This window comes from Setaria italica, chromosome VIII (assembly GCF_000263155.2).
Source record: "Setaria italica strain Yugu1 chromosome VIII, Setaria_italica_v2.0, whole genome shotgun sequence".
NCBI classification, from domain to species: Eukaryota; Viridiplantae; Streptophyta; class Magnoliopsida; order Poales; family Poaceae; genus Setaria; species Setaria italica.
The window spans coordinates 6,308,658-6,360,429 of NC_028457.1; the positions used below are offsets into that span (position 1 = coordinate 6,308,658).

The 51,772-nt window shown below is 44.0% G+C and overlaps 3 protein-coding genes and 3 pseudogenes across 6 annotated transcripts in view; 5 read left to right on the forward strand and 1 right to left on the reverse strand.

Moving 5' to 3' along the window:
- The first annotated feature begins 347 nt into the window (after nt 1–347).
- LOC101773334 lies at nt 348–4,721 on the forward strand (annotated as a pseudogene).
- Nucleotides 4,722–6,244: 1,523 nt separating this feature from the next.
- On the forward strand, nt 6,245–9,600 carry LOC105914901 (annotated as a pseudogene).
- Nucleotides 9,601–12,235: 2,635 nt separating this feature from the next.
- On the reverse strand, nt 12,236–14,154 carry LOC105914902. Its single transcript, XM_012848115.1, has 3 exons — nt 12,997–14,154; nt 12,540–12,777; nt 12,236–12,243 (listed from the first exon to the last, which is right to left on the reverse strand). The coding sequence occupies exons 1-3, from the start codon at nt 14,152–14,154 to the stop codon at nt 12,236–12,238; spliced, it is 1,404 nt and encodes a 467-aa protein (XP_012703569.1).
- An 11,930-nt stretch (nt 14,155–26,084) lies between these two features.
- On the forward strand, nt 26,085–31,481 carry LOC101770511 (disease resistance protein RPM1). Of its 3 annotated transcripts, none has more exons than XM_022829027.1 (4): nt 26,085–26,187; nt 26,284–29,205; nt 29,473–29,876; nt 30,372–31,481. In XM_022829027.1, the coding sequence occupies exon 2, from the start codon at nt 26,405–26,407 to the stop codon at nt 29,168–29,170; it is 2,766 nt and encodes a 921-aa protein (XP_022684762.1). In that variant the 5' UTR covers nt 26,085–26,187; nt 26,284–26,404; the 3' UTR covers nt 29,171–29,205; nt 29,473–29,876; nt 30,372–31,481. The 3 variants fall into 3 exon arrangements, with proteins under 3 accessions (XP_022684762.1, XP_022684760.1, XP_022684761.1); XM_022829025.1 differs by having other exon boundaries at nt 29,424–29,876; nt 30,372–31,479; XM_022829026.1 differs by having other exon boundaries at nt 26,091–29,205; nt 29,424–29,876; nt 30,372–31,479.
- Nucleotides 31,482–31,944: 463 nt separating this feature from the next.
- LOC111258305 lies at nt 31,945–34,679 on the forward strand (annotated as a pseudogene).
- A 9,781-nt stretch (nt 34,680–44,460) lies between these two features.
- LOC101773751 (protein translocase subunit SECA2, chloroplastic) overlaps nt 44,461–51,772 on the forward strand; it is an 11,653-nt gene continuing 4,341 nt past the window's right edge. Inside the window, exons 1-20 of one of the 2 annotated variants that reach the window (XM_012848577.2) lie at nt 44,461–44,796; nt 44,888–44,957; nt 45,069–45,133; nt 45,223–45,343; nt 46,051–46,142; nt 46,309–46,374; nt 46,612–46,676; nt 46,762–46,849; nt 46,936–47,001; nt 47,083–47,198; nt 47,556–47,646; nt 48,646–48,729; nt 49,099–49,191; nt 49,281–49,376; nt 49,459–49,544; nt 50,423–50,501; nt 50,581–50,694; nt 50,833–50,928; nt 51,005–51,068; nt 51,157–51,446. In XM_012848577.2, the coding sequence (XP_012704031.1) occupies nt 44,476–44,796; nt 44,888–44,957; nt 45,069–45,133; nt 45,223–45,343; nt 46,051–46,142; nt 46,309–46,374; nt 46,612–46,676; nt 46,762–46,849; nt 46,936–47,001; nt 47,083–47,198; nt 47,556–47,646; nt 48,646–48,729; nt 49,099–49,191; nt 49,281–49,376; nt 49,459–49,544; nt 50,423–50,501; nt 50,581–50,694; nt 50,833–50,928; nt 51,005–51,068; nt 51,157–51,446 (2,163 nt within the window). In that variant the 5' untranslated portion in view covers nt 44,461–44,475. Of the gene's footprint in view, nt 44,797–44,887; nt 44,958–45,068; nt 45,134–45,222; nt 45,344–46,050; nt 46,143–46,308; nt 46,375–46,611; nt 46,677–46,761; nt 46,850–46,935; nt 47,002–47,082; nt 47,199–47,555; nt 47,647–48,645; nt 48,730–49,098; nt 49,192–49,280; nt 49,377–49,458; nt 49,545–50,422; nt 50,502–50,580; nt 50,695–50,832; nt 50,929–51,004; nt 51,069–51,156; nt 51,447–51,772 lie in introns of those variants that run through there. The other variant, XM_004978858.3, reaches the window with a different exon arrangement.

Below are 51,772 nucleotides of genomic sequence, written 5' to 3' on the forward strand. Positions count from 1 at the left end.
GCCACCCGGTACTAAAGGGTCACTTATAGTACCGGGTGGTGTTACGACCCGATACTAAAAGATCTTCGGGGACCCGCAATTTTGAACCCAGTACTAATACTAACATAAGTACCGGGCTAAAAAAGCAACCGGTACTAAGATCGAGGACGAATGCTCATATTTACGGTAGTATAAGCTACCACGTGAACATCGCTACCAATTGTAATATTGGATAGCACCAATTTCTGTTCCCCAATTAAGTCATAGCACCAACTTGATGCTGCACGAGGATGACCCACGTAACAATTATTTGTGCGTTCAACCAGACTGCATCTAATGCACTGACGATGACCCATGCACTGATTAGCGTCCAAGCAGCCTCTGGATCAACACGCCATGAGATTTTTCTCCGTCTCCTTCAACAGAAACTTTACCCTCTTATATCTGTCCACTATAATTGTTGGTCGGCATAGTTGGTCGCCGGATGCAACTCCTCCCACCCCGAGTTGCAGCACATGCTTGCTTTCTAGCTTCCTCAAATTCAGGTAATTACACTCCGTCAAATTTCAGTTCAAAGATTGTTCAGTATTAATTAGTTTTGAAGACACGCATACAGCTTAAAGTAATTTTTTCCGTGTGTCCTTTCTTCATCACAAAGAACTACTACTACTCTGACTCGTCGAAGCTTGCGTACTATATATCACATCAACGAGAACCGATCTCCAGCACGTACGTATTGCCTAATTACATCAGTTCAAGCTAAAGTTTCGAATGTTGCTTTTGAAGTTCAGATTGTCCAGATCTTCAACGAGAACTGATTTGTGAAATTTGGCCTTTCTCAGCCACGCGTGTCTGATTGTGCCTCTGAGCACTCAAGCAAGCGCGCAAAACCATCATGGCGGAGGCTGTTGTGGGACTGCTGATCGGCAAGCTCGGTGAGGCCTTGGCGAACGAGACAGCAGCCTACGGTACATCCCTGCTGTGCAAGGAAGCTTCTGCCCTTAAGGGCCTTTTCGGTGAGATCCGTAAAGCCGAGGGAGAGCTAGAGAGCATGAAGGCCTACCTGCGTGAGTCAGAGAAGCTCAGGGATGCCGATGAGACCACTGGCATATTCGTCAACAAGATCCGGGAACTATCTTTTTGGATCGAGGATGTCGTTGACGAGTTCATGTACAAACTTGAGGACAACAAACTTGGAGGATTTGCAGCAAAGACCAAGAAGAGGATCAAGCATGTCAAGGTTTGGCGTCGCCTAGCTCTCCAGCTCCGTGATATTAATGTCGAGCTTGAAGATGCTACAAAAAGGAGGGACCGTTATGTCATCCCGGGAATGGAGAGACATGCTGGAAACAGTGACCATCATGCTAGATCCACCAATCAAGCTTTGTGTTTTGCAAGGGAAGAGGATCTAGTGGGTATTGAAGGTAATGCAGCCAAGCTCAAGGGGTGGCTAGTGGATGATTTGGATGAAAGGAACATCAAAATCACCACAGTTTGGGGGATGGGCGGAGTAGGTAAAACTACTTTAGTTGATCATGTCTACAAGATGGTGAAACTGGATTTTGACGCTGCTGCATGGGTAACTGTGTCCAAGAGTTACCAAGTTGACTACTTGCTGAAGGAAATTGCTAGAGAGTTAGGCATCTCAATTGCTAGCAATATGGAAATGATAAGAGTAGTTGACGTTATCCGTAACCATCTCGAAGGTAAAAGGTACATTTTGGTTCTTGATGATGTTTGGGAACAAGATATGTGGATTAATAATATCATGCCTGTCTTTCCGACTAATTGTTCGGGTAGATTTGTTCTCACATCAAGATCATCTGAAGTTGCATCAGTAGCAACAAGTAACTGTGCAATTAATCTAGAGCCTCTAGGAGCAAATCACTCTTGGAAGTTATTCTGCAAGGAAGCTTTTTGGAACAGTGATGACAAAAGGTGCCCATCAGAGTTACTTGATTTGGCTGTAAAGTTCTTGCAAAAGTGCAAAGGCTTGCCCATTGCCATTGCATGCATAGGCCGTCTACTATCAATCAAACCCCACTCTGAATGGGAAACTGTTTACAAGGAGTTAGAATCGCACTCAACTAATAATGTGATCAAGAGTGTGGATATGATTTTGAGAGTCAGCTTGGAGGATCTTCCATCTGAATTGAAGAATTGCTTCTTGCATTGTGCAATGTTTCCGGAGGACTATGAAATCAAGAGGAGGAGGTTAATTAGGCACTGGATTACTTCTGGATTCATCAGGAAAAGGGGGAACAAAACACTAGAACAAGTGGCAGAGGGCTACTTGAATGATCTTGTCAACCGAAGTCTGCTACAAGTTGTGAGGAAGAATGAGGTTGGACGATTGAAAAGTTGCCGAATGCATGATGTCATCCGCCATCTTGCTATTGACAAAGCGGAGGAAGAATGCTTTGGTAAAGTTTATGAGGGCAATGGGACATTTTCAGTAGACGGAACGCGGAGACTGTCAATACAGAGTATCAATATTGTACCACAGAATCAATCTGATGCAGCACATCTCCGTGCAGTCTATGCTTTTGAGAGTTCTATTGATGTTGCTTTGTTGGGTACTATTCTTGCATCTTCAACATTGTTGTCAACATTGGATCTAGAAGGTACTCAAATCAAGATGCTGCCTAATGAGGTGTTCAACTTGTTCAATCTGCGTTTTTTGGGTCTTCGAAGAACTCGAATTGAGAGTCTACCAGAGGCTGTTGGAAGATTGCAAAGACGTAGCATCTACTCTTCTGCAATCTTTACCAAAGGATGTAGCGAAACTAAAGAAGCTTAGGTACTTGTATGCATCTTTATTTCTCAGAGAAGGAAATTGGACATGTTTTTGTGGAATTAGTGCGCCTCGGGGCATAAGGAATTTGACAGGACTTCATGCTCTGCAAAGTCTTAAAGCAAGCAAGGAGATTCTACGTGATGTTGCAGCATTGACAGAATTAAGAACATTTGCAGTTACCGATGTGACAAGTGAGCACTCCATAAACTTGTGTAGTGCTATATCGAATATGTCCCATCTTGCCCATCTAACTGTTTGGGCATTGAACGAAAATGAAGTATTACCGATGGAAGCACTCCGTTTACCAGAGACTCTTTATAAACTTGAACTGAGAGGGCAGCTGGAGAAGACACAGATTCCTCAGATTTTCTCATCCTGGTCAAACCTGAACAACCTCACTATATTGCAGCTGACGTCTTCCAAACTTAAGGAGGACTCCTTTTCTAGTCTCGTGACATTACGCAGTTTATGCAGTCTTAGTCTTTATCACGCTTATGATGGGAAGATAATTCGCTTCTATGCACAATCATTTCCTTGTCTCCAGACATTAGACATAATTGGTGCTCCGCAGCTCAAGCATATCGAAATAGAAGAAGGTGCATTGGAAAGCCTTGTTAAGCTAGTGCTTGGAGACTGCCGAGAGTTAAAGCACCTCCCTCATGGTATTGAATACATTACAACCCTTGAGGAATTATATTTACGAGACACTGCAGAGGAGCTCATAGAGAAGCTTTGGCAAGAAAGTGAATCATATGAACGCAATGAAGAGCATATGAAGATCAAACACATTAGAAAGGTTGTTGTTATGTTAACTGAGAAAAACATATGGGAAAGGATTCGCTGATTGAAGCATGAATTGCTGAATGCAGCTATTTGCCACGGTAAATGTTTATTTTATTCTGTTCACTGATACTGTTGTTCGATGTATACATGTAAATAACTTCATTCTCAATTATTAATACATGCTGAGGTGTTTTCTTCTCACGTTTTACTTCTGCGTTCATATGCATACATACTAGTAATTAACAGAGCATATAATAAACAAGAAGCACCTAATAGTGCAAGTTACTTTTATGTTTGTTCAACCTTTTATGTTATTTATTCTTCTTTTGAAACAAGGGCACATGAGCATGAACCACCATTACGTCTTCTTCCTTTTGTTTTGTTTTGTTTTATTTATGTTTGGTTGCGCATGAATTAGTTCAAGTGCAATAACTAAACTAGCGATAGCAGACACTTGCTGGGATTGGAGGGTTAAGGGTTGAAACAGTTGCATAAACTCCCTCCTCTCTAAATTATAGGTCGTTTTGGCTTTTTTAGATTCATAGACTTTGTTGTGCACTTAGATATACCCTATGTTTAGATGCATAATTATTTCTATGCATCTAGAAAATTCAAAATGACCTATAATTTCGAAAGGAGGAAGTACCTAAAGAGTGTCAGCACAGTATTTTATTTTAGTTCAGTACTTCAGTTGCACATGAATTATTCCTTTTTTTCACTAAATTACTGCAGGCAAAGGATTCAAGACACAAGGGCTGTGCTGGAGAACCAAGCTACTAGGAGAAGCAGCAGCGAAGTTTCTTTGCTGCAGGCAGCAGGTGGAGTCCGGTGACAAGGAGATTGTAATCAGGACGAATTCTAAAAAAAGTGTTCGTTGGCTCCTAGATATATCTACTTGTTTGATTTACGGGCAGTGCGCACGGAACCAGGAAACTCTGTGCCATCGTCTGGCTGCAGTTCTTTTGCCCATGTATGTTCAGGTTTCTGTTAATTTGTCAGTTGTAAGAATGGTTTTTGCTTGATTTCATCCATGGTAGAGGCATCCCCAGACGGCCATGCCTGTAATAAACTTGCAGTGTCTTTAGTTTTCGTTCCGCTGAACCTGATACGTATGCTTTTCGTTCCGATGAACCTGGCTGGCATGCTTTGCAGTTGGTGGTTACCTTTCATATAGGTCCTTCAGTTTGATAAGCTTGGCATGTTTATTTAATTGATCTCAGATACGTCAGGGACATTATTACATAAATCCCTGCTTTGATTGAGTGAAGTCTGGCTCAAGTCTCCTACACAGGATGTAGGGTCCACATATAAAAGGATAACAGCAAAGAAGACGAGCAAAAGCGCATCAAATTCAGAAGGCGAGGTTTGTTGCCCTACTCTGTTTTCTGGAAACAGAGCAAGCTCCAGTGCGTTACTCTATTTTCTTGGTTGCAGCAGAAGCAAAGTTTTGGCGCGTAAGGGGGTGTTTGGATACAAGGTGCTAAACTTTAACAGTGTCACATCGGATGTTCGGATGCTAATTAGGAGAACTAAATATGAGCTAATTATAAAATTAATTGCAGAACCCTGTGCTAATTCGCGAGACGAATCTATTAAGCCTAATTAATCCACCATTAGCAAATGGTTACTGTAGCACCACATTGTCAAATCATGGACTAATTAGGCTTAATAGATCCATCTTGCGAATTACACTCCAACTGTGCAATTAGTTTTATAATTAGTCTATATTTAATACTTCTAATTAGCATCAAACATCCGATGTGACGGGTGTTAAATTTTAACAGGTGAAGCCAAACAAGCCCTAAATGTCTGTTTGTCCGTGGAGCTGGCACACGGACAGCCCGGAGCAATTTGATGGGCAGGGCCGATTCCTACACGGGCCGCTAGCCCAAAGAGGAGTCAAGACACTACCAAATGGGCCTTACACATTTGGAGTTTTTGGGCCCAGGCTGTTGGGTACTCGGTGGTGATGATGATTAGACCTCTTCGTGTCTTTCTTGATCAAGACATCTCCTCCGTCGCCGCCGCATGGAGCTGAGCGGCCTCCTCGCTTCTGCGTCTGCCGTCGCCGCCACTTCAGGTGCTCTGCGATGGATAGTCGACGGAGAATACGGCGGACTTCCGCGCCGGCGCCTCTGGCCCGTGTTTCGTGATCTGGAGTTCTGGTTTCCATATATAGGTATCTTTGGTTTCTTTTCTATTGCGAGTTCTAGTTATCTACGATCATCACTGAAAGCTTAGAATTATCTTTTTTTTTAAAAAAAGCCTTAGAATTGCATCTGGCCAACCCAACTGCACATGCCGAGCACTTGTTTTCTTAAGGTGAACATGGGCAGGGCAAACTTGCATTGATCGATCACACTAATAATCTATGCAACAAAGGCCGGAGTCCAGCTGGTACCAATGTGATGGTCATGTTCTACTGACAAGGGCCTAGCAAAGTCGGCACTCTTTGACCTCTGACTTTGCTCTATTGAAGTCGAACAGCCGTTCTGCATGGGCATTTCTTTATGCGCTCGAGCTGTTTAGTGTAGATCCAGATCGGCATTACCTTCCGTGATCACGTTCACATACCAAACAAAACACTCAAAAGCACAAAAAACACACACCACTCGGTACCCACATACATCCACCTGTAACAACTCTGAGCAGTGAGCACTCAAGCAAGCCCACTCATTTTCCACCATGGCGGAGGCCATCGTCAGAGTGCTGATTGGCAAGCTAGGTGCGGCCTTGGCGAACGAGGCAGCAACCTATGGTGCATCCTTGTGTTCAAGGAAGCTGCTTCCCTCAAGGGTCTCTTCGGTGCGATCTGTATAGCCGAGGAGGAGCTGAAGAGCATGAAGGCCTACCTGCATGAGTCAGAGAAGTTCAGGGATGCCGATGAGACCACTGGCATCTTCGTCAACAAGATCTGGGAACTATCTTTCCGGATCGAGGATGTCGTCGATGAGTTCATGTACAAGCTTGAGGACAACAAGCATGGAGGATTTGCCGGCAAGATGAAGAAAAGGATCAAGCATGTCAAGGTTTGGCGTCGCCTAGCTCTCCGTGATATCAATGCTAAGCTTGAAGAGGCTGCAAAAAGGAGGGACCGTTATGTCATCCCGGGAGTGGAGAGACATGCTGGAAACAGTGACCATCATGCTAGATCCACCAATCAAGCTTTGTGTTTTGCTAGGTAAGAGGATCTAGTGGGTATTCAAGGTAATGCAGCCAAGCTCAAGGGGTGGATAGTGGATTATTTGGAGGAAAGGAACACCAAAATCACCACAGTTTGGGGGATGGGTGGAGTAGGTCAAACTACTTTAGTTGATCATGTCTACAAGATGGTGAAACTGGATTTCGATGCTGCTGCATGGGTAACCGTGTCCAAGAGCTACCAAGTTGAGGACTTGCTGATGAAAATTGCTAGAGTTTGGTATCTCAACCGATTCTAGCAATCTGGATATGAGAAGAGCAGTTGAGGTCATCCGTAACCATCATTAAGGTAAAAGGTTTCTCTTGGTCTTGGATGATGTTTGGGAACAAGATGTGTGGACAAATAATATCATAACTATCTTGCTGACTAATTGTACTGGACGATTTGTTCTCACATCAAGATTATCTGAAGTTGGATCACTGGCAGCTAGTAACTGTGCAATTAAGCTGGATCCGCTACAAGAAAATCACTCTTATTTTTTTTTTGAAAGGAAAAGGGCACGAGAGTGTGCCTATTTCATTGATAAAGGAGGGTTACAGCCGGCTAACCGGGCAAAAGGGGAAAAAAAGGAAAAAGGAGATAGAGAGGGTAGGCGCCCAGAGTGTTATGTTTACAAAAGAAGAGCCGCTAGGTCTCTCGCTCCTGCTGCTATCCACATGTTGGTTGAGGATTTGATTTTCGCCATTAGTGATGTCGTCAGAGAACCCTGGTGGCGGAAGATTCGGGAATTTCGCTCGTTCCATATTTCCCACATATAAGAAAATCACTCTTATATGTTATTTTGCAAGCTAGCTTTTTGGAATAGTGGTAAAAAAAGGTTCCCTACAGAGTTACATGACTTGGCTGCAAAATTCTTACAGAAGTGTGAAGGCCTACCTATTGCTATTGCATGCATAGGCCATCTACTATCTTGCAAATCCCCAACTTACTCAGAATGGAAAAATGTGTACGAGAAGCTAGAGTCGCAGTCAACTAAAAAGACAATTCCTGGTGTTGATAACATTCCGAAGGTCAGCTTGGAGGATCTTCCGTATCAACTAAAGAATTGCTTCTTACATTTTGCACTTTTTCCAGAGGATTACAAATTGACGAGGCGGAGGATAATTAGGCAGTGGATTACTTCTGGATTCATCAAGGAAAAGGACAACAAAATACTAGAGCAAGTGGCTGAGGGCTACTTGAGTGATCTTGTAAACCGAAGCCTACTACAAGTTGTGACGAAGGAGTCTGGACAAGTGAAACATTGCCGAATGCATGACGTTATCCGCCATCTTTCCATTGAGAAAGCAGAAAAAGAATGCTTTGGTAGAGTTTATGAGGGTCGCGGGAAGTTTTCAATACATGGAACACGTAGACTGTCAATACAGAGCACCAATAATGTATCGATGGATCAATCTAGTGCAACTAATCTCCGTGCAACCCAAGCTTTTACCAGTTCTGTTGATATTGAGTTGTTGAGGCCTCTCCTTGCATCCTCAGTATTGTTGTCCACACTGGATCTGCAAGGCACTAAAATAAATAAGATGCTACCTAATGAGGTCTTCTGCTTGTTTAATCTGCGTTTCTTGGGTCTTCGGAGTACTAGAATTGAGATTCTACCAGAGGCCATTGGAAGATTACAAAACTTGGAAGTACTGGACACATCACGTACTTGTCTACTATCTTTACCAAAGGACGTAGCAAAACTAAGCATGCTTAGGTATCTATATGCAACCGTAAGTATCATTGAAGGACGTTTCGGCCATCAGGGTGGAGTTAAGGTGCCTAGGGGCATAAGGAACTTGACAGGACTGCATGTTCTGCAAAATTTTAAAGCCAGCTCAGAGACACTACTTGATGTTGCAGCTTTGACGGAATTACGAAAATTTGGAGTTGACTGTCTAACAAGTGAGCACTCATCAAGCTTGTGTAGCGCTCTCCTTAACATGAACAATCTTGTCAGATTGGTCATTAATACGTCAAATGAAAATGAAGTATTTCCATTGGAAGAACTCTATTTACCAGAAACTCTCTCGAAACTTACACTGGTGGGGCAGCTGGAAAAGGAACGGATGCCTCGTATTCTCTCATCCTGGTTGCACCTTAACAACCTCAGTCATCTGCAACTGGTATTCTCCAAACTTGATGAGAACTCATTTCCTAACTTCATGGTGTTGCGTAATTTATGCTTTCTTACCTTTTTTAATGCTTATGATGGAAAGGCATTATGCTTCTCTGCACAGTCATTTCCTAGTCAAAGAGAACTAGAAATACGGGGTGCTTCGCAGCTCGACCAAGTTGAAATAGAAGAAGATGCACTGGGAAGCCTTAATAAGCTACGGTTTTCAGAGTGCCTAGAACTGATGAAGCGCCTCCCTCATGGCATTGAATACCTTACGGCCCTTGATGAATTAGATTTGATAGATGATGCAGATGAGTTTACAGAGATGCTTAGGCAGGAGAGTGAAGCAGATGAATGCAAGGAAGAACTTATGAAGATTAACCACGTTAGAGATGTTATCATTATATCAACCGGAAAAAAAAATTCAGGAGAAGAATTGTGTCCACAGAAAATAAAGAATTCACTTTCTGAAGGCTTTGATGCTAGCTGCCATTCCCTGGATTTACGTAAAAGGTATGCATTTTATGCGGCTTGTTGTTTGTTGGGCTAGCGGCAACACGCTATCATTTCTAAACGTCTCGTGGGTTTCATTTCTGCAGGTTGCCGCTGCCTTCTTTGTTAGTCTGCGTTGGTGGTTCAGTTCAGTGGCTCCTGAACATGATGGTTCAGTTCAGTGCAGCAGCGAGGGAAGGGCCTGAATTCTTCATGGGTGCTGTAGAGAAATACCGCACACCCTAACCAGGGGGGGTGGCCTTCATTATGTAGCCTAATAGGCTAGGGTTACAGTATACAAGGCCTATGGGCCGTACGCCCAATATGGGCTGTTACAATACATTCTAACACCCTCCCTCAGTCTAAGCGGGAGTGTCACGAACACAAAGACTGGACCTAAAATCAGTGAACAACTGTACAGTTAACCCTTTGGTCATAATGTCCGCGAACTGATGAGATGATGGAACATGGAGCACCCGAACTTGTCCCAAAGCAACCTTCTCACGGACGAAGTGAATATCTATCTCAATATGCTTCGTGCGACGATGATGAACTGGATTGGCGGTCATGTAGACAGCACTGACATTGTCACAGTAGACAATCGTCGCCGAAGAGATGGGTACGTGGAGCTCCTGGAGTAACTGACGAAGCCAACAAGTCTCAGCCACAGCGTGCGCAACAGCACGATACTCAGCCTCCGCACTCGAACGAGAAACCGTAGTTTGTCGTTTGGAGGACCAAGAGACTAAGTTGTCGCCGAGGAAGACACAGTAGCCTGAAGTGGAGCGCCGAGAGTCGGGACAACCAGCCCAATCAGCATCGGAATAGGCGGACAAGCTGGTGATGCTACCTGTGCCGATGTGAAGCCCGGTGGAGAGGGTGCCCTTGACGTACCGCAGTACACGCTTGAGCAGCGCAAGATGAGGCGCGCGCGGGTCGTGCATGAAGAGGCAAACCTGCTGTACGGCATAAGCGAGGTCCGGACGAGTCAGCGTGAGATACTGAAGTGCACCGGCGAGGCTGCGGTACTGAGTGGCATCCGCCACCGGTGCGCCGTCTGTAGCAGAGAGCTTGGCATGAGTGTCAACGGGAGTCGCCGTGGATTTGACACTCAGCCATGCCGGCGCGCTGGAGCAGATCCACAGCGTACTGGCGCTGCGACAGGAAGAGACCGTCAGCGGAACGCGTGACAGAGATCCCGAGGAAGTGATGAAGATCCCCGAGATCCGTCATGGCGAACTCGGAGTGAAGTAGCTCGGTGATGCGACGAAGAAGCGGGGTCGACGAGGCTGTCAGAATGATGTCGTCGACGTAGAGCAGTAGGTAGGCGATGTCGGCACCCGCTCGGTAAACAAAGAGGGACGTGTCAGAGGTCGAAGCAGTAAAGCCAGACCGCTGAATGAAGCCGGAGAACCGCTGGTGCCACGCCCTGGGCGCCTGCTTGAGTCCATACAAGGACTTTTGCAGGAGACAGACGTGGTCGGGAGCTGCCGGGTCGACGAAGCCGGGCGGCTGCTGGCAGTAGACGGTCTCGTTCAGATGGCCGTGAAGAAAGGCGTTCTTCACGTCCAGCTGATGTATCGGCCAGGAGCGAGAAGCGGCGATGCTGAGGACGACCCGGATGGTGGCCAGTTTGACAACCGGGCTGAACGTCTCGTCGTAGTCGATGCCGTACCGCTGCGAGAAGCCACGAACAACCCATCTGGCTTTATGACGAGCCAGAGAGCCGTCAGCATGATACTTGTGCTTGAAGACCCACTTGCCGGTGATGACGTTGGCACGAGGCGGTCGAGGAACCAGACGCCAGGTGCCATTGTCCACAAGCGCCTTGTATTCGTCGGTCATCGCCACGCGCCAATTAGCATCGGCAAGCGCGACACGGGTGTTGCCTGGCAGCGGAGAAGCCAGGGCGGAGGTCGAGGCGGTGAAGCCATACCGCTGCATGGGCGGCGGCAATGAACCCGTCCGGGACCGAGTCTCCCGCGCAAGGGGCTCTGGAGCCCGGGGCGCCGCTGCTTGCGGCACTGGAGCCGAGGGCACCTGCGGCTGCTGCTGGTCCGACGGCGGCGTCGGCTGAGGAGGCGGCGGCGGACGCGGATGACGAGTGTAGTGGATGCCGAACCGCTGCCGATCAGTGGCAACGGCGGGGGCACCGGCCGGCGTAGGAGAAGCCGAGGAGGTGGGCGAGGCCGGCCGGGGCGCCTGGGGCAGCCTGTAGGCAACACCATGCCACAGGATGGCCGGGTCCAGCCCGACGGGGTCGCCGGCATCGTCTGGTGCAGACGAGGCGGGCGCAACCGAGGCCCGCGAGTGCCGAACGTCTGAGGTAGACGGGGCAAGCGCGGGAAGTATATCCTGTATCAAAAAATCAAGAGAATCCGGTTGGGGCTTGGAAGCCGCAAACGGAAAGTGAGTCTCATCAAAAACAACGTGGCGAGAGATGATGATCTTGCGAGTAGAAAGATCAAGACACCGGTAGCCCTTCTGGGAAGGAGGGTAACCGAGGAAAACACACGCTGCTGAGCGAGGGGATAGTTTATGAGAAGTCGTGGAACTAAGGTTCGGATAGCACAGGCAACCGAAAACGCGAAGGATGGAGTAATCTGGCATTTTGCGGTGAAGAAGATGATAGGGAATACCATTATGTATGGATGATGACGGCCGCCGGTTGATTAGAAACACAGCGGTGGAAAGAGCTTCGACCCAGTAGGATGGAGGCATGGCGGCATGAAACAGAAGCGTGCGAACAGCATTGTTCAGTGTGCGAAGCATTCGCTCAGCTTTGCCGTTTTGGGCGGATGTGTAGGGGCACGAGGTGCGTAGCAGGATGCCGCGGCTAGCTAGGAAGGTAGCGGTGGCGTTGTTGATGAACTCGGTGCCATTATCTGCCTGAAAACAGCGCACAGGAAAACTGAACTGTGTATGAGCGTAAACAACAAACTGGACAAGATGGTCATGAACTTCTGATTTATGGCGAAGAGGAAAGATCCAACAATAATGTGTATAATCATCAACTATGACAAGATAAAATTTATAGCCAGAAATACTCAAAATTGGAGAGGTCCAGACATCGCAGTGAACAAGTTCAAAGGGAGCTGATGTACTAGAAACCGAACTAGCGAATGGCAGCCTAGCGTGCTTGCCAAGCTGGCAGGCATGACAAATGTGGCGAGCTGCTTTATTACACTGGATAGCTGAGAGCTTAGTAAGAGCGTTGACGACGGCAGGTGAAGGATGACCGAGGCGGGAGTGCCATAACTCCGGGGAGACGGTGGCGACATGGCAGCGAGGTGGCATGTCATGTGGAATGGTGTAGAGATCCCCATTGCTATTGCACCGAAGAAGGACCGTCTTGGTCTGCAGATCCTTAACAGAAAAACCATAGGCGTCAAACTCAATGGAACAATTATTGTCGCGAGTAAGCTGTCGAACAGATAACAGATTATGAGCGAGTTGGGGAGCGACAAGAACATTATCAAGACGAAAGGGACGATCAGCTATGTGAAGAACAGAAGTGCCACGACAATGAATAGGAATTGATTGACCGTTGCCGACCGTAATGGACGACGGTGGCGACGGGAGATGGGAAAGTAAAATACCGTCATTGGAGGACATGTGAGATGTCGCTCCGCTGTCCATGACCCAGGGTGCAGACCCGCCCTGGATCGCCATCTGGTTGAGGGCGGCAATCAAGCTTGCCGAGTCCCAGTGGCCCGGAGGCCCGTACGCCGGAGGACCGCCGGCAGCGGAGAACTGCGGAGGCGCGAAGGCGGTGTGTGCCTGTGGAGGAGGCGCAGGTGGCGCACCCCACTGCTGCTGCTGCTGGGGAGGCCACGGAGCAGCCCAAGGGTTGTAGCAAACCCAGGGGCCGGCCGGCTGACGCCCGCCGAAACTGCCGCCGTGCTGCTGGTTGCGGCCACCGCCGCCAGGGCCACCTTGCTGCTGGTGGCGCCCACCGCCGCTGCTGCCACCGCCGCCGTTGCCACCACGGCCGCCCTTGCCCTTGCCACTCCTGCCCTTGCCACCGCCCCCACGATTGGTGGACGCAGAAGGGGTGGACTGGCAGGATGGCGACGTGCAGGAGGAGGTGGTGGAGGCTGCCAGAGCGGAAGCCGAGGCCGTCTTGGCCTCGGTGCCAAGGCGGAGCTCCTTGACGCGGAGCATGTTGGTGGCAGACTTGAAGTCGGGAAGCGGCGACGTGTTGGAGATGATGTCGGCAGTGTTGGCGAAGCGGGAGTTGAGGCCACGCAGGAGATTGAGCACGAGCTGCGCGGGGGAGATGGTGTGACCGACCTCCCGGAGGGCATCAGCGGTGCGCTTCATCTGCTGGGCGTAAGCATCGACGGAGAGGTCGCCCTGGGACAGATTGTGGAACTCCTGCTCGAGGACGACGGCGCGGGACTCCTTGTTCGCCTGGAACAAGTTCTCGATGGAGACCCACAGAGCGCGTGCATCCTGTTCAGGCTCCATGGCGAGGTCAAGGACGGTGTCGTCGACGGAGCCGTACATCCAGCCGCGGATGCAGGCGTCGGGCTGAGACCACAGGGGGTCAGTCGGACGCGCGGCCACCGTGCCATCGATGTGGCCGAGCAGCCCGTACTTGCCGCAGAGGGCGGTGAAGAACGCCTGCCACTTGGAGTAGTTCGGGCGCTCGAGGCTGAGCGCGTTGGGGACGTGCTGCTTCACGTTGACAGAGGCGTAGGCGGCGAAGAGAGGAGCAGCGACGGAATCCCCATTGGCGCCGGACGACGGGTGGCTGATGGCGCCGGTCGTGGAGGAGGAACTCGACGACGACGTCATGGGCGCGACTAGAAGAGGCGCGACAGCCCCGGGCGGCAATCCGCGCGAAGGCAGAGGCCTTGACTGAGCGGCGCGTCGGAGCTGGAGCCCAGGCTGGCGGCGGCGCGAAGGCGCACGCGGCCGATGGTGCGGCGGTGCGGGCGGAAGGTGGAGATCGTAATTAGGGCAGATACCATGTAGAGAAATACCGCACACCCTAACCAGGGGGGGTGGCCTTCATTATATAGCCTAATAGGCTAGGGTTACAGTATACAAGGCCTATGGGCCGTACGCCCAATATGGGCTGTTACAATACATTCTAACAGGTGCACATTGCAGAACAGAGAGTGCCAATACACATATACTTCAGCAAATGTGTTTGCAAATTAAGCGCAAACACCATTGTGATTTAAGTGCCACTAGTGGAGAATAGATCTTCCATCCAGGGTAATATGTCTCGACGCTTTTTGGATGCGGGACTAAAGGAGCTTTAATCCCATATCAAACGGCCACCACTGACAACAGGAGCTTTAGTCCCAAGACTAAAGAACATCTTTTAGTCTCAGTTGTAATGGGCAGTAAAGACCATGGATTCTGGTGGGGCATTTAGTCCCGGTTGGTAATTCCATCTGAGACTAAATGGATGGCCATTAGTCCTAGTTGATGTTACCAACTGGGACTAAACACCTCGCATATAAAAGTCAGCTTCTTCCTTCCCGAGTTCGAGCCACTCAGACCGAGAGCTTCGGACTCCTTCTCCATGGCGACCAAGCAAGCTTAGGGAGGTGTTGCCCAATTTTTTTCTTCAATTTTTTGGGATTTCACTCATCCAAAGTGTTGTAAAGGTTAGCTACTTCATCCTTCCTTCATTTATTGTTATTATGCTTTATTTTATGCTTTAGAGATAGAGAAAAATGAGTTTTTTAGAGTGAGGGAGAATGGAGAGCATTTTTTATTTATACATGTTTCTGAGGTAGAATTTGATGGATAGCTTGCTTGTTATATATGATTCATATTAGATAAATATCTTGATCAATATTAGGTATAGGAAAAAATAAAGTAAATATGTTTTATTATTTAGTCATTGCAATAAAATTGAGGTAAACAAAATTGTAGGTGGAAGAAATAGAATTCGGTCATTGCTACAATTTTTTCGATAGTTTGCATGTTAAATTAGAGTGACATGAAAAATACACCGGTCAACTTAATGCTACAATTATGGAACAGGACAACAATGATACACTAAAGGCTACATACGCTCCATAGTAGATTTCACGAAGTCAAGAATCCAAAAATAATGGTAGAATAGAAGAACTTCGAGTCCACAAACTCGGGCTGAATATCATAAAAAATCTTGAAATAGCTTTCCAAACGTCTTTTGGAGCCACATTCTCATAATAGAAGTATAGTGACCGAATAGCCTATTCAATCAGAGATCTGTTCACTGACCTTGACCCATCGGTTTTGGTTGGTTTTGGCTTGCCAAAATGGACTATGCTCAATGAAGAACAGGCTATTGTGTGCCATCATACTTCTATTATGAAAATGTGGCACTTGCTTCAAAACATGTTTGGATAATTATTTCATGATTTCTTTATGATATTCGGCCCGAGTATGTGGACTCGAAGATCTTCTGTTGTACCATTATTTTCTGGTACTGGAGGAGTGGAGGTGACTCTCCATAGACTTTAGAGAAGATTGAGTCATGTGCAGAGATGGCTTGGAGGGCGAATATTCTGCTACGGTGTACCATTATTTTAGGATTATTGACTATGTGAAGTCTACTATGGAGCGTCTATAATCTTTAGTATATATATATATATTTATAGTCTTGTTCCAGAATTCTAACATTTTTCTTTTTGTTGACCTAGTAAATGTTATGAAGGTTGATTGGTGTAATTTTCATATGAATTATTTTTATCTTTATGAAGGTTGATTGGTGCAAATTATCAATACTGATCAAGTTTTTTATCTCATACGAATACCTATCTCCATTTATCTGGTAATACAATGTAGATGGACCGGCGACCTATCTCCATTTTTTAGGTAATACAATGCAGATGGACTGGCAATGGATGTACAACACGGATAGACGAACCAAGCAGTTTGTTGATGGCTTGTATTATTTTCTTGAAGTGGCCAAAACCAACAAGTCAGAGAAGGGATTCATATGTTGTCCATGCTTCCAATGCAGTAATAAGAAGGACTACTCTTCTTGGGAGACTCTTCACAGCCACTTATTTATATACGGTTTCATGCCTAACTATTTGGTTTGGACCAAGCATGGCGAAAGAGGGGTTATAATGGAAGACGGCGAAGAAGAGGAGGATGATAACAACATTCCGGACTGAACTACAGGCCAAGCTTTTGCAGATACTACAATGGACGAGGCTGATGAAGAAGAGTTTGCAGAAGAGGACCCTATTGATGATCTTTGTCAGATGCTACGGGATGCACAAAAAGATTGAGAAATTGTAGGAATGAGAAAAGTTGTAGTGTATGATAGATGATCACAAAAAATTATTGTACCCAGATTGCAAGTAGGGGCATAAAAAACTGGGTACCACACTGAAAATGCTGCAATCGAAGGAAAAAAATGGTGTGTCTGATAAGGCATTTCAGGGGATATTAAAAATTGTAAAGAACATGCTTCCCAAGAATAATGAACTGTCGTCCACAACATATGAAGCTAAATAGGTTGTTTGCCCTTTGGGATTGGAGGTTCAAAAGATACAAGCATGCCCTAATGACTGTATCCTCTATCGTGGTGATGAATACGAGAAATTGGATGCTTGTCCTGTGTGCGGAGCGATGCAGTATAAGATTAGGCGAGATGATCCTGGTGATGTTGAGGGGCAGCCTCCCAAGAAGAGAGTTCCCGCGAAGATGATGTGGTATTTCCCTATAATACCATATTTGAAGCGTTTGTTCATAAACAAGACGACTGCTAAGTTGATGTGATGGCATAAAAAAGAACGTAAGCAAGATGAGATGCTTAGACACCCCGCGAATGGGGTCCAGTGGAGATCAATTGATAGAGCATTTCTGGACTTTGAAAGTGATGCAAGAAACATAAGGTTTGGTTTAAGTACTGATGGATTCAATCCATTCAGTGAGTTTAGTAGTGGTCATAGTACTTGGCATGTGACCCTATGTATATTCAACCTTCCTCCTTGACTGTGCATGAAGCGGAAGTTCATTATGATGCTGATGCTTATCCAAGGCCCAAAACAATCCGACAACAACATTGACATGTACCTAAGACCGTTGTTGATGAACTTTTACTGCTCTGGAAGGAAAAAAGGTGTACTTGTGTGGGATGAGGATAAACACGAGAACTTTGACCTACGAGCATTGTTGTTCATAACCATCAATGATTGGCTTGCGTTGTGTAACCTTTCAGGACAAACAAACATGGGATATCAGGCCTGCACCCACTATTTAGACGACACAGACAGGATGTATTTGAAACACTATAGGAAGGTCGTGTATCTAGGTCACCGCCGATTTCTTCCTGCTATCCACCCGTTAAGAAAGAAAGGGATGCATTTCAAAGGGGCGTCAGACCATCATAAAAAACCTACACACCGTAATGGAAAGCGTGTATTTGAGATGATAAAGGATGTAAGGGTAGTCTTTGGAAAGGGACTTGGTAGTGAACCAGTTCCGAACAATGATAACGGACGTGCACCTATGTGAAATAAGAAGTCTATATTTTGGGAGCTACCTTATTGGGAAATCCTAGAGGTCTGCAATGCAATAGACGTGATGCACCTGATGAAGAATCTTTGCATGAACGTGCTAGGCTTCCTAGGTTGTTATGCGAACTCAAAAGATACATTGGAAGCACGACAGGACCTGAAACGTATAAAGCAACGAGATGATCTACATTCAGAAAAGAGAGATAAAAGATAGCCCTACTTACATCCTGCCAGTTACACTCTCAACAAGAAAGAGAAGGATAGCATGTTTGACTGCATGAATAGTATCAAGGTTCCATCTGGGTACTCCTCGAATATAAAGAGAATAATAAATATGAAAGAAAAGAAGTTCAAAATCTAAAGGCCCATGACTGCCACATGTTGATAACTCAGTTGCTTCCGGTTGCAGTGAAGGGTATTCTACCAAAGAATGTATGATTGGTGCTCGTAAAGCTATGCACGTTTCTCAATGCAATTTTGCAAAAGACAATCGATCCAACCAAGCTACTAAAGCTACAGAATGATGTGGTGCAATGTCTTGTCAGTTTTGAGTTGGTATTTCCACAATCCTTCTTCAATATTATGACCCACCTTCTGGTTCACCTAGTCAAAGACATTACTATTCTCAATCCAGTATTCCTGCACAATATGTGGCCTTTCAAGAGATTCATGTCAATCTAAAAAACTATGTTGTTAATCGTGACCATCCAGAAGGAAGCATCGCCAAGTCATATGGAACAGAGGAGGTCATTGAGTTTTGTGTTGATTTTATTGACTAAATTAATTCAATTGGGGTTCCAGTATCACGCCATGAGGGGAGGCTACAGGGAAAGGGCACCCTTGGAAGGAAATCAAGTTTGAGCAATGATAGTGATTTATTCCATAAAGCACACTTCACGGTTCTGCAACCATCATCCTTTATGGCTCTGTATATCGAGGAACACAAGCAGATTCTATTTTCCCAATACCCGACGAAATCCGATGCCTAGATTATACGTCATCACATGGATACTTTTCCCTCTTGGTTGCGTCAACACCTTATGGGTAACTCTGCGATTCACGAACAACTCGCTAGGTTAGCTAGGGGACTTTCTAGCACAATCGTGAAATTCCAAGGTTACGAGATAAAAAGTTATACATTTTACACGAGAGCCCAAGACCAAAAAAGCATCAACCAAAATAGTGGTGTCCGTATAGATGTCATAGATAGCAATGGGAGCAAGGACTCGTATTATGGTTTCATAAAGGAGATCTGGAACTCGAATACAGACCGCTGAACATTCCTCTATTTTGTTGCCTATGGGTGAAGCTGACTAGAGGTGGCATAATGAAAGATCAATATGGAATAACAATAGTAGACCTGACCAAGACTGGATACAATGATGAACCATTCATCCTTGCCAATGATGTGCATCAAGTTTTCTGTGTGAAAGACATGTCTAGCAAACACAAGAAAAATTTAGAAGATAAAGAAAAACCATGGGAGCCAAAGTGCCACATAGTTCCTCCAGGTAAAAGAAAAATCATGGGAGTCGAGAACAAAACAGACCAGTCAGATGATTATGTTCAATTTGATGGCATGCCTCCATTCACTGTCAAAGTTAACCCAAGCATCATGCTAGCCAAAGAAGAGGCTTCGTACTTACGCTGCGATCAGGACCAAATAACTTTCGTCAAGAAGAAGTTTTTTAACGTTACATTGTAATTCACTATATATGGTGCACCAATGTCTATGACCATCAGAACCTTTCAATGATATTGTAATGCTCTATGGTGAACCTTTATTTGATCAATATAAACAATGTTAACTTAACCACGTACATCAATTACATTTTTGTGCATTGAAATTATTTAATTGAAGAGTTTGTTGATCAATTGATGCATTAAAATAATTATTCTAGAAACTTAATAAACTAGTATAGAATTAATGACTGATTCAAACTTTTTTTAGATATACTTGCTAATTTAATATATTTTTGTATGTTCAAAATATGTAATTTTTTTATTTTTCTTTAACAACACCAGTATAAAACAACTTAAAATATACATAAATTAAAACTACAAACCAATTGTAGCATCTGTGGGAAATGAAAAGGAGGGGCCTTTAGTCCCGGTTGGTAATACCACCCGGGACTAAAGGGGGTATAAATATCTTTTCTTTGCCCCCTTCTTCCTCCTCACTTCACTTCCCGGTCTACCGCCCCTCATCTGCTCCGCCCCGACAGATGCGTCCTCCTCCCAGGCCGTCGCATCCGCCACTGGCCCTGTCGACGTGCCGCGCCTCCCCGTCCTCCTCCATCGCCGCCACTCCCCCACGCCTCTCTGTTGTCCTCCGCCCCGGCGCCCGCGCGCGCCCTCTCCATCGTCCTCCGCCCCAGCCCGGCCATGCCACTCCCACGCCGCCATCGCTGGTGCGACCCCTCCACCGTCAGTGCTACCACCCTCAACACCGCCCCTCTCTCCAGCGCCACCGGCTGGCCGCTGCCCACGGCGTGGTGCCATCGCCGCCAGCCTCGTCCCAGGCCGTCTCGCCCGTCCTCCTCGTCATCACCTCGCGGCTCACCGCGCACGCCATCCCCATTCCTAGCCTCCTCCTCGTCGCCACATGCCTCCCGGCCGCCACCACCTCACGAAGAGGTACGCGCGCATGGTAGAATACAACCTATATCAAGAAGGGTCGAACTCTAGATTTTAATGACTGGCCAAAGTTATGAGATCACTAGAACTCATTTCTGGAATACAAAAGGAGTGAAGATAGTGCGAACAAGGTTAAGATCAACACAGGCAATGCCCTTCAGAAGGAGTACCATCATCATCTAGGGCAAGATGGTTACAGGAGTGCAATTCCTAGATGGAGAAAGATGGAACAAGACCTACTCGATCGAGGTATCGTACCAGCAACTATTGACTAGCCCGATCGATTGAAGAATTGGTATTACACTCACGGAGGCACCCTTAGACCTGAGGATGGAACACTTGTTTTCAATGAAACAATACGTGAGAAGGTCCTCAGGCTTATCAAAAACATTGAAGATTCTAAAGCAAGAAAGTTCAAGCCTGGTAGAGAGAACGATGAGCTAACGATGGCGCTCAGAATCCCGAACACCTAGGACGTTGTCGAGGCTTCAGTGTGGTTTCGTGGGAGTATGCTTTCCATAGGGACATCGACACATACAGAAGCCGGAAGAGAAGAAAGGAACAACAAGAGGAGAGGTGGCGGTGCATGTTAGAAGCAAAAGTGCATGAACAACAAGACGTAAGAATGTAGAAAGAATTAATCGGTGAGTGGTCCTAACAGTTATTGAGATGGCCCAATCTGGAGCATTGCCGGATCCCAACGTCGTTGTCGGCCCTTCTCAACGCCGAAGTAGTTGTGCTTCTATAGGAGTCCCCAATGAGAACATGCCAAGCTTACCCGTGGTTGTGTAGGACAACAAACAGTACCCTGTGGATGACATCCCTCAGTGCACCTCATGTGAGCTATACAGACCATTTGGCAATCTCACAATTAAGATATACATATATACCATATATACAACTATCTCAATTGATCCATGCCTCAGGAATTTAATAACTTCTTTATTTCTCCTTATATGTACAAGTGGTGTACGGAAGTGCTTTACCAATCCTACTAGGACAGACAAGCCATGGTATGGCGATTCCACCTGGCTACTCCACAGTTGGGGTGGAGGAGATTTGTGATAGTCAATATGAAGTCCTAGAGCTCGACCTCCCTGGAGGTGATGGGGTAAGGACACTAGGAGATGCACTTCATGGCATCATTCTATGGCGCAAATGTAACATCATCATCTCCGATCAGGAGGCATCATTTCTTCTCATAGATCTCCCGCAGCCACCATCTCCTCAAAACTCAAGACAAGCACATCCACCTTCAGGACCGTTGTCACCATCGGGATCGTCGCATCTTGCTCGATCACCATCTCCAGCACCATGGAATCCTGGAGGTGCAAGCGACAATGACCAAAACACCTCTCCCTGATCACCGTCTACAGCACCAAGACTAAAGTCTGGTGCGAGCAAGGAACCTGCAACACCTCTCAAGAAGTCGCGACCACCGCCTTTCAAGCCAAAGAAGCCAAAGGCGAAAGAACTAAGAAAGAAAACAAAGAAGTCTGAACCTATTAAGAAGCTAGCAGGCGATATGACTCCTGAGGAATTGGAGGAGGCATCGCAAGCACATGTAAGGGAGTGGTTTGAAAAAATTGTTGCAGAAAGAAAAGCGAAGGAGATGGAGCCTAAGCCTGTAGATCCAGCCAAATTAAAGTTTTTTATTAGCATGAAAAAAGAAGTCAAGAATACATTACTATCGAACTACGATCATTCGTTAGTTAAGTCTTATCAGAAGAAAAAAATCAAGGAGAGTCGTCATTTGGTCCCCCAGCTCGGGCAGCAAGATCAGCAAGCAGATAAAGACGCTCTAGCTATAGCAGCTTTGCCTTTAGAACAACAAATCAGGCTCATTAAGTTTATGGATGACAAAGGTCTCTTGCTTGCTAAAGTTCTAGGGCGAGCCAAACCGCCACCTCCAGAAAAGACTATACCTAAATGGCCCTTTGAGTTAGGCAAGCCTTTAGTCAGGCCTGAACTGGTACGGAAGCTCTCAACTAAGATGTATGAATTCCATCAGTAGTACATAGAGCAGTCGGCCAAGGAAATGTTCATGTTCGCTCTTCTTGTTAAACCGATTGATTTTTTCGGTGAAGGTGAGAAACTGTTGTGGTTGGAATTAAAGGATATTTATGAAGTGTACCATCAAGATGCCCTTGATGTTTCTCTCATCAGTGCCTATGTTTTGTAGATGCGCGTTTATTAGATGTTAATTTTAGCTCATATTATTATATTGTGTGTGTATTACCCTACTAACTTTGTCTTTCATTTTATGTAGGATGCAAATTCAGAGGTGTCGCCGAGAATCGTACTTCAACATTGACTTCATGGACCCAGCGCTTATGAACCAAGATCAGATTCGGGATCACTCAAAGAATACACTGGACCGAATATACAAAGTCTTGGAGCAATAGAATTGCAAGCAATACATACTACTGCCTACAACTTTAAGTAAGTGTGGGTACCATCTATTTTTGTTTTCCTTTCTCTTACCTAATTAATGTTAGTTAGTTCTAATATGAACATTTATGTATGAAGTTTCCACAGGATTCTCCTCATAATTATGATTGATCAAAGCAATGTTATTGTGTTTGATTCGTTGAGGAAACCAAAGGACGAGTACCAAGACATTCAAGACATGCTTAACTTGTAATAATTCTGTACCTTTATCTCTATGCAAAAGTTTGATTCCTAAATTTTCACCTAACACTGTATCATTCATTATTTTAATTCGAAGTGCATGATAACGATTCCGTAAGCATCACCATGGTGATTTCAAAGAAAAACTTACATTCAGTACAACATTCTCGGTATGTATAAAGTTTGCACATTTTATACATTCTATAACACGAATATTTTCTAACTTGTTTTTTTCCACTAAAGTGCTTGAGACGGGAACAAGGGAATAATTTATGTGGATTCTACGTTTGTGAGCACATGTATCATTCCGTGAGGGATAAGGTGATATCGGACAATATAACTGTACGTAAAATAAACCAATTAATAATTAATCATTTTCTAGCTCCTTTGGTGTAATATTCACATATTTTCAAATTACAGATGATGCATATTAGAGAAGAACTCTTGGAGAAGGAGAGACTTTTTGGCAATCCAAGAAGTTCTCATAGGATTTCTGGTGGACGAGGTGATAAATCCCAATGAAGAATTTTATTAGATGGACATTCAATAGCCGAACCGAGCAACACCACGACGGGAGGATCCTAAGAATGAAGAGGACAAGTTATTGTATATATAGTAATTGTATAAATACTAGCTTGATATGTATAAACTACTAAGAATTGTATATATAGTAGTTATAATTAATATTATGATATACTATCATGAAATATATATACGACATGCATACAATACGAGCGTATACGTGTAAGTAGTGTACGCTAAGGATGTATACGTGTGTGTATATATATAAAAGCGAAGTAACAATTAATATTAATATGGAAAAAAATTCAGGGTAAAAAGAAAAATATCTTTAGTCCCAGTTGGTACCACTGCATGCACATGCATGGCGGTCCCTTTAGTCCCGGTTGGTATTACCAACCGGAACTAAAAGGGGTCTTTAGGCTTGGGTTAGTCCCGAAAGATTAGTTCCGGTTAAATATTCAAGAGATATGACTCCTTCCAACCAGGACTAATGCTCACTTTTCCACTAGTGCAAGGATCATTTGCGCTTGGTGTTAATCTAAAATTCAAAAGTTGTGCCTGGTGAAGAGAACAGAGAGTGCTTTGATAGTCAGCTGTCGGAATGGATTGGCTTGATGTCCTTCATGGAAGGCACTCCCAGATCTGTAATAAACTTGGAGAGTCTTTACTTTCATTTTGCTGAAGAAACTTTGTATATGGTGATATCTTTTGTTTTGAATTTCAATCAGCAATATTTTTATCAATATTTTGAACGGATGAATGGGATATAATGTGGGTAAATTATCCTAGAAGGTCACTGCTATGGCATTATAATTTTATTTTGATTTAAAGATACATTGTAATAGCAACCAATGGTCGAATTCGTATCTTTAGGCCACCCTAAGAAAATTTACAGTTTTCATTTTCATTTAGACAATATGACTTCATTTTCTAGCTATTTGGCTGGTAACATTTCTTAAGAATGCATGCAATGGGTCTAGGCTATGAAACACGAAGCCAAAGGGAACCAAGAAGTATATGTTTTACCCAAGGAAAGCGCTCAGTTTTCAGTAAATTCTATGTGATCTTGATTAAAGAGCATGATTTTATGATTCTAGCTAATTATAAAGCCTCTGTTTCTATATTTTTCGTTTTACTATATAATCGCGATCTTACTAAAAACATTTTATACGATTTAGGATCTACCACGGCAAGCGTGAACCGGGTCTCCGCGTATTCCAGCCATGGCTAATGACTCTGCTGCGCGGCCGCAGCCACCCCCACCCCCGCCCCCACGGCGGCGGCCGCAAAGGCCGGGTCATGGAAGGACCTGTGCAGCCTCAACGCCTGAGTGGTGCGCGACTACCGCCGCCTCGTCGACTCCGTCCGCGCGCTCGAGCCGGCGCTCCGGAGGCTCTCCGATGAACAGGTAGCGTGCTGCGGGACACCGCCAGCGGATGGTTTCTAGATGTGGCTTCTGGTGATGACGCTTTTACTTTTCTCGGTGTGGCTGAAGGAGGCTATGTGTGTGGCTTTGCGTGCAGCTGAAAGCGAAGACGGCGGAGTTCCGCGCCGGCCTGGCGCGCGGGGAGACGCTCGCCGACGTCCAGGCCGGTATGGCTGCTGGTCCCACTGCCAATTCCCGCATTACAGTGTTGCAAGAGTATCCTCTTTGCCAATTGTGCAATTGTCTGATACTGATGTGCTGGTGCTTGCTTTTGAGTCCAGAGGCGTTTGTGGTGGTGAGGGAGGCGGCCAGGAGGACGCTGGGGATGCGGTATTTCGATGTCCAGGTACTAACGTTTCCTTCGTCAGTGTTGAAATGTTATGCACGAGTTGGTTCTTGTGATTGAGGTTTTTTTTTGTTGGTACATTTGGGTGCAGATAATTGGTGGTGCTGTGCTCCACGATGGGTGCATTGCTGAGATGAAGATGGGCGAGGGGAATACACTTGTTTCCACACTGGCGGCTTATCTCAATGCGCTGACAGGGGAGGGGGTTAATGGTACTGAATAAAATCTGATCTTTCGAATTTGCCCTATAATCTAGCCTAGTTTCCGCGAACAAGCCGATGCTTTTTTGTGACAATGAACATTTGAAAGTCAACTGTCCTCGCTGGATGTTTGCAGATGCTACTACTCTTTAGTTCATCAATAGAGGTCATGTATGAACCCTGCAACTGCAAACTCCACTGCTATCTGTATTTTATAGACAGGTAAGCAAAATTGATACTGTCGCTGTTATCATCAGTGGTACTCTGCACAGCCCTTTTGCTCCATGGAGTACCAGCTTTTTTTGTTTGGCGGCCAATTCATGTGACGCCACAAGATGATACTTGTAAGGTTAGGCATGCCAGAAAAGACTTACTTTTTGCTGCATGATTATGACCCATGCATCAATCAGTTTTCTGCTGCTCACCTAACCCATGTATATGTGCTTTGTAAATTTGGTGAAGGTCATCATGTCAAGGTCCTGCCCCTAGTTTATTACCAGTCTCTTTGTCTACCTCTTTGGTTGATGATGATAATCATCCCCAGACGCGACTCCAACTCATCAAAGTCGATTGTGAGTTCAGCATGAACCGGTCTGCTACACATGCCTGTCTTCTTTACCATTCCTGGTAAAACCTTCATCAATTTCATCAGTTCATTGTTTGTTTGTTGTTATTTGTGAAGTTCAGATAGTTGAGCAGAAGGCAAGCTTCGAAAACTCAGTTGGTTTAATTTATGAAATCTGGAATTCACGAGGCTACTGTCATACACTTGTAACTCTGAGCTCTCAAGCAAGCCCACCAGGACACCATGGCGGAGGCTGTTGTTGGAGTGCTACTCGGCAAGCTCAGTGTGGCCCTGATGAACGAGGCAGCAACCTATGCTTCATCCATCATTTGCAAGGAATCTTCTGAGCTCAAGGCTCTCTTTGGGGAGATCCGCAAAGCTGAGGGTGAGCTCGAGATCATGAAGGCATACCTGCATGACTCAGAGAAGCTCAAGGATACCAACGAGATTGCTGGCATCTTTGTCAATAAGATTCGAGATCTAGCTTTCCGGATTGAGGATGTGGTCGATGAGTTTGCATACAAGATTGAGGACAACAAGCAAGAAGGGTTTAGAGCCAAGATGAAAAAAATGCTTAAGAACGGCAAGACTTGGCGCCGTTTAGCTCTTGAGCTCCGCGATATCAATTGCAAGCTTGAAGATGCTGCAAAAAGGAAGGACCTTTATGCCATGCCAGGGATGGAAAGAGGTGCTAGAGACTGTGACCATCATGCTAGAACTACCAATCAAACTTCATGTTTTGCAAGGGACGAGGATCTTGTAGGTATTCAGGATAATGCAGAAAAGCTTAAGCGGTGGTTAGTAGGTGATTTTGAAGAAAGGTACAAAATCGCCACTGTTTGGGGGATGGGTGGCGTAGGTAAAACTAGTCTAGTTGATTATGTCTATAGGATTGTGAAAGTGGAGTTTGATGCTGCTGCATGGATAACAGTGTCAAAAAGTTACAAAGTTGAGGAGTTGCTGAGGAAGGTTGCTAGAGAGTTTGGCATTACAATTGACGTCAGCAACATGGAACTGAGAAGCCTAGTTGAGGTCATTCGTAGCCATCTTAAAGGTAAAAGGTATATTTTAGTTCTGGATGATATCTGGGAAAAAGATTTATGGATCAATAAAATCATGGATGTCTTTCCGACAAACTGGGTCAGCCGATTTGTTTTCACATCAAGAAAATACGAAGTTGCATCATTAGCAACCCGTAACTGTGCAGTTAAGCTAGATCCTATGGGAGAAAATCACTCTTGGAAGTTGTTTTGCAGGTTAGCTTTCCGGAATAATGATGAGAAAAGTTGCCCTACAGAGTTACATGATTTGGCCATGAAGTTCTTACGGAAGTGTGAAGGGTTGCCTATTGCTATTGCATGCATAGGTCGTTTATTGTCCTGCAAACCCTCGACCTTAACTGAATGGAACAATGTTTACGAGGAGTTAGAATTACAGTCGACTAATAATGTTATTCCTGGAGTTGATACTATTCTTAAAGTTAGCTTGGAGGACCTTCCATATGAATTGAAGAACTGCTTCTTGCATTGTGCAATATTTCCAGAGGATTGTTTATTGAAGAGAAAGCGGTTAATAAGGCATTGGATTACTGCTGGATTCATAAAGAAAAAGGAAAGTAAGACACTCGAAGAAGTGGCAGAGGGGTGCTTGAATGAGCTTGTAAACCGAAGTTTACTACAAGTCGTGAAGAAGAATGAGTTTGGACGAGTGAAATGTTGTCGAATGCATGATATCATCCACCATCTTGCCCTTGAAAAAGCAAAGGAAGAATGCTTTGGTAAAGTTTATGAGGGCCCGGAGACATTTTCAGTAGACAGCACACGACGATTATCTATACAGAGCACCAATATTGAACCTCTATGTCAATCTGGTGTAACACATCTCCGTGCAATTCATGCTTTCACAAGTGACGTCGATATTGATTTGCTGAGGCCTATCTTTATGTCTTCCCATTTGTTGTCAACATTAGATCTGCAAGGTACTAAAATCAAAATGTTGCCTAATGAGGTCTTCAACTTGTTCAATCTGCGATTTTTGGGTCTCAGATATACTGAAATTGAAATTCTACCAAAGGCATTAGGAAGACTTAAAAACTTAGAAGTACTGGATGCCTTGTTTACTCCTCTGCTCTCTTTACCAGAGGAAGTAGCGAAACTACAGAGGCTTTGGTTCCTCTACGCATGTACACTGCACAAGGAACGAACTCTTCAACGTTATGGTGGAATTAAAGTGCCTAGGACCATAAGGAACTTAACCGGACTGCATGCTATGGAAACTATTGAAGCAACATTAGAAACTCTATGCGATGTTGCATCTTTGACTGAATTAAGAGCATTTTCTGTTTGCGATGTGAAAAGTGAACACTCTTTAAACCTTTGCAGAGCTATAATGAACATGAGCCATCTGGTTCATCTGTCCATTGCAGCATTAGACGAAAATCAAGTATTACCTTTGGAAGCACTCTGTTTGCCCGGAACACTTTCTAAACTTGTATTGCAAGGGTGGCTGGAAAAGAAACGGATGCCTAGGATTCTCTCATCCTGGTTACACCTTAACAATCTCTCTAAACTGTCTCTTATATTCTCCAAACTTGATGAAGACTCATTTTCTAGTCTCAAGGTATTAGGTGGTTTATGCTACCTTGAACTGGTTAAGGCTTATGATGGGAAGAAATTGTTCTTTTCTGCATTGTCATTTCCTAGGCTCCGCCGACTAGCAATATGGAGTGCTCAGCAGCTGAACCGAGTTGAAATTGAAGAAGGCGCACTGGAATCCCTTGAAGAGCTAATGTTTACAGACTGCCCAGAATTGAATTGTCTCCCTTATGGCATTGAGTTCCTCAAAGACCTTGAAGAATTACGTTTGGAAGACACTGCAGAGGAGCTCATAGAGAAGCTTAGGCAGGAAAGTAGAGGACATCAAGACAATGAAGAACTTGTGAAGATTAGCCATGTTAGAAAGGTTGTTATTATATTATCAGAGAAAAACATACGGGAAAGAATTCGTTGAATTAAGCTAGGTGTGGATACTGCTATATTCCCAAGGTAAGTTTTTTATTTTTTATCAGTACCGTCGCTCTATGCATATAGGTACCATACCCAGCTCCTATTTTCATCTATCTGTTAGTACATGCTCAGTTGCTTCCTCTCACAAATTCTTGTACATAAGCTGCTAGACACAGTTATTAGGGTCAATTAGATGTTTTTATATTTCTTCCAACTTGTTTATGGTATTCAGTAACACGTTTATAATTTAAGTGCAGTAACTAAAGGAGCACACAGGATTTCATGATAGCATATACACACGCGCAGGTTCAACTCTATGCTTTCTTGAGCTTCAGGAGATCTATGATGGAAACAAACTGTACTTTCCTAGACTCCAACATCTACGAGCATGTAGTGCTCCGCAGCTTGGCCAAGTCAAAATAAAAGAAGGTGCACTGGAAAGCCTTTTTGAGCTAGTGTTTTCAGAATGACCAGAATTGAAGCACATCCTCAAGGCATTGAGCACCTTACAGCCCTTGAGAAATTACGTTTGCAAGACACTTCTGAGGAGCTCATAGACAAGCTTAGGCAGGAAAGTGAATCAGATGGAGGCAATTAAGAGCATATGAAGATCGGCCACATTAGAAAGGTTGTTGTGTTAACTGAGAAAACATATGTGAAAGGGTTCGCTGACTGAAGCATGAATTGTCTGAATTTTGCTATTCCCAGAGGTAAATATTTATTTTATTTTTATTACTGATACTGCCGTTTAATGCATATAATTAAATTACTTCATATTCATTTATTGATGCATGCCGAGGCTCTTCTTTCTCACATTTTGCTTCTGCGTTCATATGCATGTATACTAATAATTACAGATCATATAAGCTCAATACCAAATAGTGTCAATTACTTTTATGTTTCTTCCAGCTTGTATGTTATTTATTCTTTTTTTAAAAAAAAGAGCACATGAGCAAGAAGCACCATTACGTCTTCTTCTATTTATTTTAGTTTAGTTCAATGGTATGGGAATTAGTTCAAGGGCAATAACTAAACTAGCACAGACGTTTCTGAGACTGAATGGTTGAGGGGTGAAATAAGTTGTTTATACGTGTCGGAGTGTCATTACAGTATTTTGGCATGTTTTGGAGGCAAAAATGGCAACCAATCAAGTTGCCCTTATCATTCAATTGCTAACGGGATTAACAATGGGGAAAATAATGCAGGCAAATTTTTCAAGACATAAAGGTGAAGTGGCAGTGAAGTGTCTTTGCAGTTGGCAGAACGTGAAGTCAGGTGACTATGAGATATGAGACTGCAATCAGGATGAACTCTAAAAAACAAAAAATGTTGTCGGTTCTTATATACTTCCTCTATCTAGGTGCATAATAATATATATGCACCTAGAAAAGTCAAAACGACCTATAATTTGGAACGGAGGCAGTATCTCTAGTTGTTTGATTTCGAAGCAGTGCGCGTGACCAGCCAATATGAGGTGAAAAACACCCTGTCATTTTCTGGCTGCAGTTCTTTTGCTGGTTTATGTTCAGGTTTCTGTTAAGTCATCACCGGTAGGAATGGTTTTTGCCTGATGTCCTCCGTGGATGACCTGTGATAAACTTGCAGAGTCTTTTGTTTTCGGTCTGCTCAACCTGATACATATGCTTTCGTTTCGATGGACCTGGCATACTTTGCAGTCGTTGGCTACCTTTCATATAGTTTCTTCAGTTTGATAAGCTTGGCATCATTTTGCCCGTCCGGATTTAATTGATCCCAGATACGTCAGGGACATGATTTGCACGGCTCCCTGCTTCCATGGAAATCTGGCCCAAGCCTCTTGGAAGCAGGGTCCACAAATATAAGGATAAGTGCAAAGAAGGTGAGGAAAAATGCATCGAAATTTAGAAGGTGAGGTCTCCTGCCCTATTCTGTTTTCTGGAAACAGAGCAAGTTCCAGCGTGCTATGCTCTGTTTTCTTGAAACAGAGCAAAGTTTTGGCGCGTAGAAGTCTGTGTGTCCGTGGAGCAATTTGATGGGCAGGGCCGATTCCTACACGGGTCCTACACGGGCCGCTAGCCCGAAGAGGAGTGAAGACACTACAGAATGGGCCTGACGCATTTGGAGAATTTGGGCTCAGGCTGTTGGGTACTCGGTGATGATGATGAGGCCTCTTCGGGTCTTTCTTGATCAAGAGATCTCCGTCGCCGCCGCATGAAGCTGAGCGGCCTCCTCGCTTCTGCGGCTGCCGCCGCCGCCGCCGCTTCAGGTGCTCTGCGGTGGATAGTCGACGGAGAATACGGCGGACTTCATTAGCGTTTAACGTGGTACCACCGTACCAGAGGCCATGAGAACGACAGGATGCAGCATTTCCATGTCTAGGTATATATCTTTGGTTTCTTTTCTATTGCGAGTTACACAGTTATCTATGCTCATCACTGAAAGATTAGAATTATCTCTTTAAAGAAAAAACTTAGAATTGCAACCCAACTGCACATGCCGAGCACTTGTTTTCTTGAGGCGAACATGGCCAGGGCGAATTTGATCGATCACAGTAATAAGCTATGCAACAAAGGCCGTAGTCCAGCTGGTACCAATGTGATGGTCAAATTCTACTGACAGGGGTCTAGCAAAGTCAGCACCCTTCACCTCTGACTTTGCTCTATTGAAGTCGAACAACCGTTCTGCATCGGCATTTCTTTATAGTGTAGATCCAGATCGGCATTACCTTCCGTGATCACGTTCACATAGCAAACAAAACACTCAAAAGCACAAAAAACACACCACTCGGTACCCATACACATGGTGGAGGCTGTCGTCGGAGTGCTGATTGGCAAGCTAGGTGCGGCCTTGGCGAACGAGGCAGCAACCTATGGTGCATCCCTTCTGTTCAAAGAAGCTGCTTCCCTCAAGGGTCTCTTCGGTGAGATCCGTATAGCCGAGGAGGAGCTGAAGAGCATGAAGGCCTACCTGCGTGAGTCAGAGAAGTTCAGGGATGCCGATGAGACCACTGGCATCTTCGTCAACAAGATCCGGGAACTATCTTTTCGGATCGAGGATGTTGTTGATGAGTTCATGTACAAGCTTGGGGACAACAAGCATGGAGGATTTGCAGCCAAGGCGAAGAAGAGGATCCAGCATGTCAAGGTTTGGCACCGTCTAGCTCTCGAGCTCCAAAATATCAATGCTGAGCTTAAAGGAGCTGCAGAAAGGAGGGATCGCTATGCATGTCCACGAATGGATAACTACGCTGGGAGCAGCGACCGTCATGCCAGATCCAGCAATCAAACTTCATGTTTTGCAAGAGAAGAGGATCTAATGGGTATTGAAAGTAATGCAGCCAAGCTCAAGGGGTGGCTAGTCGATGATTTGGAAGAAAGGAACACCAAAATCACCACAGTTTGGGGGATGGGTGGAGTAGGTAAACCACCTTGGTCGATCATGTCTACAAGATTGTGAAACTGGATTTTGATGCTGCTGCATGAATAACCGCGTCCAAGAGTTACCATGATGGGGACTTGCTGAAGAACATTGCTATTGAGTTTGGTATCTCAACTGATTCTAGCAATATGGATATGAGAAGAGCAGTTGAAGTCATCCGTAACCATCTTGAAGGTAAAAGGTTTCTCTTGGTCTTGGATGATGTTTGGGAACAAAATGTGTGGATAAATAATACTATGCCTATCTTGCCGATTAATTGTACTAGCCGATTTGTTCTCACATCAAGATTATCTGAAGTTGGATCACTGGCCACTAGTAAGTGTGCAATTAAGCTGGAGCCACTACAAGAAAATCACTCTTATTTGTTATTCTGCAAGCTAGCTTTTTGGAATAGTGATAAAAAAAAGGTGCCCTGCAGAGTCACAGGACTTGGCTGCAAAATTCTTACAGAAGTGTGAAGGCCTACCTATTGCTATTGCATGCATAGGCCGTCTACTATCTTGCAAACACCCAAATTACTCTGAATGGAAAAATGTGTACAAGAAGTTAGAGTTGCAGTCAACTAAAAAGACGATCCCTAATGTTGATACCATTCTGAAGGTCAGCTTGGAGGATCTTCCGTATGAACTAAAGAATTGCTTCTTGCATTGTTCACTTTTTCCGGAGGATTACAAACTGACGAGGCGGAGCAGATGAAGTGCATTCAACCCCCAGGAGAGGCCCAGCACTTCGCGCGCCGAACGGACGTCTCCTCGCACAGAACATCATGAACGCGCAATCTGTCGTTGCTTCATGTCAAACATCTCATCCGGGAGCGGCGCGGCCATACCTCCAAGCCCTCCTCTCTGCTGGCCCCGCGCCCATAAGAACGGTCGCCGGGAATGGGCTTCGAGTTTCTCGCTCATTGCCTCCACCTCTCACCCAGTGCTTGAGGTGCTTAGCCACACACCACGTCATAGCTGAGTGCCGAGACCCGATCCGCCGGGGTCCATGAAGCTGGGACCAAGATCATATAGGTAATTAGTACATATAATTTTCTATTTGGCATAGTAATCATTTGAAGGCTCATCACAAAGCAGCCCATGCTGTAGATAACTCTCATTTCCAATCCTACTCTACGTAACCTGATCCATCGAGTGGAGGCAGGCCGTAGGCGATGTTTTGTTTGATCGTTTCCTGCCACCGTGATCCTGCCTACCCATCGACGCGCTCTAGCTGAGGAGAGGAGACGCCCATGCTGATCCGATTGGCTCCTTACCCGGTGAGGCTGCGACCGGTAACGGCAAGGACACCGATCCAATTCACTCGTCACAGTAAGCAACACACCGATTGATTAATATTTCCAATTTTTTTTCTTATTTGTTTTTTTATGCGCTATGCTTATACCGATTGTGCTAGGTTAAAATTTATAATTCAATGTATTTATTCGAATATGATAGATGTTACCTAAGAAGCATTTGTCGGGTGCTCAGAAAAAAAAGAAAACAAGAAGATCAGTTCGTAGAATCACAGAGAGATGCTCTACATAAGTTTTTTCCAATTTCAAATAATGCTGAAGTCAGTCATAACAGGGACGGGAACAAGTTGTAGAAGTCAATGCCAATGAATGTGCTACAGAAGAGCATAATTTAGATGCTGAAGCTGATGCCAATGATCATACTCAGACTCCGGGAGGTGACACTTTACGGCCTTCAGATGATACTGAAACTGCAAATATTGATGAACAAGAAGATTCAGTTTTGACTATTTTTGATCTTAGAACATGGAAAAATCTTGACAATAGCAAAAAAGATATCTTAATTGAGAAAGGACCCGTGAGAGAAATGGATCTACGTTTCCCTTGTGATTCTAGTGGCAGACGTCTTTCTTATGCTTACTACTCCACGAAATTATCTAATAGTGAGTTTGTTGACAGGAAGTGGTTGGTATATTCTAAACATGTGGACAAGGTTTATTGTTTTTGCTGCAAGTTGTTCAAATCAAATCAGAACAAGTCATTGTTAGCATTTGATGGAGTAAGGGATTGGAAGCATCTTAGTGAGAAACTGAAAACACATGAGAACAGTGTGAAGCATTTGACAAACACGAGTACATGAAATGAGCTTCGGCTTAGATTAAGCAAAAATCAAACAATTGATAATGAAATGCAATGGGAAATTACAAAAGGAAAAGGAGCATTGGAGACAGGTCCTGGTAAGAATAGTTTCTGATGTGAAGTTTCTTGCTAAACAAAATCTAGCCTTTCGAGGATCAAATGAGAAACTTTATGAACATAACAATAGTAATTTTCTAGCCACAGTTGAAATGATTGCTGAATTTGATCTTGTAATGCAAGAACATATTAGGCGCATTCAACGTAATGAAATTTATCATCATTATCTTAGCCATAATATTTAGAATGATTTAATTATTATTCTTTTTGATGCTGTGAAAAATCATATCTTAAAGATTCTAAAAAATGTCAAGTATTTTTCTATTATATTGGATTGTACCCCAGATGTGAGCTATGAAGAACAAATTACATTAATTGTGTGTTGTGTTAATATGTCAAGTACCATTCCAAGAGTAGAGGAATTTTTCTTGGAGTTCTTATAGGTTGATGACACCTCCGGATTGCAGCTTTCTAATGTTTTGTTGGATGCACTTAGATCTCTTGATTTGAACATTGATGATGTGAGAGGTCAAGGTTATGACAATGGTTCCAATATGAAGGAAAATATCAAGGTGTGCATACACGTTTGCTTGAAATTAATCCAAGAGCATTATATATGCCATGCGCATGTTATAGTCTGAATCTTACTCTTTGTGATATGGCAAAATCTTGCAAGACAGTTATTTCATTCTTTGGTGTTATCAAAGGATATATTGTTTGTTTGCATGCTCTACTAAAAGGTGAAAAATTTTGACTGATAATGTTGAGAGGTTTACTAATAAACCTCTCAATATTATTTTATCAGACAACATTATCGTACAAGGATTTGACAACATTGTCAGACAACTTGCAGCAAAAACAACAAAACCTTGTTCACATGTTTAGAACAAACCAACCACTTCCTGTCAACAAACTCACCATTAAATAATTTCCTGGAGTAGTAAGTATAAGAAAAACGTCTGCCACTGGGATCACAAGGGAATTGTAGATCCATTTCTCTCACAGATCCCGTCTTAATTAAGATATCTTTTTTTGCTATTGTCAAGATTTTCCCATGTTCTAGGATCAAAAATAGTCAAAATTGAATCTTCTTGTTCATCATATTTACAGTTTCAGTATCATCTGAAGGCTGTAAAATGTCACCTCCTGGATCCTGAGTATGATCATTGGCATCAGCTTCAGCATCTAAATTATGCTCTGCTGTAGCACCTTCATTGACATCAACTTTTGCAACTTGTTCACGCCCCTGTCATGATTGACTTCAGCATTATTTGAAACTGGAAAAAACTTATGTAGAGCACCTCTCTTGATTCTATGACCTGATTTTCTTGTTTTCTTTTTTTTCTTCTCTGAGCACCCGACAAATGCTTCTTAGGCAACATCTATCATATTCAGATAAATACATTAAATTAGAAATTTTAACCCTAGCTCAATCGATACAAGCATAGCGCATAAAAAAATAAATAAGAAAAAAATTAGAAATACTAATAAATCGGTGTGTTGCTTACCGTGACGAGCAAATCGGTGGGCAAGCAAGTAGGGTCGCGGCAGCAGGAAACGATCAAATGAAACATCGCCTGCGGCCTGCCCTCCGCTTGATGGATCAGGTTAAGTAGAATAGGACTGGAAGGGAGAGTTACCTACGGTATGGGCTTTGTGATAGTCCTTTAAATGCTTACTATGCCAAATAGAAAATTGTATATACTAATTACTTATATGGTCTTAGGGCCCAATCCCATGGGTCCTTGGCGGTCGTACTACCTACCCTCATAGAATTGGGTCTGGGTGCGCAACCTTCCGACCCCAGCTCGCCCGACTCTGCCGCCGGTGCCCGCCCCCACGTGGTCATCAGTGACACGGAGGGCGCGGCTTTCGCGTGTAGGCAATCTCGCTCCTCCATCTAGTCCCTGGGGGACCTTCTCGCTGAGGAGGAGCATGAGGTCACCATCCGGCGTTATCGTGTGCACCGCAAGCGAGCGGCAGATAGCGCGTCCAAGGTCCGGCGTAGCAGGCGGCTTGCTGCGAAGGAGTTGCCTTTCTACGAGGACATGACAACCAAGGCTTCACGCGTCAAGGCAGCTCAGCTCGACCTCTCCAAGGCCTCGAATCGCATGAAGGCGGCGCTGGACGAGTCCGGCATGTTGGAGCACTCGCCTCATGCCAAGATTTCTTCCAGAAGCTGCACTGCCATTGACGTGTCTGCGGCCTTGCCCACCTCTCCGAGGTGGAGGATGAGGTGCTTGTGGTTGTGTGATGTTTAGTTTCCCTGTTGAAGGATGTGTTAGCACTGGGCCATTGCGTTGTGTTCTGCCCGTTGATGCTTCTTCTCCCATGTCTTGGAGAGCTGTGTGGTTGGTTTTTCTTTGCTTGTTAATTTGTGAGTTCTTGTGGTTGGGGTCCCGATTTAGAGGTGGTCAGTGTAATGTGTACACACTCATGTTTGTAACGTCAACAATGTTATGTTTGTTGTGTGAATTGGTGCCTCGCAATTACTTATGTTAACCAAGCACTTTCTTTCTTCTCCTGGAATGTACGTGGGCTCGGTCAGGCGAGCCGGTGCGAAGATGTTCTTGTTGAACTGATTTCCGCTCGACCCACCTTTGCTGCTCTACAAGAAACCAAACTTACCTCTCTACCCCCAGCCAAGAAAAGCTCATTCCTGCATGTGCGCCTCTCATCCTGTGTAGCACACAATTCCACGATGCCTCTAGGGGGATTCTCACTGCTTGGGATGCCTCGCTCTGCTCCTTGACGAACACCATTGAGCGCGCGTTCTCCCTCACCACTAGTTTTTGCCTCAATGCAGATGCAAGCACCGTCACCCTCACGAACGTCTATGCTCCGACTTCTAGAGAAGAGAAGGGTAACTTCCTCGCGGAGCTAGCCTCCCTGGCAGAGGATATCAATGGAGCATGGATGCTTATTGGAGATTTTAACCTTACCCGAGCACCAGAAGATAAGAGCTCTGATGCTTTCAACTACAATGAGGCCAAGATGTTCAACTCTCTCATCAACGACATTGGGCTTATTGAGATTCCTCTTGTCGACCGGGCATACACCTGGAGCAACCGGTGGGAGCAGCCAACTCTAGTCAGGCTAGATCGATGCCTGGTCAACATTCCTGGGGATGCTGTCTTCCCCAATACTACTCTCTTCTCGTTCTCACTTTGCTTCGGACCACAATCCTCTCGTTGCCACGACATCCACCCAGATCCCTCATAGTCCCTACTTCCTCTTTGAGAATGTGTGGCTGGTGGCTTCAGCACCCCTCCTTTAAGTCTGTGATCACTTCTGCTCTTGCCCAGTCGGTCACTGGAACGCCAGCCAAAGCTTTCACCCACCGACTCAAACACTGTCATCGAGAGTGCCAGGCTTGATCCAAGCGCCTCTGCTCCCCTGGACCAGAGAGAGAATGACACAAGAATCTTGCTCAACTCCCTAGACCTACTAGAAGAAGCCCGCCCTCTCTATCCCAATGAAACCTGCCTCCATCACCTCACCACAGTGGGTCTTCAAGCAATCAACGCAGAGATGCTGGCTTACTGGCGCCAGCGCTTCAAAATCCATCTTGCTCTGGAATGGGATGAGAACTCCTGGTTTTTCCACACAACTGCTTCGAGGCGCCGCAGAAAGAATTATATACACAGCCTGGAACATGAAGGACAACCCGTCACTGCGCATGGTGCGAAAAGCTCTATTCTGCACAGCTTTTATCTGAATCTTCTTGGCACTCGACCACGAGTCGACTGGCGCTTCTCTCTGTCAGAGCTTTACCCAACGATGGTGGTTGCTGGGCTGAATCTCTCCAAGCCTTTCACTGTTGACGAAATTGTGCAAGCCCTCTTCGCGATGGACATGCGGGCCAGTCCCGGCCCAAATGGTTTCAGGCCATCCTTTTATAAAACCTTTTGGTCCAGCATCAGAGATGTTGTGCTGCACATTTTTGAATGTTTTTTCGATGGAACTGTGGACCGGGCTGAACCGCGCTCATCTTATCCTCCTGCCTAAAAAAGAAGGGGTTGTTACTGCCGACACCTTCCGACCCATCTCCCTTCAAAATTGCCCTATGAAGCTCTTTACTAAAGTCCTGGTCAACATGTTACGCTCAGCCATCCCGTCTATCATTGATGCGGATCAAACCGGGTTTATCCATGGGAGAAGCATTGCAGAGAATTTGGTGTATGCAGCAGATCTGCTGAGTTGTTGTCATAAGCGGGGCGTGCCCACTGCCATCCTTAAACTAGGCTTTCGACTCGGTGGAATGGAGCAATCTCATTGCTATCCTGCGCACTCGAGGCTTTGATGATCGCTGGTGTGGATGGGTGAGTAACATTCTCTCCAGTGGGAAGACTGCGGTTATGCTGAACGGAGTCCCTGGTCGATGGATCACTTGCAAAAGAGGGATGCGGCAAGGGGATCCCATCTGGCCCTACCTTTTCATTATTGTGGCAGATGCGCTTCAGCGCCTCATACAGCGAGCGTCAGTAGCTGGGGAGCTTCAACACCTGATTGATCCAAGCCTTCTCCTACCCAGTGCTGCAGTATGCGGACGACACTCTCATCCTCACCAGAGGAGACCCTGCATCCATGACAAGGCTCAAGGCAATCCTGGACGACTTCTCGTCTGCAACAGGACTCACGATCAACTTCCACAAATTGACGTTTGTTCCCATGAACATCCAGCCAGACTATGTGACTGCAATGGCAAGCATCTTAGGGTGTCCCATCTCCACTTTTCCTCAAACATACCTCGGCCTTCCACTATCTCCCCATAAACTTCATGTTTCAGATTATCAACCGCTAGTTAACAGCTTTGATCGTTACCTGCCTCCTTAGACTAAGGAATATTGTCCGACCTTGAACATCCTTAACTGGATGTTAACAGCCCACACACTTACAAATACCCTTAACAAACGCGCAGCTCTCAGACTGCCCCTGAAGCTTTAAGCTTCAAAAACTTAGTTCAAACAAAGGTAAACATGGTTATTGTGGAACACCCTAGGCTGAAACTATATCAAACTTAACTCCCAAAAATACTGCTAGATGAGCTCGCCACCATCAAAATAGCCTCCCAAGATCAGATCTGGATGTAGACAGCTTATAGCATCAATCTTCTCCTAGAGTTCCAACCACATTTATTGAAGAATTCTAAAGCAGTAGTTTCAAGTGTACTGCAATTCTTCTTCAAAGCATCTTTCTCTTCCTTCTTAGATAGCACCGCCCATGTCCTTGTCTAGTAAGTCCCTCTAAAAATTACCTGCAAAAAGAGTTAGTGGTAGTTCCTTTGAACAGCACATCATTTCTATCCAGCCAAATGGCCTAACACAAGGCAGAAGCTCCTACTATCATCTAGTTTCTATATTTTCTGGGATAATCTCCAGTCCACGAACGCAGCATATTAGGAACACTAACGGGTGATTGAATTCCAAATGCAAAGAAAATTGTACTCCAAATAAATCTTGCTAAGTGGCAATCAAAAAATAGATGTTGCAGAGTCTCCTCTGCGTTGCAAAAACAACACTTGGTGCTACCATGCCATATTCTCTTCGCAAGATTATCCTTTGTTAGGATCACTCCCTTTTTCAAGTACCATAAGAATACTTTAATTTTTAATGGTATCTTTAGCTTCCATGATGTACACGCGGAAGGAGTATCTTCAGCTTGCATTATCTCTCTGTACATAGATTTTACCATGAAGTCCTTGCTTTTGTTTAAGTTTCAACAAAACTTATCTTCTTGATCATCCAAGCCATGGGATACTATTTCAGCCACCAATTTTAACCATTCATTGAATTCGTTCCCTGTGAGGGCTCTTCTAAATGACACATTCAAAGGGGTAGATTCACATACCTTGGCCACAGTGTTATCTTTTCTCCTAGCTATAATGTATAACGAAGGGAATCTCTCCCTGAGAGCTGCCTTTCCAATCCATACATCTTCCCAAAATCTAGTTTTCTTTCCATTATACACTTCAAATCTACCATTGTCAAAAATTGATCTTTTATTTCCATAAGTCCAGTCCATAATTGAGAATCTCCCTTTTGCTTTTTCACTTGCGAGTCTTATTGCTTAAGTATTTTCGTCTAAGTAGTTTTTGCCATACCCCTTCCTCATTCAGAAGTTTAAATAGCCACTTGCTTAACAAGCATCTATTTTGCACTTCCAAATTGGATGTGCCCAAACCTCCTATACTTTTTGGTACGCATAGAATACTCTATTTGGCCAATCTATATTTCTTTTTGTAATCATCACATTGCCAAAAGAATCTAGATCTATAATAGTCCAATCTTTTTGGAATACCTTTAGGTATTTAAAATGACATCATGAACATTGGTAGACTAGATAGGACAAAATTAATTAAAACTAACCAGCCTCCAACTAACATTAATTTACTCTTCCAGCTTGCTAGTTTTTTTTTTGAAATCTCTCTTCAACAATTTTCCAATCCTTATTAGCAAGTTTACGGTGGTGCATAGGAATACCGAGATATTTAAAAGGCAAGGTTCCTTCCTTGCAACCAAATATCTCCACATATTCTTTGACTATGCCTTTTGCCTCCCCAAAATAGTATAATTCACTCTTATGGAAGTTGATTTTAAGGCCTAAGAGTTTCAAAAGTACTTAGTACTAACTTCATTTTCCAAAAAGAGAATTGTATCATCTGCATATTAAAGTAATCCTCCATTTTCCAGAGGTGGTACTAGACCCTTAATCTGTTCCTTTTCCTTAGCTCTGGGTATAAGCACGGCCAACATGTCAGCTACCACATTAAACAGAACCGGAGACAGGGGCCTCCTTATCTCAACCTTTTTTTGTTTGAAAGAAATGACCAATGTCATCATTTACTTTAACCCCTACATTTCCCCCACTAACTATGTTTTCAATCCATTTACACCATGTAGGTAAGAAACCCTTCATCCTTAAAGCCTGTTGTAGGAAAGGCCAATTAACCTTATCATAAGCTTTTTCAAAGTCTAGTTTGAGAATTATCCCATCCTGTTTTTTCCTATGCAATACATGTATCGTCTCATGTAGTATAATCACTCCTTCCATAATGTATCTACCAGGCAAGAAAGCAGTCTGAGATGATTTTATCACTTTATTAGCCACTATGGAAAATCTATTACCCATCACCTTTGTAAAGATTTTGAAGCTAACATTTAATGTGCAGAGTGGCCTATATTGCTGGACCATCTTAACTTCCTTCAATTAAATTGAAGTTATAATCCCAAAATTTAAACTGTACAAGGGTAACTTACCCTGTGGAAATCCTGAAACATGGCCATCAGGTCATCTTTGATGAGGCACCAAAACACCTGATAGAACTCAACTGAGAATCCATCAAGACATGAGGTTTTGTTATGTTTCATTTGGAAAACGGCTTCCCTAACTTCTTTTTCCGTCAATATCTTATTTTCCTCCCTTGTTACTTGAGGAATATCCTCTATTAAGGACTCATTCATGGAACAATTGTTTCTCATTTGTGATCCAAATAAACTTTTGTAGTACTTTGTTATATATTTTTTAAGATTTTCTTCCCCTTCAATAATCCCCTATTCTTGTTCAAGCCTGAAAAGTTTTTCTATACTTGCCATTAGCTATCATATGAAAGTATTTTGTGTTGTTATCCCTTTTCAGTATCTTATTGCTCTTTGCTCTTTGGTACCATTTGATTTCTTCTTCTCCCAGAAGTTGAACTAACCTATCTTGGATATATTGTTTTAAATCACATTCTTGTTGTCTTTGCAGCTGTCTAGCTGGAACGCTCAGCTTCTGAGTTCCGAGTTCGGGAGGGTGTTTGGTCCTTGTTAATGCAGTCCTCGGCGGCCTCACGGTCTACTTCATGTCCTCGCATCTCCTGCCCAGGACTGTTCGTGAGCTACTCGATGCGAAAAGGAGAGCCTTTCTCTGGATTGGTGAAGACAAATGCAACGGGTCACGGTGCCTTATTGCCTGGGAGAAAGTCCGTAAGAGCAAGGACTGTGGTGGTTTGGGGATCAGGGACATGGCTGACCAAAACCACTGCCTTCTCATGAAGTTTGTCCACAAGCTCCACGAACCCACTCCCCTGCCTTGGAAGAACTGGTTTCTTAATTATTCAGCCAGCAGCGGAGATGAGTCGTTTTTGTATCGCTTAGTTAGCTTTGAGCTCCACCGCTACCGATCTCTGACCGGCGACCGTGTGGGGAATGGCAAACTCACCTCCTTTTGGCAGGACCGCTGGCTCTTCAACACAACACTGGCGGAAACGTTCCCGGCGCTCTTCTCGCACTGTACTCGAGCGGACACTTCAGTTCAGCATGTCCTCCACTCTACCCTTGCGGATCAATTTCGCCCGCGCCTCACTGGACATGCCAAGAGAGAGATGGACGCTCTGCGCAGTTGCATCACTCACTTTCCCCTCAGCGAAGACATTGATCGGCGACACATCCTTGGCTCCCGGAACACTGCCTTCACCAGCCGGGAGGCCTTTCTTGCCATCTGCAAGGATGAACCAATCGACTCGGACGCAGCTCGCCTCTGGGGAACAAAACTGCCAACAAAAGTGAAGTTCTTTGGCTAGCTCCTCTACCACGGCAGATTAAACTCCCGCGAGGCTCTGCATTCCAAGAACATCGGGAACCTGAGGAATCCTACTGCGAACTCTATACAAGCACTCTTGAGACAGACGGTCACATCTTCACTCATTGTCCGCGCGCGATAGCTACTTGGACTCGCCTGGGAATCTCGGTCCGATCAGGAGACCACCGTATGCCACGGGTCATTGGGTGGATGCTGCTATGGTCGGAAAAAATCTGCACTGATGTTACACTTATCATTCTCTGGCGTATTTGGAAGGCCAGGAACGCGCTGATTTTTGAACGCAAGCTGTTCTTGCCCACAGAAATTATCCGTCAGGTAGTTAGTGATATAGACTCCAGGAGCTGCAGGTACAAAGCATTGTGGCCTTATTTACCGCAGTGCCGTAGCGACCTCCTCTCCTGCTGTAACCTTCCCTTCATCCCACCCTCTCTGTAATCTCACCCTGGTATGCCGAGGTTTTGTACTGTACAAGTGCTACTTCGATCAATGAAAATGTAGGTGGGGATCTTCCCCTCGGTATTGTTCGAAAAAAAACATTTCTTAAGAAGGGAACCAAGAAGTATATGTTTTGCTTTCCTCAGTTTTCAGTAAATTTCTATGTGATCTTGATTAAAGAGCATGATTTTATGATTTTAGCAAATTATAAAGCCTCTGTTTCTATATTTTTTCTGTTTTACTATATAATTACCATCTTTACTAAAAACATTCAATGTGATTTAGGATCTACCACGGCAAGCGTGAACCGGATCTCCGGGTATTCCAACCATGGCTAATTAATTTGCAGTGTTTTGGGAGGCTGACATGATTTGTCTTCTCTTTTCTGAGAGTTTCCTTGTTACCGAGTTTACAAATCAAAATCCATAGATTACGCCTTTGCTCGGCTGGACTTGCCGGCTGAAAAGCTGAAATGGCTGATTTGTTGTGAGAGAAGAACACTGTTCGCTGGCTGATAAGCCGGCTGAATAAGCTGAAGCGAACACGTCCAAGGTTGACAGAAAGACAGTGTTACACCTAGACTTTGAGTCAGAAGACAGAACCACGTCCCTTCCATGTGGGGCCGGCTTGTACGACACGGCGCATGGCCCACATGTAGGAAATCTCTTCCTCCTTCCTCCCCTCCTTTCCCCTGCTCTGCTCATCCCAACTGGCCGACACCCATGGCCGCCGCCGCCTCTCTCTCCACCCCCTCCACCTCCCTCCTCCCCACCCCGACCCATGCCCCGGACCCTCTCCTCCTCCACAGGCGCAGAACCAACCCCTTCCGACGAGCTACCCCCAGCCCCAGACCGAAGAAGCCGCCGCCTCTCTCCTGCGCGGCCGCAGCCACCCCCACCCCCGCCCCCGCGGCGGCGGCCGCCAAGTCCGGGTCATGGAAAGACCTGTGCAGCCTCAACGCCTGGGTGGTGCGCGACTACCGCCGCCTCGTCGACTCCGTCGGCGCGCTCGAGCCGGCGCTCCGGAAGCTCTCCGACGAACAGGTAGCGTGCTGCGGGAGGTGGTTTTTGGTGATGATGCTGTTACTTTTCTCGGTGTGGCTGAAGGAGGCTATGTGTGTGGCTTTGCGTGCAGCTGAAGGCGAAGACGGCGGAGTTCCGCGCCCGCCTGGCGCGCGGGGAGACGCTCGCCGACGTCCAGGCTGGTGCGGCTGCTGATCCCACTGCCAATCTGTCCGCATTGCGGTGCTGTGAGAGTTTCCGCTGGGTCAATTTGTGCTATTGTCTGACGTGCTCGTGGTTATTTTCGTGTCCAGAGGCGTTCGCCGTGGTGAGGGAGGCGGCCAGGAGGACGCTGGGGATGCGGCATTTCGATGTCCAGGTGCCCAGTTTGCTTCGTCAGGGTTGAAATGTTAGGCACGAGTTGGTTCTTGTGATTGAGTTTTCTCTGGTTGGTGTATTTGGGTGCAGATAATTGGTGGTGCTGTGCTCCACGATGGGTGCATTGCAGAGATGAAGACGGGCGAGGGGAAGACACTTGTTTCCACACTGGCGGCTTATCTCAATGCGCTGACAGGGGAAGGGGTTCATGGTACTGAATGAAATCTGATCTTTCAAATTCCCCCTGTAAATCTTGCCTACTTTAGGTGGCTCACCGCTCCATTGAATTTACTTTCCATTTCACATTTCAAATCAATGCGATGCACAATCTTCACTTCCCATATGTCCTCCGTAGTGGATCAGTTGGACAACTGAGGATAGTTCACTATTGTGCATCCCAGACTCCCAGTGATGTGTCAAGTCAATGTGATCTTAATGAGCAAATTTTATGTTGTGCTTGGTAATTTGTTGCCTGCGTAAGTCGAGCTAGCTTAGTGGGATCACAAGACCAATCTGGCTCAGTGGAATCAATAGTTTGGTTTCTATATGATGTGAGGATGGTTCCGTTTGGCTGAAATTCACATTGGTATTCTATCTTGTAAAACAAGAGTGATCTTGTGCATGTTTATTCTATTACTTTTGATACCTTTAAGCTATGTTTTAACATTGCAGTGCCAGTGTTTTTTGCAATATTCTGAATAAATGATTTAAACATGAGTAAATTTGATGCGATGGCAGTTGCAGTTACCGTGGGATCTGTGCTTGTTGGTCATGCTTAATAATCTGAAGATAGCAAATACAATGATCTGACCCACCCACCCACATTTCACATCTATAGTGTTAGGCTCTGCTCTAGTTAGCTCTCAATGTCTTTCTTTCCTATTTCTTCACAATTAAGCACTGCGATTCTTTTTTCAGTGGTGACTGTAAATGATTATTTGGCGCAGCGTGATGCTGAATGGATGGGCCGTGTTCATCGCTTTCTCGGTCTTACTGTGGGTCTAATTCAGGTATTTACACTATGGTAAACAAAGCTATAATTACAGTATTTGACATTCCAGATCCCCTTCTCCTGGTTTGGGAACACCTGACATTGTTAGAGTAATTTATAGAATCATTAATCAGCATAACAGGCAAATATTTAACCATATTTTGCTCTTCTTGGCATATGCATAGGCGGGTATGAAGTCAGATGAGAGAAGAGCCAGCTACAGATGCGACATTACATACACTAACAATTCGGTGAGATGCTCAGTTTAAAATCAGCTCTTTTTTAATCTTATCTTGCGGTTATCCAGCTTAGAGGGACAACTTTTTCTTGTGGTAATTTGGTATGACCTTGCTATGGTGAAATGGTAACTAGGGACAAACACAAACAAATGCTATAGTCAATAAGGACTTTACTTATCCTAGTTTTTTGTTACCATATGTTGATGTCTTGATGTATCAAGGTTCTCAGAATCTGTGCATACCCTGCAGGAACTTGGATTTGACTATCTACGTGACAACCTATCTCGAAACAAGGAACAACTTGTTATGAGATGGTACATTTGAGACTGTTCTCTCTCACTTCTCAAAACTATGGTTTCCCCATATTTATTGTTTTCTCAAATACTATTGATTTGATAGGCCAAGACCATTCCATTTTTCTATTGTGGATGAAGTGGACTCAGTGCTTATAGATGAGGGAAGAAATCCATTGTTAATAAGTGGAGAGGTCTGATCACTCCTTCTGTCTTGAACCTGATTCCTCCAATACTGTTTGAGTTTCTTGACCATCAGCGGTTTCCATCTTTTTACTAGGATAATAGAGATGCAGCTAGGTATCCAGTTGCTGCTAAAGTCGCAGAACTTCTTATGGAGGGTGTTGTGAGTATTTTCTTATTGCTATCTCACAGTTCTCAACATTAGTTCCTTAAAATGATTATTCATGCTGACTTATTCCTGCAGCATTACACTGTTGAACTAAAAGGAAATAATGTTGATCTGACCGAGGATGGAGTCGCACATGCTGAGATTATTCTCGGGACAGATGATTTATGGGATGAGAATGATCCATGGGCAAGGTGCTGTCACTGTTTGTTTTTATGTAATATGTACCTTTTTGTCTGATTATAATTATTTCCCTATATACAACTTTTGATCAATTAGCCAATTCAGCTATTGAATTGTAGTTGTGCATATGCCTTCTGCCCTTTTGCTAAAGAAATACATATGTGTGCCAAAAAGGAAGTGAACCAAATGTACCAGGTCTTTCATGGCAGTCTAAGTCATTTTGATCATGTGCACCTCATTTGCCATGGTTGCAAGTAGATGCTAAATAAAATGTTAATTAATGGCATCGCAGGTGCAACCAACTTAAATGCAAGTTGGACGTTCAGTGTCTAGTGAGTAATGACTAACTGTAAGTTCTAATGCTGCAGGTTTGTGATGAATGCTTTGAAGGCCAAAGTGTTCTATCGTAGGGATGTCCAGTATATTGTTAGGGATGGAAAAGCTATCATAATTAACGAGGTACTATCTGACTTCTGACCTTCAGTATTTTTGACAAGAATGCCCTTAGCTTTGTAGCAGCTGTTGTTAGATGTATATGTGCATGGTTGTACTCAGTCCCTTGCGCAGGGGGTGCTTTGCATATGTACTTATGCATACTCTCTTGTTTATCTGCCTATTTTTATTTTAAGAATAGAAGGGGTATAGGGACTTAGCTGGATCACATTTTTTCATAAAAAAGTTGTATAACAGCAATACCAGATTTCTTCTCAAGAATGATACATTTTGCAAACAAGATTAGATGATCAACTTGAAACCCCATGTTTTTTCAAGGGGACTAAAACATAGGAACTAGCAAAGCTATATCATATTCATATCACCCTATCCAATCAGATCACAGCGGTCCCATGTAACTGCCGATACAGTAGAGAAAATATCTTGAGATTATCCTAAAAAAAAGATCTAATAAAACATCAGGACAATAACATAGTCCTTTTCATCGTATAAATCCATTAGTTGTCCAGTTCATCCTGGGGCTGGTATTCCATCTTAGGAGCTCTTTCATTCATAATCTTGAGGCTCTGTGCAATTAGTAGCAAAAGATTTCTACGACAGCACATCCAGTTTCACACGGATTGATAACAACATAAATTTGTGCAATGTGCCAGTGACAATATCCATGTGGACTGGTAAGCAAATCTTTTCTATCTACCATTTGCTGATTCAATCATTTTTGCATCATGCTTGTATCAATCATGACAAACTTTTCTGTCTACTTAAATAAGACAATGTTTGTCCGCGCTGATGCTTCGAATTGCCACATCCTTTCTCAAGCACTGCACTATTTGGATTTTTTGTAACATAGCATCAGAACATTTCTTTTGAGCACATTGGTTAGCTTTGAGCAATGTCTCGTATATGTGTTATGTCCTCTTGATAATATAGCTCTGCCTATTAGTTCATTACAATTGCATGCTTTGGGAATCCTATATTTGGACAATAATATTAATTCTTCTCCAGCTAACTGGCCGAGTTGAACCAAAAAGAAGATGGTCTGATGGTATTCACCAAGCAGTAGAAGCAAAAGAGGGCCTAAAAATCCAGGTCATTATTGACTTACACATTACCAGTTTACATTGATGGAACTATATACTACCTCCGTTCTTAAATATATGACACCATTTACTTTTTTCATTCGTTTGACTATTCGTCTTTTCTACAAATATTTTTGCAAATAGATAAACCTACAATTTAAATCTAAAGTACATTTGACAATAGACATAATGATACACATTTTACTTTAGTTAACTAACTCGTTCAATAGATATTGGTGGTCAAAGTTGGAGTAAAAAGTCAACAGCGTCATATATTTAAGAACGGAGGGAGTATGACATTATATTTAATTAGTTTTTTGTCATTTTCTGGAAGTTTACGATAGTTTCTGGTGTGCAATGCTAACTGCAATTTAATCAGGCAGACTCAGTAATTGTGGCTCAAATCACATATCAGTCACTTTTTAAGCTTTATCCTAAGCTTTCTGGGATGACAGGAACTGCCAAGACAGAGGTATGGTGTTTATTAGGCTCCTTTCTGGATAAGTTATTGATTCGTATAATTTGTTATTTCTGGCTGACAGGACCCTGCTGGTTTTACAGGAAAAGGAATTTTTAAAGATGTTTAAGATGCCCGTTATTGAAGTGCCCACGAATCTGCCAAATATACGGGTGGACTTGCCTATCCAAGCTTTTGCGGTGAGTCTTTCGAGGAATTGGTAAATATAAAATCACATGTAAATTACAAGAAAAAGTTTTATTGATTCTGTTGCTTTTGTAGACTGCACGAGGCAAATGGCTATATGTACGGGCTGAAGTAGAGTCTATGTTCCAATTAGGCCGCCCTGTTTTAGTTGGAACTACAAGGTGAATTGTATTTACGTTTTGATACAAATTTAATCTTATCACCACCATGTCACATGCCACCAAGCCTGCTTCAGGAAAATTTGGTCATGCATCTCGAAATTTCGATAACGGGCATGATATTATTAGTATCATATACTGTTTCATCTAGTATTTATAATATTTGAGGAGCTAATGAAACTGAAAACTATGAAAGGTTAGTTCTGTTCAAATATGCTTGTTGTCACGTGGGCAAGAGAAATGTTACCAATTAGGATTCTTTTACACGACCTTCATTTGTTATTTATACTGCTGGAAGGTTGTTTTGTACTTTGGGATGGACACTGACAAAATAGATTAGTTGATTAGTTTTACTACTACGTTTTGTCCCCTGGTGCCTATTTACTATAAAATAAAGAAACAAAATTAGAAATTGATTTGTGGGAACGCGCCCTCATTTACTTTGGAGAAAAGGCTCCAAATGTAAAGGAGCAGTGTGGGCAATATCATTCCCATGTTATTTGCAGTTGTACAGTAGCAACAGATCTAAGTTAGTTGTTTGTTTCTTTTTAAAATAGGAGATAAACTGCTAAGATAAGATTTTGTGATAAGATACAGTTTTGGCTGGTTGTTATCATGACCCAACTAGTGAAGTGTAAAGAATAATGAGGAGCCAGCTGTAGTTCCATATTTTGCATGTACAGTTCGAAGTTCTATTTAAATCTCACCTTGTGTAGGTTCAAATCATCCTCCTTGCAAAATAAGGGTAAGGCTGCCTAAAAATATGCTTCCCTAACCCTACCTTTTGTGGGAGCTCTCTGCACTGGGTATGCCCTATACAGTTTTGAGTTCTGTGATTTTCAAACAACTGCCTAAACAACTATTGTCTATATCTATTGCAGTGTTGAGAGTTCTGAATACTTGTCAGATCTACTTAAAGCTCGCAATATTCCTCACAATGTCCTTAATGCGAGACCAAAGGTTTGTAAAATGTTGCTTTAGTTTAACTTCTTGTCATATTCTTTTCAATTGATAGAGCTAATTGCCTTATTCTTGATAGTATGCTGCAAGAGAAGCTGAAATAATTGCACAAGCTGGACGAAAACATGCTATTACAATTTCAACTAATATGGCTGGCAGAGGAACAGACATTATTTTAGGTGGTAACCCAAAAGTAAGTCCATACATACTAATTTAGTACTCCCTACCAGACTTCATTTTAGAAAATATGTGAAAAGTCAAAATTGCTGCATTGTTGAGTACTTTAGTTGTTCATACGTAGCAGAAATATGATCCCTTTTTTTTTTGCCAGATGCTTGCAAAAGAAATAGTAGAAGATAGCATACTTCCATTTCTGACCCATGACCCCCCTGATATTGACATGGAGGGAGAATCGACATCCCACAAGGTGGTTCATTCAGAGCCTTTTCTCTTGCCCAAAACTTTGTAGGCTGCTTATCAATATTTCCTTTTATTATATGTAGGGTCTCTCAAAAATAGAAATCGGGCCATCATCTCTAGGTCTGCTTGCCAAAGCTGCAATCATGGGTGAGCATTGAGGGCTAATGGTTGTATATTAATATGTGACACGCTATCTTTTTTGTTGTTTGTCTCACTCTTTCGCATATGCTTCCAGCAAAATATGTTCACAAAAGTGAGAGAAATGAATGGTCTTTTGGCAAGGCAAAATCCACTATTGCTGAATCTATAGAAATGGGTCAAACGATTGGGATGGAGAAGCTACAAGAGCACTTGGCTGAAGAGTCTGAGATGTACCCTCTTTGTGATGCAATAGGACTTGCTTATCTCAGTGTCTTAAGGGATTGTGAAATTCATTGTTCTGCTGAAGGTACCGAGGTGAAGAGATTAGGTGGGCTCCATGTAGTAGGAACTTCTTTGCATGAGTCACGCCGAATTGATAACCAAGTAAGATATTGCTCACATAGCAGGAGGCATATGTGGTATTGCATGCTGCTTAGCCTTTTCTATCTTATATATAGAACCCTTTGATTCTTGACTAAAATAAAATTATTTGCTATTAGCAGTCTGTGAATGATTTCATTAGTCATTTTAGGATGCACACATAGCATTAACTGGCACTGTATCACAAAAAAGAACCTACGGAGTTCACATATAGATTCTTATTATATACTCCCTCCATCCATAATATATGAACGTTTAGGACAATCCACCCCACTTAAACGGGAGTGCTCACCCCCCACAAAAAAAAGGTATTTTTGGTTGGGACCAAA

Coding starts and splice junctions, on each gene's coding strand:
- LOC105914902 (XM_012848115.1), bottom strand. CDS start 14,154: ATGACGTCGTCGTCGAGTTCCTCCTCCACGACCGGCGCCATCAGCCAC. Junction 12,778..12,996: donor AGGGCGGGTCTGCACCCTGG/GTCATGGACAGC, acceptor TCTGTTCGACAG/CTTACTCGCGACAATAATTG.
- LOC101770511 (XM_022829027.1), top strand. CDS start 26,405: ATGGCGGAGGCTGTTGTTGGAGTGCTACTCGGCAAGCTCAGTGTGGCC.